This window comes from Lathyrus oleraceus, chromosome 4, assembly GCF_024323335.1.
Source record: "Lathyrus oleraceus cultivar Zhongwan6 chromosome 4, CAAS_Psat_ZW6_1.0, whole genome shotgun sequence".
Taxonomy (NCBI): domain Eukaryota; kingdom Viridiplantae; phylum Streptophyta; class Magnoliopsida; order Fabales; family Fabaceae; genus Lathyrus; species Lathyrus oleraceus.
The window spans coordinates 74,813,197-74,885,285 of record NC_066582.1 but is presented as its reverse complement, the minus strand read 5'-3'; the positions used below and the strand labels follow the sequence as shown (position 1 = coordinate 74,885,285).

The 72,089-nt window shown below is 35.3% G+C and overlaps 4 protein-coding genes and 1 long non-coding RNA gene across 5 annotated transcripts; 4 read left to right on the top strand and 1 right to left on the bottom strand.

The window, feature by feature from the left end:
- Positions 1–5,885: 5,885 nt before the first annotated feature.
- Positions 5,886–6,443, top strand: LOC127136099 (secreted RxLR effector protein 161-like). The gene is made up of 2 exons (XM_051062696.1): positions 5,886–6,033; positions 6,106–6,443. The coding sequence occupies exons 1-2, from the start codon at positions 5,886–5,888 to the stop codon at positions 6,441–6,443; spliced, it is 486 nt and encodes a 161-aa protein (XP_050918653.1).
- A 6,717-nt stretch (positions 6,444–13,160) lies between these two features.
- LOC127073488 (synaptotagmin-5) lies at positions 13,161–22,905 on the top strand. Its single transcript, XM_051014644.1, has 12 exons — positions 13,161–13,640; positions 13,737–13,785; positions 13,861–13,981; positions 14,783–14,904; positions 15,465–15,566; positions 15,738–15,812; positions 16,859–16,938; positions 18,494–18,644; positions 18,753–18,983; positions 21,749–22,045; positions 22,276–22,389; positions 22,601–22,905. The coding sequence occupies exons 1-12, from the start codon at positions 13,429–13,431 to the stop codon at positions 22,745–22,747; spliced, it is 1,701 nt and encodes a 566-aa protein (XP_050870601.1). The 5' UTR covers positions 13,161–13,428; the 3' UTR covers positions 22,748–22,905.
- Positions 22,906–23,738: 833 nt separating this feature from the next.
- On the bottom strand, positions 23,739–29,045 carry LOC127073490 (bifunctional purple acid phosphatase 26). The gene is made up of 10 exons (XM_051014645.1): positions 28,841–29,045; positions 28,490–28,723; positions 27,736–27,936; positions 27,419–27,530; positions 27,013–27,239; positions 26,209–26,347; positions 24,937–25,157; positions 24,662–24,783; positions 24,412–24,573; positions 23,739–24,105 (listed from the first exon to the last, which is right to left on the bottom strand). Exons 2-10 carry the CDS (start codon positions 28,655–28,657, stop codon positions 24,033–24,035), a joined length of 1,425 nt encoding a protein of 474 aa, XP_050870602.1. The 5' UTR covers positions 28,658–28,723; positions 28,841–29,045; the 3' UTR covers positions 23,739–24,032.
- Positions 29,046–45,481: 16,436 nt separating this feature from the next.
- Positions 45,482–47,033, top strand: LOC127073486 (uncharacterized). Its single transcript, XM_051014643.1, has one exon. It carries the CDS (start codon positions 45,534–45,536, stop codon positions 46,641–46,643), a length of 1,110 nt encoding a protein of 369 aa, XP_050870600.1. The 5' UTR covers positions 45,482–45,533; the 3' UTR covers positions 46,644–47,033.
- Positions 47,034–51,728: 4,695 nt separating this feature from the next.
- On the top strand, positions 51,729–52,867 carry LOC127073487 (uncharacterized). The gene is made up of 2 exons (XR_007785773.1): positions 51,729–52,305; positions 52,730–52,867. It is a non-coding gene; the product is annotated as an uncharacterized LOC127073487 (long non-coding RNA).
- Positions 52,868–72,089: the final 19,222 nt, after the last annotated feature.

Sequence of the window (72,089 nt, the reverse complement as noted above, 5' to 3'; positions counted from 1 at the left end):
CCGAAACGTAATGGTCCATTGTAAGGGCCACCTCATGTGTTTCATTTTGCAACATTTGCATCAGTAATAAATGGATGTTTTTCACATTAAAAGCGGTGTTCCCTATTTTTCATTTATTTTTACAGTTTAAAAATAATAAAAATGGCAATGTTTGTTTTCATTTTTCTTCCTTTTGATTGGTCTCATCCCGACTCAAAAGCAATGCATGAATCAACACTCATGTAGATGCGATCATTCTCTGGATCTCATTGATAACAATCCTGTTACACCCTCATATGACTTCGACAATCCGATCTATCATGCCGAAGAAGAAGGCGAAGAAGATCGTGAACTGCCGAAGGAGTTAGCCAGGTTGTTGAAACGAGAGGAGAAGGTGATTCAGCCGCACGAGGAGTGAGTTGAAATAGTTAATCTGGGCACCGAGGAGGTCTGAAAGGAAGTAAAGGTTGGGGCCGCCTTGGAGGCGAGTGTCAAGAGCGGAGATGATGCCATTCGGTCTCAAGAACGCCGGTGTCACGCATCAGAGAGCTATGGTGGCTTTGTTTCATGATATGATTCATCATGAAATCGAATGCTATGTTGATGACATGATAGCAAAGTCCCGCACAGAAGAGGGGCATTCGGTAGACTTGGCCAAGCTGTTTGACTAGTCGAGACAATTCAAACTGAGGTTGAATCCGAGTAAGTGCACTTTCGGAGTGCGGTCCGGTAAGTTGCTGGGGGTGTATTGTAAGTGAAAAAGGAATCGAGGTCGATCCTGCTAAAGTAAAAAGCAATACAAGAAATGCCTGAACCGAGAACAGAAAAAGAGGTTCGTGGTTTCTTAGGTAGATTGAACTACATTTCATGGTTCATATCTCATCTAACAGCCATGTGTGAACCCATATTAAAAAAAAAAGAAGATCAAACGGTCAGGTGGAATGATGATTGCCAGGCGGCATTTGAAAAAATAAAAGAATATTTGCAGGAGCCTCTGATTCTATTGCCTCCCGTGGAGGGACGACCGTTAATTATGTACTTGACAGCCCTCGAGGGGTCTATGGGGTGTGTACTATGGCAGCATGACGAGTCTGGTCGAAAAGAGCATGCAATTTACTACCTTAGCAAAAAGTTTACCGGTTGTGAAACAAGATATTCACTGCTCGAGAAAACTTGTTGTGCTTTGGCATGAGCTGCTCGTCGACTGAGACAGTACATGCTGGTTCATACCACTTTATTGATTTCCAAGATGGATCCGATCAAGTATATCTTTGAGAAGCCAGCATTTACCGGACGGGTTGCGAGATGGCAGATGATTTTGACTGAATATGATATCCAGTATACCTCTCAGAAAGCAATAAAGGGAAGTGTATTGTTTGATTACCTCGCCCAGCAACCCATTGAGGATTATCAACCGATGAAGTTTGAGTTCCCTGATGAGGACATCATGGTTCTCAAATCGAAAGATTGTGAGGAACCGATCCCGGAGGAGGGGCCTGACCCTGAATCCGAATGGATTCTGATGTTTGATAGGGCCGTTAACGTGAATGGTAGTTGAGTTGGTGCTGCTTTGGTTACGCCGAAAGGATCCCGCATTCCTTTTATTGCCCGGCTAACATTTGAATGCACCGACAATGTGGCAAGTACGAAGCTTGTATCCTGGGTATCGAACCTCGGTGCATACATCTACTGGGGCAACTCCTTTCTCGCTGGTGTATAAGATGGAAGTTGTGCTACTAGTTGAGGTCCAGATCCCGTCATTGAGAGTCCCGATGGATGTAATTGGAAGAGGCTGAGTGGATAAGGACTCGGTATGAAGAGTTGAGCCTGATTGAGGGAAAGAGGCTGGCAACCATTCGTCATGGGCAGTTGTACCAGCAGCGAGCGAAACATGCTTTTGACCGAAAAGTGCCACCTTGTGTGCATCATGTAGGAGATGTGGTGGTGAAAAGGATCCTTCCTCCTCAGAACGATCGTTGGGGCAAGTGGACACCCAAGTATGAATGCCCATTCGTGGTCAAGAAGGTCTTCTCTGGCGGAGCCTTGTTATTGACGACCATGGATGGTGAGGATTTTCCATCCCCTGCGAATGCAGACGCAGTTAAAAAATACTTCGTATAAGAGACCCGCTGGACGAAAAGAATAAAATAGTCCAGGCAAAAATAGGCATCCCGGCGAACCAAAAAAAAAGTGAAAAAGGTTCGGGCAAAAATTAGGGATAAAAAGGAAAGAACTGTACACCCGGCAAGTCGAAAACCCCACAAGGGCGGCTTGAGCAAAAAAGGGTATCCCGGTGGACTGAAAACCCGAAAGGGAGGTCCAGGCAAAAGAGGGAATGAAACGAAAAACTGCGTCTAACATGATCGTTTGTGTTTTGGTTAAGACACCTGGATAATCCTCGGCAGAGATCGGTCGGAAGCGTCTTGTTCAGAAGGCAGAAAGTACGGAAAGTCTTGAGGACATATGGGGTGTAACCGAGTTGGAACTCGATGAGATCACGGTTTCACATTGCCATTAGGATAGATTTTCCTTTTGTGTGCAATTACCTCTTTTCAGGGATTGCTTCCTGTGCTGCTCAGTTACGAGCCACCTTTTCAATCAATAAAATGCATATTCAGTCAAATAATTTTGTTTTTGTTTTCATTACCGCTTTGATTGCAAAAACATCCGTTTATTTTGATAAAGAATCTTTGCATTTTGAGACATAGGGGTCCCTTCCAATGCATGCTCATAAGATTGAAAACCTGAAATCTTATTCGGAAGGTTGAGTGACCTAGGTGTTGAAATTTTGGCACGCCTGGGGCACGTTTTTATCTGACGATCTCTTTTGCAGGTGCTGTTAAATATTTTCACTCACTTGCAGGTTGTGGCGCGAAGCGTTATGACGAAAGATCCTGTGAAGTCCAATCAGGGACGAGGGATAGAAGAACGGTGAAAAGACGGCGAAAGAAGTGCGACGATCCTAGAGGGTAATCAAGAAGACTCTTCAAAGTCTGAGGATTAGAGAGTTGGCCCGGATCTGAGGAGATCGTTTGTCTCGAAGTAGAGAAAAGCCGAGAATACAAGGTGATGAATCCCAAGAGACTGGATGAGTCTGGGAGCTCTCAAAAGTGAAAAATTGACATTGTGATTAGATGGTGAATGCCGGTGTTCGACGAGTCGACAGGTGTTCCATGTCAAAATTTCGTACCTCCCCAGCGGTTTGAGATTGTTATCTCCCCAGCGGATTCGAGACCGTTGTTTCCTCGGCAGCCAAGCCTGAGATTGGTTATATCCCTCAGCAGGGTGGAGTTTGGTACCTCTCCAGCGGTTTGGGATTGTTATCTCCCCTGCGGGTTCGAGATCGGTGTTCCCTCGGCAGCCAGGCCTGAGGTTGGTTATCTCCCCTAGCAGGGTTGAGAGTGTTATTTCCCTAGCAAGTCTGAAGTTTGCTGCAATCCCCAGCAGGGTTGAGAATGTTATTTCCCCAGCAAGTCTGAAGGTTGTTGTTTCCCCGACGGAGGCGTGTGTTGGTTGTTTTCCCTAGTGAAATCCCCAAGCAGATCGGGTTCAGTGGAGGTCGTCCCCGGTGAGGATTATCCTTTCCCCAACAGCAGTGCTATTCCCCAGCAGGGTGGAGATTGGAGTGATATTAAGTTCCTCAGCAGAGTGGCTCGTGCCGTCCCTGGAGGGGGATATTTTTTATGCATTCATCATTTAGAAAAGCATAGCATATTGCATCATTAATCGCGTAGCATTTCCATGAGTAGGGAGCATTACGCTGTAAAATTCATGCATCAGCATTGCAAGCATAAGCTAGCCCCACCCGTGGTTACCATTCGAGGATTGGTTTAGCTGGCTGGTGAATATGTTACTCTGAGGAGTTTAGCATCGCGACGTTGGGTCATCTGGGTCGATTTCATAATTGGTTTCCCCAGCATGGTTGAGAGGTTGGTGTGTCCCCAACAAGTGACTCCCTAGTTGAGTGGGTTTCTCTGCCGTTTCGAGAATGTCAGATCAGCAAGTATCCGCAGCAGAATTGTTGTGTCTCCCCATAGAGTTGGAAGATCGAATCAGAATTGTGTGCTCAGCAAAGTGATCACTTGCTTTCCCAGCAGGAGTTTTTCTCCCCTTGCATCTTGCAGGCTTGGATCGTATCCCCAGTAGAGGCGGATCATTTTTCAACATCCGTATGGCACATTTGCAACGGTTTCTCTTGACAGCATTCATAATTGACAATCCCCAGAGAGGTTTATTTCCTCACCCGTCCGTGAAAGGAAAGCTTGACTCCCCAGTGTAGTCCCCGGCAAGTGTCTGCCTTGTTTGACATAGGTAGATGTCGTCCTTGCAATACCAGTAAGTGTCGTGTTGATCCCCGTGTGGGTCCTTTCTTTTGGTGTCAGTAGACATCATCTCTCGATGGTCGATAAACATCAAGTTTCTTCCCATTCATCGCGAGATGTCTGGTCGTGGTTTCTCTCTTTCCCATTCATCCGTTGATGTATGGTCGTGGTTTCTTTCTTCCCATTCATATGTTGATGTCTGGTCGTGGTTTCTCTTCCCATTCATCCGTTGATGCCTGGTCGTGGTTTCTCTTCCCATTCATCCGTTGATGTCTGGTCGTGGTTTCTCTCTTCCCATTCATCCGTTGATGTATGGTCGTGGTTTCTCTCTTCCCATTCATCCGTTGATGTCTGGTCGTGGTTTCTTTCTTCCCATTCATCCGTTGATGTTTGGTCGTGGTTTCTCTTCCCATTCATCCGTTGATGTCTGGTTGTGGTTTCTCTCTTCCCATTCATTCATTGATGTCTGGTCGTGGTTTCTCTATTCCCATTCATCCGTTGATGTCTGGTCGTGGTTTCTCTTCCCATTCATCAGTTGATGTCTGGTCGTGGTTTCTCTATTCCCATTCATCCGTGGATGTCTGGTCGTGGCTTCTTTATTCCCATTCATCTGTTGATGTCTGGTCGTGGTTTCTTTCTTCCCATTCATCCATTGATGTCTGGTTGTGGCTTCTTTCTTCCCATTCATCCGAGTGATGTCTGGTCGTGGTTTCTTTATTCCCATTCATCCGTTGATGTCTGGTCGTGGTTTCTTTCTTCCCATTCATCAGTGGATGTCTGGTCGTGGTTTCTTCTCTCCCATTCATCAGTGGATGTCTGGTCGTGGTTTCTTTTCTCCCATTCATCAGTGGATGTCTGGTCGTGGTTTCTTTACTTTATCCCCAGCAGAGTCGCCAGCTGTCGCAACGTGAAAAACAATCGGCGGGAAAAGACACAGAGCCACCACCGAGCGTTTCCTTTCCCTCCTTTGGGATAAATAACACATGGTGGCGGCTCTGTGTCTTTTCCCGCCGGTTGTTTTTCGCGTTGCGACAAAATGGAATCGTGACTAGAAACAAGGATAGGCTTGTTGCTCAAAGATACTCTCAAATTAAAGGGGTTGATTTTGACGGGACTTTTGCACCTTTTATTCGTCTTGAATTTATAAGATTGCTATTAGAAGTGACATGTATGCTAAAATTCAAGCTATTTCTTATGGATGTGAAAAGTGCCTCTTGAATGGGTACTTTAATGAAAAGGTGTATGTTGAACAATCCAATGGGTTCATAGATCCTAATTTTCCAGATCATGTTAACAAACTAAGGAAAACTCTCTATGGATTGAAGCAAACACCTAGAGCTTGGTATGAGATGTTAACTGAGTTTCTTGTCAGCAATGGCTATAAGAAAGGGGGAACGGACAAGACCTTGTTTGTTAAAGAAGAGCATGATAAACTCGTGATAGCCCAAATATATGTTGATGACATTGTGTTTGAAGGGGTGTCGAACCAGATGGTTCAACATGTTTGTCAAGCAAATGCAATATGAATCTGAGATGATTCTTGTTGGTGACTTAACCTATTTTTTTGGTCTTCAAATTAAACAAATGGATGATACTATCTTCATTTCTCAAAGCAAGTATGCTAAGAATATATTGAAGAAGTGTGGCCTAGATAGTGCTAGTCACAAAAGGACACTTACCATAACTCACTTGAAATTAACTAAGGATGAAAAATGTGTTGATGTGAATCAAAGTTTGTAGAGGAGTATGATTGGTAGTCTTTTGTATCTTATAGCTAGTAGACTATACATCACTTTTGTTGTAGGAGTATGTGCTAGATATCAGGCTGAGCCTAAAATCAATCACATTACTCAAGTGAATAGTATCTTAAAATACATCAATGGTACTAGTGAGTATGGAATGTTGTATTCTTATAGTGATAATTCCATGCTTGTAGGGTATTGTGATGCAGACTGGGCATGTAATACTGATGATAGAAAAAGTACCTCTGGAGGATGCTTCCTCTTGGGAAACAATCTTATCTCGTGGTTCAGCAAGAAGCAAAATTGCGTGTCTCTATCAACAGATGAGGCTGAGTATATTGCAGCAGGAAGCAGTTGCTCTGAGTTAATTTGGAAGAAAAAAAATGCTAAAGAAATATAATGTCAAACAACATGTCATGACATTATATTATGACAATCTGGGTGCAATCAATATATCCAAGAATCCTATTCAACATAGCAGAACAAAGCATAATGATATTCATCACCATTTTATTAGGGATATTTTTTATGACAAAATTGTTACTATTGAGCATGTGGCCACTGAGAAGCAACTGACATATATATTTACTAAAGTTTTGGATGCAAATCAGTTTGAGAAGTTAAGGTGCGAATTGGGAATTTGCATATTTGAAGAGTTATAGCAATTACTGATGTGGAGGAGTGGTAATAATATTTTATCTTCCCTTCATTTAGTGGTACACGAAACTCTAGTTGATAGTAAGAAACATGACTCTAATGATAAAAGTATGTCTATTGAGAAGGAGAAAAAATTGTCTGAAGAAGAAGAAATTACTGGTGTGAAGAAGGATAAGTCTACTAATATTGTAAATGTTGATGATCTAGACTCTGATGACGAGCCTATTGGAAAGAGGTTGACTCTGAATATTGATAAAAGATTAAGGAATAGAATAAGGAAGGATGTTGCATTTGCAAGAAATCCATCTAAGGCTTCCAAGAAAAGTGTTGTTGTTGGACCTACTAAAGGCTGAAGCAAGGTTGTGGCTCCTACTAAGAAAAGGAAGGAAGCAACTTCAAGTGACTCTGAGTATGATGTCGAACATAATGTTCAAGAAATCATGTCTCTAAAGAAAACTGTTGGGAAAAAGGCCCATGCTAATGTGCCTGAAGTTCCTACTGATAACATCTCTTTGCGCTTTGTTAAGAATGTTAAAAAATGGAAGTTTATCTACCAAAGGAGGTTGGCTTTGGAAAGAGAAATTGGGAAGTATTCCCTTGAATGTAAGGAGGACTTGACTGATGAATTCTGGATTAATATTATGCAAGAAGAACCAGGGGAGTTCAAAAGGAATGAAGTGTGCGACCTAGTTCCTAGGCCTGAAGGGATGAATGTTATTGGACAAAAACAAGAACACATTTGATGAAAATGGAATTGTGACTAGAAACAAGGCTAGGCTTGTTGCTCAAGGATACACTCAAATTAAAGGGGTTGATTTTGATGAGACTCTTGCACCTGTTGCTCATCTCGAATCTATAAGATTGCTCTTATGAGTGACATGTATGCTAAAATTCAAGCTATTTCTTATGGATGTGAAAAGTGCCTTCTTGAATTGGTAGTTTAATGAAAACGTGTATTTTGAATAATCCAAGGGGCTCATAGATCCAAATTTCCAGATCATGTTTACAAACTAAGGAAAACTCTATATGGATTGAAGCAAGCACCTAGAGCTTGGTTTGAAATGTTAACTGAGTTTCTTGTCAACAATGGCTACAAGAAAGAAGGAACAAACAAGACCTTGTTTGTTAAAGAAGAGCATGGTAAGCTCATGATAGCCCAAATACATGTTGATGACATTGTGTTTGGAGGGGTGTCGAACCAGATGGTTCAACATTTTGTCAAGCAAATGCAATATGAATTTGAGATGAGTCTTGTTAGTGAATTAACCTATTTTCTTGGTCTTCAAATAAAACAAATGGATGATAATATCTTCATTTATCAAAGCAAGTATGCTAAGAATATAATGAAGAAGTCTGACCTAGAAAGTGCTAGTCACAAAAGGACACATACAACAACTCACTTGAAAATAACTAAGGATGAAAAAGGTGTTGATATGGATCAAAGTTTGTAGGAGAGTATGATTGGTAGTCTTTTGTATCTTACATCTAGAAGACCATACATCACTTTTGTTGTAGGAGTATGTGCTAGATATCAGGCTGAGCCTAAAATCAGTCACATTACTCAAGTGAATAGGATCTTGAAATACATTAATGGTACTAATGAGTATGTCATGTTGTATTCTTATAATTCTAATTCCATGCTTGTAGGGTATTATGATGCAGATTGGGTAGGTAATACTGATGATAGAAAAAGTACCTTTAGAGGATGCTTCTTCTTGGGAAACAATCTTATCTCGTGGTTCAACAAGAAACAAAATTGTGTGTCTTTGTCTACATATGAGGCTGAGTATATTGCAGTAGGAAGCAATTACTCTCAATTGATTTGGATGAAATAAATGCTAAAGGAATATAATGTCAAATAACATGTCATGACATTATATTATGACAATCTGAGTGCAATCAATATATCCAAGAATCCCATTCAACATAGCAGAATAAAGCATAATGATATTCATCTCCATTTTATTAGGGATTTTTTTAATGAAAAAATTGTTACTATTGAGCATGTGGCCACTGAGAAGCAACTGGCAGATATATTTACTAAAGCTTTGGATGCAAATCAGTTTGAGAAGTTAAGGTGCGAATTAGGAATTTGCATATTTGAAGAGTTATAATAGTTACTGATTTGGAGGCATGAAAATAATATTTTCTCTTCCCTCCATTTAGTGGTGCACGAAACTCCAGTTGATTGTAAGAAAGATGACTCTAATGATAAAAGTATGTCTATTGAGAAGGAGAAAAAATTTGTCTGAAGAAGAAGAAATTACTGGCGTGAAGAAGGATAAGCCTACTAATATTATAAATGTTGATGATCTAGATTCTGATGATAAGCCTATTAGAAAGAGATTGACTCCGAGTATTGATAAAAGATCAAGGAAAAGAAAAAGAAAGGATGTTGCATCTGCAAGAAAGCCATATAAGGCTTCCAGGAAAAGTGTTGTTGTTGGACCTGCTAAAGGATGAAGCAACGTTGTGGCTCTTACTAAGAAAAGGAAGGAAGCAACTTCAAGTGACTCTGAGTATGATGTCGGGCATAATGTTCAAGACATCATGCCTCTAAAGAAAACTGTTGGGAAAAAGGCTCATGCTAATGTGCCTGAAGTTCCCATTGACAATATCTCATTTTGCTCTGTTGAGAATGTTGAAAAATGGAAGTTTGTGTACGATAGGAGGTTGGCTTTGGAAAGAGAAATTGGGAAGGATTCCATTGAATGTAAGGAGGTAGTAAGTCATATTGAGAATGCATGATTAATAAAGAATTTTGCTGGGTTTGGTAAGTCTTATGAAATGCTAGTAAATGAGTTCATTGTGAACATCTCTACGGATTGTGACAATAAGAAGAGTAAGGAGTACAAAAAGGTGTGTGTGTGAGAGGTAGACGTGTGAAGTTTTCTCCTGAGATGATTAACAGGTTTATGGGAAGGTGTGAGGATAAGCAGGTTAAAGTAGAAGTAGCTGATAACACTGTTTCCAAAGAAATCACTACCAAACAGGTGTCACAATGGCAAGAACGGGCAAGCTATCAACTAGCCAGTTGAGTGTGAAGTATGTTGTGCTTCATAGGATAAGAGCTGCCAATTGGGTTCCTACAAAACATACCTTAACCATAGCTACAGGTTTGGGTAAATTCATTTACATTGTAGGGACCAAAACCAAGTTTGACTTTGGGTCATATATTTTTGACCAAACCATGAAGCATGCTACCTCTTTTGCTGTGAAGATGCTTATAGCACATCCCTCCTTAATTTGTGGTGTGATTTTGAGTCAGCACCGTAGTATTTTGATTAGTTTAGATGTTGCATGCAAGAGAGAATCTCCTCTTTTTTGGTATCATATGTGCCTTTTTGGTTTGTAATATGATCTGCTACATCTGATATTTTTTCTGCTCTTATTGAATGTTTTTCCTATTTTTGTCAATTTTTGGCTAAAAAAATGGAGTAGTAGTATTAGTATATATAATTTATTTTTTCCTGCCTTAAGTACTACTTGATGGGGAGTAGTAGTTTTTGCTCATGATTTGGTGTTTAGGGGGAGCATGACGTGTTGATGATATCATGACTATGAGATGCTTGAGGTAATAACTGGTGTCTTAACATCCTGAATGAAGATGATTATGTGCTTTATGTCATACCTGATGTCTTGACATCCTGTATAGATAATTTATTTTTCTATACATAAAGTTTATATTCTGAGAGTTTACTTCTCTCTGATGTGACATTCTTTGTGAGGTTGGTTTATCTTGTTCTGATACGTATGCCTCTGATGCATCTTGTAGAAGTTCCAAGTTTGTTTATTGTGCTTTTTCTTTGAAGAAGTTCTCTTGAGTTTATTGGTTTTTATAATATATGTTTTGCAAAGGTTGTTTTAGCCAAAATTTGCCAAAGGGGGAGATTGTTAGGTTGTTTGTATTGTGGTTGACAATATTTTATTAAAACAAGTGAAATAGCAAGAAGTTGGATAAGATGTCTTGACATACTTGTACAACATCTTGGCGTGTTGTGGTTTTACATTCTTGGAAGATTTGTTTTTTAGCATGAGATTAGTGAAGATTCTTTGAAGATTTGATTCACGTATTTTATGGTCCAATAAGCGTTTGTTTTAGAAGCAAATGTCGGTTTAAGCTTTGCCTTGTTTCCTAAGAAAGGGTGTTAAAACATTTAAGGAGACATCATATTTGATTTGATTTGATTTAATTTGATTCTGCAGAAGATTGTGCAACAATCTGATTCGGATCTGCCGATTATTTAGCCTGAAGCCCATGTTATTCTAGGTCTATTTAAAGGACGATTCTAAACGTAAGAAAATAACTAAGTTGCGTATGTGATAGTCTCTGTTAGGGTTTAGTTTGTTTATCGTTATTTATGAGCCACCCTCGTATCACTTAGATGCTTGATCTAGACATAGTTTTTGAGTTGTAATTGTGAATCACTCATGAGCTTTTAAGCAAGAGTGAATTTTGTTTCATTGGAAATGTGTCTTTTGTTTATTTCTGGAAGTTGTTATCACTGTTGTATAATTGAAGGGAAGTGAGAAGGGTCTCATATCTAGGAAAGTCTTAAATATAAATTCCAAGGATAGTGATTATGTGAGAAGTTTGTAAAATCAGAGGTTGTTTAGAACTTCAAACTAATACTATTATATTGGATTTTCTTCTTGCTTAAATGCTCCCAGATGTAGGCAACATTGCACCGAACTGGGTTAACAATTGACCTGTGTTATTTACTTTCTGCTATTTACTTTAACAATGTAATTGTTTGTGTTGTGACAATGTCCTGATCTTGGTGTCGTGACATCGTATACGACATGTGTTATCTATGTATCAGAATTTCATAGGACATATGCTCATTAAAGTAAATGGGCAAGCAAAATAGACATTGTGATCTTCATATGTTTCTTCCTCTGCAAGATCATTTCTTTCATTATCATCCTCAAATTCACTTGAAGACACTTCAATGACAACCATGGCTAAATTCAAATGAAAAAAAAGCAGGAATATTTGTGTAGTCTCATTAATCAAAAGAGTAGAGTTAACAATCTATATAGCATATATTTTTTATTTCCCTTCTTAAATCATAAACCAAAAGCTGAAAGCGTGGTATGCATCCAATAAAATATTGTTGTTAATAAAGAAAAATTAAAACAACATGGCTCACAAAATGCATCGATGAGAGCCTAAATATCAAATTAAAACAAAATGACAAATTACATAACAAAAGTAGAAAACGTACAAATACTCACTGATATGAAAAATACAAAAATACTCACTGATATGAAAAAAAAAAGTTTGTTCGTTAGTTATTTTTCTTCTTTTAATAGGTTTGAAAAATCACACAAATACTCTCTTATATGAAAAATATAAAAACCTCAACAAAAAATTGAAGAGACTCCTATATCTTACAATTTTGAAGATGGTATTAGACTCGCATATCTATGTTGTATTCCAAAATTTAGTTACTTTCTTGCTTTTAGATGTCATATTTCGTTGTATTAGAGTTTATTGTATTTGTTCATCATTTCTGTTCTCTTTATATCCATTTTCAACCCTATATCTGCAAACTCGTGAGAAAGTAAATTTGTAGATTTGTTTAAAAATACAAAGTTAAAATCAACGAAGAATCAATGATGTTGTTGACCAATCTTAGGAAGAAAAATATATTTTCTCAGCAAGCATAACAGCGAAATAGGGTTAAGCATCACATTGAAGACATAAATGTCAGTGAAAGTGAAATTAACGCGAAGTGAGTAGTGAAATAAGGTTAAATATCACATTGAAGACAACAATGTAAGTGGAATTAACGCGAAGTGAGCAGCGGAATAAGTTACAACGTGAAGTGTTTGACCTAGGATAAATCTAAACCGTGATGGATAATGACACCTGAAAAGAACATAAAACTAAACCGTGATGGATAATGACACCTGAAAAGAACAAACATTCAAAATGATTAGAGAGTTGATGAAATGAGTAGAAGTAGCGATGATGATGTTGAGCAAACTTGGAAAGAAAAATTATTTTATCAAATTTATAAAAGAAGTGAAAATGGAAAGAGAGAAAAAAGCTTATCAGATTTTAGAAAGTGAGAAGTGAGAATTATAAGTTTTTTTGAACAAATATAAATAATATTATAAATTTTGTTTTTTAAAGTTAAAAGACGCACACAAAATCTCTCCATTTTTCAAAAGTAATAAACATTTCTATTATAAAAAATATACATATAAACATAATTAAATAAATAATAAATTCTATCATTGTTAATTATTTTTTATATTTTCTCAAATATAAGTGTCTTAAAAAATATCTCAATTTTTTAAAAATATAAAGAAAAATCCAGTTGATCAATTTTATTTCAATCAAACAAAAGGATTACATAGTAAAATTAATTGAAGTTATCGATAAAAACGACCTTAACTTCAAAAAATATTATGATAATGATTGAGCGATTTAATTAGTGGGACGGCGTAAACACGGGGAAAAAAAAGAAACAGAAGAAGATAGCGTGACTTCGTTCCAAGACTTGAAAACGCCGCAAATATTCCATCTAATACACTTTTTCTTCTCTCTCTCTCTCAACTGATTCAACTTCCATCATTATTACTGATCATTTTTCATTTCACTCTTGTAAACTGTAACTATTTTTACTATACTTCATTTTATCAAACTCACACTAAACACACTTTCAACGCCCAATCCTTCGATTTCTCCGGGAAAGGGAAAACGCGATTCTCGCAGAATGGGTTTCATAGTCGGAGTCGTGCTCGGAATCCTAGTCGGCCTTGCCATCATTGTCGCCTTCGTCCGCGCCGAGAATTCCCGCTCCGCCAGACGATCCCAGCTCGCAACCACCATCGCCGCTTTTGCAAGAATGTCGGTAGATGATTCTAGAAAACTCTTACCTGCTCAATTCTACCCTTCTTGGGTCGTTTTCTCTTCCAGACAAAAGTTTAGTCCTCTAATCTTCTTCAATTTCTCTATTCATCAATAATCAATAATGATAATCCTCATTCTCACACTCTTGTTCTTGTCTTCAATTTTTCAGTTAACTTGGCTTAATTCACACCTTACCAAGATCTGGCCCTATGTCAATGAGGTGCCAACTTTATCTTCTCTTCTACATTTATTGCTATTTTTATTTTAATTTTTATTTTTTTTTGCATTTTGTTAGGCCGCTTCTGAGCTTATTAAGACATCGGCGGAACCGATTCTTGAAGAATACAGACCCACGGTTTTGGCTTCTCTCAAATTTTCCAAGTTTACCCTTGGCACTGTTGCACCACAGTTTACAGGTTTGTTCAATTTGTTTCTTTTGTTACTTGTATATCTTTGTTGAAAATTGGGAATGGATGATCTTGTCTCTGTATCAAATGCAACTATCTTGAAAAGCTTAAGACGACAGTGACTATAATTAAGGGCTCGTTTTGATTGATTTATTTGAGTTTATCCGCCGAGATAAACACTTCTGAGACTGTTTAGGAGAGCGTATGAAAACAATTTGATTTGATTTGATTTTATCTTTTGTTATAGAATTAGTTTATAGTTTATACATAGGCACTTAAATGTTAATAGTTTATGCTACAGCGCATCATTAAGTTGTTTAGTCAAGCAAAGCCAAATCCAGTATTAGCACTATATTGTAAAGCTTAAGCTGATATTAGTGACTACATTAATTATTTCAAACTTTAATAATTCTTTATATAATTTGCCAAATGATGGGCTACTAGTTTCCCGTTTTCACTCCAACTCTACAAGTTTTGGTCTCTGCTTCTATCGATGGTGTTGGGAATGATTTCCCGAACTAAATCACCTAGGCCAAGCACCAATGAGTGAAAGTCAAGTAAACTCTCCTGCTCTTCATTTTTACACTCTCCATATTTTGCAGCTTCCCCGTGAAGTGTTCTCTTAAACTCATATCATATGTAATTGAATTGAAGCCTGATAGGATTATATAATTATATGGTTATTTGTTGATTCCTACCTTTTGGCTTTGATTAAGTTGACCCCGTGTAGTGTTTACTAAGGTTAATCTATTGTATACGCGATGCGATACACTTCCTTGAAGCTTTTAATATGTTGATTTTCTTCTTTAGGGGTGTCTATAATTGAAGATGATGGAGATGGTGTTACAATGGAGTTAGAAATGCAGTGGGATGGTAATCCAAGTATTATACTTGATATTAAAACTCTCATTGGTGTTGCTCTGCCCGTGCAGGTATTTTTCTCAGCATTTTTACTGCCATTGCGCATCTGATTAGTACTTTTCTCTAGTAGCTGGTTTGATGACTTCAAATGGTCCAATTTTTTTTTATAAGCTGAAAATTTATAACAACCTTCAAATGGCCGAGTTACTTAGGTTATCGATACTTTTCTTCCTTTCCCTATTTTTAAAGACTCCATGCCAAACAATATCTCTTTTATTTTTACTCAAACAAACTATTTTAGTGCCGAAATTCTTATAATGCACTTAACCAGATGTAATCCAACAAATTGAATGCAATCTTAGAGTTATTGGGTTTTATATAATACTTCAAAGACACTCCATTTATACGAGGATAGAACGGCATTTAAGTGATCGAAGGATATGTTCTCCTCCTCCTTCCTTTGTCACGACTGCTAACATGCATAAAGAATTATAAGGATGATTTTTTACTGCAACCTTTCTAATTGTTTGATGTTAGTCATTGACCACAAGTACTAATATTAAGTTGCCGAGGGTTATTCCTAAAAAAGTGTTATTGTTTGTTTTGTGTTCTTATGCTCTCCATTTTTCAGGTTAAAAATATAGGATTTACAGGCGTCTTCAGGTTGATTTTTAAGCCGCTGGTTGAAGAATTTCCAGGCTTTGGAGCTGTTTGCTATTCACTAAGACAGAAGGTATGGTATATATCCCAAAACTCATTCATCTCCCATTTATTTTACTGCACTAAGATGAAGATTTCAAAGGATTTATCATTTTTTTTGTCGTACAATGGAGCTAAAGTTCTCTATTGTGAAGCTGATGCACATATGTGATATATTTAATCATTTCGGAAAATTAACTTACAGAAAAAGCTGGATTTTACACTAAAAGTCATCGGTGGTGACATATCAGCAATACCGGGATTATACGATGCAATTGAGGTTTGGACTACAACTAATTGTTAATGATGCCCCTTTGCTGCTTTTCATGATTATTTTACCTACCTTAACATCTCTCAATGATGGATATGTCATGTGATCATCATAGAGCACACAATGTTATTTGATAGCCCTTCAAATCTTATTTGAAGCAGAAACTTGTAACTTTAAATCTATTGGCATCTTCAGAGTATCACTATGTTTAGGGGTACTGCATTAATTTTTATTTTTTTTTTAAAGTAATGACTCATACACCTTTTTGTTTTTTGAATGGCCACTCATATACACGAATGTTGTTTAAAGAATGAGTTCTATCAACTCAAATGGATTTCTTGATTCATGTTTTATTTTTCTGATCTGCCATTTATTTTGTTTTCACTACACTATTATTTTATATGAAATGCCAATATTTTAATATTATACTTTGGTAATAGGAAATCAAATTGTTCTCAAGTGAGTTGTCAGAATTGAGGTCTATCTTTTCTTACCGAGTGTCTTCACAATTAACAAAGAGCATACAAGGTGGATTTTGATTTTCACCGGTTGTCAAAAAACATTCAAAAGTTCCTTTTTTGTTAAATACACTAATGAAAGGTTTAGAATTATAAATGCCATTTTGAAATATTAAACAAATATTTTTATAATTATATCTCACTCCCTCACCATCTATTTTCATGTCATTTCACTTTCTCCCCACCTTAATTTTAGCATACATCATACATGTTGTGTGTGTGTGTGTATATATATATATATATATATCCAATTTCTAGTAGTATTAAGTAATAAGATCTAGTGCAGCTGATTTGTCTATGTGTATATTTTGTTTAAGTATTTATATCTACCTCTGTTATTTAGAGGGTCTTAGTTTGTGTATATATAGTGATTGTAATATTAAAATCTATATTTGTATATACCCACAATTGTGATATTTCATTAACAAAATAGTTACTTGTACTTATTATTCTTTCTATTATCTTCTGTTGTATTTCCTTTCTTGTTGGGTGTCTGATTTCCTAATGTTTGTTAATAATTTGGCTTGTAAATAACAGGGGGCGATTCGGGATGCCGTTGAAGATTCTATTACTTGGCCCGTGAGAAAAATTGTACCCATCTTGCCTGGAGATTATAGGTAATAAGTTAAATTAACAAAGGATCACTCAAGTACACTTCAATTTTACTATTGTTGGTTATCTTTTTGTCATCGCTGACCTTCTAAGTAATTGTTGTTTTGGTATATTTTGAAGCTTCTATTTCCATTTTAGTAGAATACGTTCTCTTAGGTTCTATTTAGAATCTTTGACTGTATTTTAGATGAAGTGAAACCATCAGAAGATGGTACATATTAATTTTAGTTAAATTTTAGGAAGGCACTCATTCTTTTTCAAAGCTTTATCAGGAATATGTAAATAAAGTAATAAACCTATTATTTCCTCAAAATAAGTTGATCCAAATACCCATGTAATCTGTAATAATATAAGTGATGATTGAATTATTAATGAGATTCTGGAACTAGTTCGGCGACACAGGTTATAATTACGCCAAATTATCTTTTATTAAATATGCTGTGAAAATGACTAAGATCAAACACACTAAGAAATATGATGTGTAGGACAAAGAACAATGGCAACTAAATTGGAATAAGAACAACGGAAATGAATAAGATCAAACACACCAAGGAATAAAACAATGACAACTAATACTAAATAGTGTCAAACAATAATAATTTAGGAACTAATGTGAAGACAAACCCATAATAACAAGATAAAGAACGAGAATCAACTCACAAAAATTGTTTACCGAGTAACTCTCCTCCTATTGACTACCAATCAAGAGTCTCAACAAGAGATTACAAATGAGTTACAAGAAATTATCTCAACAATGCATAGGAAGACTTCCTAATTTCTATCCATTTGTGACCCAATCTCTCCTCCTCTCAATACATGAATCACTCAATCCCAAGGTGTTTAGAAGTGTTTTCCGACCCTTAGATAACCTCCAAAGATTACCAAACTCTTAGAACAATGAATCCTAAAAAGTTCTCTCTCTCTACAAATCACCTCTTACTAAAAAAAATACCAGAAAAAACCTTAAATACTAGTCGTGCCCTCGTCCAATGCCTCACATTTGAGGAAGATTCAAAATCCTTCAGAAACGGTTTCTCGGAACGCCTCAGATTCCATTCTAAATGCCTCCCGTTCCATTCTAAACGTCCCCGTGTTTGTGGCAAAATAGAATGGGACAAATTTCTGATTTTTTGAGTTTTCTTGAGTCACACTCCACAAAGTAAACTATGGTGATCAGTCAGATTTTGTAGTGCAGTTCATGTGGCTGTATCGGCTGTATCAATCGAATGATATCTTATTTGTTTGACTTATGTTGAAATTAGAGGGTTTACGGTTTAGCTATAGAGACCTAGGAAAAGGACTGATACTAGATTGCTTTTTGTCATACAAAGTATAAAGCACACCAACCCTTGTCTATATTAGTACTAAATTCCTTTTTTTTTTATAAATGCTAAACTCCTATTCTAATTTAGACTTAGTAATCAAGAAATATAATGATTTTATGAGATATTTTCTCTATATTTGAACAAGTTGTTTATCACTGAATTACTTTCACTATGATATTGACAGATTAAATCACAGATTTGTCATTTCAAACCTTTCTTTATTTTCTTGTTCCAGTGATCTGGAGTTGAAGCCTGTGGGGATATTAGAAGTCAAGCTTGTGCAAGCAAAGGATTTAACAAACAAGGATATCATTGGAAAATCAGATCCATATGCTGTATTGTACATACGCCCCTTACGCAACAGAACGAAAAAAAGCAAGACAATTGTAAGTTAGTTTCCTTTTCCTCGCTGTCTCTGTTTCTCACTCCCACTTTCTCAAGCATTTTTTGGTTCTCATTCTTAGAAGTAACTTTAATTTGTTTTCCCCCTCCAGAACAATGATTTGAATCCAATATGGAATGAACACTTTGAATTTATAGTTGAAGATGCCTCGACTCAGCACTTATATGTAAAAGTGTATGATAATGAGGGCTTACAGTCGTCGGAATTAATTGGATGTGCTGACTTAAAGCTTAGTGAACTCCAACCTGGTAAAGTAAAAGATGTGTGGTTGAAGTTGCTCAAGGATTTGGAGATCCAAAGAGATAATAAGAACAGAGGACAGGTAAGAAACCCTATCTTACATACATGGCTTGCTAGATTAAAATTGTTGATTGTCAGGAAGGTTCCTGGTTTAGGTAAGTTTACCTTTCTCATCCACACTATAATGGGTTAGTGAATGCAATCAATTTAGAAGAATGCCTAATGCTGGATAAACCTGAAATTCATACTCTTAATATATATATATATATATATATATATATATATATATATATATATATATATATATATATATATATATATATATATCTTACGGGTATGGTATTTTTATATGAGAATATAAGAATGAATGAACCTTTAGATTTAAATAAATGAGTGAGAGGGGAGAGAATTTTGATAGTCAGAAATATATATATATATATTTCCACTGCCTTTTGACATTAGGATTTAGGGATTCCAATTGATTTTGAAACACTCGAATATCAACTATTTGTCGGGAAATCTAAGCCTTTTCGTTAACTTTTATGTACGTATTATTAAATGTTTTGGTAACAAGGAGTATACTCTATCTAGTCTCCGATATAAGCAAACAAAAATACTCATTTATTGCCTTAATTACAATTTAACTACTTTTACTCTATTTAATTTTTTCATTCTAAAAATTCTCCTAAATTAATATTTGTTTAATTTTTCAAATGACTTTTCTTTTTGTGATAGAATATGTTCCAGTAAAGGGCACACTTTTGAGAATGCACATGTTTTTTTAGATCAAGAAAATTAGTTGCATTGAACTAAATTTCTTTATAAGTTTATACGTTTGCTTATAATTGAGACCGATGGGAGTCTATGAAACAACAATGCGATTTGGATACAACTGAATACAACTATAATATGAATAATTTGAAGATGGAATATAAAAGTAAGGGTAAACAAGCAGATCCTTCCTCAACCAGTAATTTCAGCCATACAAAATTATCAAGGACAAGAAAATATACTAACAAAAGTAATAAAGTCACTTCCAAGCAGGGTCGACATATGTTTTTGAAAGCCATGTGTAGGTTAGGCATGGTTCATCAGTGGCTAGCAAATGGGGCCCTTTTTTTCCACAGTTTAACTCTGACAAATATTTTATGATGCCCTATTTAGCTGGAGTGTAACAGTTGAAAATTTTGGATCCTTTGCGTAGTCCTCCTTGTATACCCTCAAAGATGACCCCACTTCCAAATTACCTACCAATGCAATCATTATATGTGTTATGTCCATTTATGCAAACTTTATATATAGCATAAAAACTTAGAACACATAATCTAGACTATTTTGTAGTTGAAGTCAAAGTCCCATATACTCAACAATGAGAAGGACTTGTGGTCTTACAAATTATAGAAACCACTCTCAATGAGGTTTTCAATCAGTAATTAGTAATAAGTAGTTCAATTTTTTTGTGGTATAAGTGTTAAAAAAGTCATTTTCAATCATATGTCAAACAATGCAAAAATAACACATTGACAATTTTAAACCATGACGATACAGTGATATATCTTATAATGCTCAATGATTTCATATATTTACGTTTACAACAGTCTTATGATTAACAAAAATCAGTCACACCCATTTCACATTTTTAGCTCATAATGGCAAAGAAAAATCTTGGTCACTGTTGCAACACATTGGTTACATTTTTAACAAAAGTTGCTTCTTAACTAGGCAGTATTATAAAAGGTTCTAGCTGCTCGAGTTGTTTCTTTTCACATATTTTGAATTTTAATAATTGTGCCACACATGAAAAATATGAATATATTAACTGCAGTAAAAGATGTGAGAGGATTTAAAGTAAGTTTATTTCTAAATTGAGTAAATAAGATTATAATTTATTTTATTGTGCATCCTATATCTATTGAAAATATAGAACACTCATATTGGTGTTTAAACAATGTACAAGGTTTCTGAGTGTTAGAAAACAACTTTAGGTTGCATTCTGATGAGTGAGGAGGACCTTAAACAACAAGTTCTGTCCTTCGTGGATTGTCACAACTGACATGGTCTATAAGCATTTTCGGACAGAATATAAGAAAAATTGGCATGGTTGCGCCATGCATAGATTGGTTTTACAGGCTATGTTATAATTATCCTGGTTGCTCCATGTGAAAAGTATGTAGATATGCATTTAGAAACTCATCCTGTGCAAATCTCGTACTTTCATGCACATTTGTGAGTTGTAAGCACAAGTGTTCATGTGCAAGTTCAAGTAAGTTCACAAACCTCAGACACCTTTTATTTGCCGGAACTTAGTAACTTAGATTTCTTTATTTGCTTAACATCTTTTAGATTGTTGAAGTTAATTTTAAGTTTTAATTTTAGAGGATGTTTACATGGATCATAGGGGGGGAGGATAGATCATGGACATACCACATGCTAACATATAGGACTCAATTCAATAAAAATATCAAACGCTAAAATAATATAATTGCATATATATTATAAAAACTAAGCATAAATACATAATTACTTGTGAAAAGAATTCAAAAGAATGTATCTAAGAAGTGATTAGTTTTATCTATATTGGTATTACAATATTAATTAAAAAAAAATAGCTCTTGAAACATTTTTCAAACTTCTGAGTCGTTAACTGTTGTGGTGCTGCTCAGGAGCTTCATATTTCTTACATCCAAATTACTAGTCAATATGGATTTATATTCATTTCTTAGTTTGTAAAAAATGTTGAAACAACCCAATCAAAATCTTATCAAGAGCTTTTGAAATGAAAAGTAATTTCACCTAATAGTGAAGTAAAGTTAGACATGCTATATAACTATTGTTCTTTCTGTTTAGGTACATTTGGAGCTTTTGTATTGTCCTTATGGCACAGAGAATAGCTTTACCAACCCATTTTCTCCCAGCTACTCAATGACATCCTTGGAAAAGGTTATTAAAAGTTCAACTAATGGAATGGAGTCTAATGGAAGTGAAAATGAAGCTGCACAGAAGAAAAAAGAGGTTATTATTAGAGGAGTTCTTTCTATTACTGTGATATCAGCCGAAGACTTGCCTGCAGTTGATTTCATGGGGAAATCTGATCCTTTTGTTGTTCTTACATTGAAGAAAGCAGAAACAAAGAACAAAACAAGGGTAAGATTTTGGCGGACCAAAAACCACAAATAGCATTGACTTTTTAACCATTTTGAGAATGAGAGATCAATTTTCAACTGTTATTGGTGATGAACTTTATTAACCATGTTAAGATATTTTTTCCTTATTCGGGGTTGGGGAAAGATATCTATAATGGACATCCCTTTTGAGTTTTGTGGCACTATTTATCAACAGAATAACTTAACCGTGAAAATTTGTTAATTTCTCAGGTTGTGAACAACAGCTTGAATCCTGTTTGGAATCAAACATTTGACTTTGTTGTAGAGGATGGATTACATGATATGCTACTTGTTGAAGTTTATGACCATGACACCTTTGGAAAGGTAATAATTTTTGCACGTTGAATTGGTTACAAAGATTGCCTTTTTTTATTACATTCTCCATTCCAAAATAACTGTGGACTCAACATTATTAAAGAAGTGTTGAATTTAAACACAATGCCATAAGTGCAAATAAACTACATGTTTAGTCATGATGGATTCTTATAGTTTATAATTTTGTTCACTTGTTGAGTTCTAATCCTAATTGATGTAGGACTATATGGGCAGAGTGATATTGACGCTTACCAGAGTGATATTGGAAGGAGAATACAAAGAACGTTTTGAGCTAGATGGTGCAAAATCTGGCTATTTGAATTTGCATCTCAAGTGGATGCCACAATCAATTTACCGTGATTCTTAAATTTTCCTTTCTAGTTTCTGATCACTTCATAGAGGATTGTAGTTTGTGGATATATTGTCACCTATTTGTTGTGCACATTGTATCTTGATACACTTACAGCAAGCAATGTAAATTCTTGTATCATTAGACCTAGTAAAGACATACACATTTCTATATCAGATTATCCTTTCCATTGTGGAGCCTATGTAGTTTTTAACATGACTTTAATTTTGATAGGTGTAGGAGACAAATTACAACTTTGGAAATGGTTATGATAATAATCGAACATTTTTTGTGATCAAATTGGTTTGTGACTAAACGACAATTTAATGATAGTTTATATGAATTAATCATTTTAATATCTTGTTAAGTCAGTTAATTGTAAAAAAATATATTTTTTATTTTAAAGTGATGTAGTTTTGTTCACTTTTAAAAGGTAAAATTATGACCAAGACTAGACATATACTCAACAATATCTTTATAGGAATTTGAGCATTTGCAGTGAAATGTTAACCTATTTTATTGGACTGTTACTAAAATTATTTTTAAGGATACATTAGAGAAAAGACACACATTTTAATTAGAGGGCCGACACTATCATTTGACAATCAGATGCATGCTCTAAAAGATAATCTTCCGTGTATGCTTACTAACATTGCACAAAGTGTAGTACACAGTGAAACAGTTCTTAAAAATGTAACTAGTATTTTCCACCAAAAGTTTCGTAGCTAACGTATATGTGAAACTCATCTTAAAGTAAATCCACTCCCTATATATCTAATGATAATGGATTCTTAATGAAAGTGTCCCGTCAATAATTTGGAATCGCTGATCTCAGTGGTTGGTTCGTTGCATGCATTATGCCACTTTTTGTGATTTTAAAGTGCAAAAGCCTTTGATTGTTATAACGTAAATGCCCTAGAAGATTGGAATGCGAATTTCATTTTTCCATCTCCTAACTTTTCTTTAAATAGCAAAGCAGTTGATTATAAATAAATTGAACAGGCAAACATATCAAAGAATATTTTTGTCTGAAGCATTTTTCTCTTAATACAAACATATCAGTTCAACATTTTATTAGCACTGAACGATAGTACATGCAAACATTTCTGACAACCAACATTTTATTAGCACTGAACGATAGTACATGCAAACATTTCTGACAACCAACATTTCACTCACTCCGAGACTATTGAGCAGCATATATTAATCAGGAGGCACGTTTTAATTCTTTGCAGAACGTCAAATATGAGATTTCTTCGAATTCTTATTAACTGCTGGCAACTTCTTCAATAACGAATTCTTATTAACTGCTGGCAACTTCTTCAATAACTTTCAATAGAAAATGCTTCAGTTTTCTTCTTCTCCTATTATTTCCCCTGCATAACCAGAATTCAACCATGTGGATTATCCTCTGAATGAACATAATCACTACTTTATAATACACACCAAACATCTAACAGGAAATCGGATTAATGATTTAATCCTCCTCTAAACTGACCCATTCACTTTAGACAATACAGTAAATAATCTCAACTTCTGTTTAAAAAATAAAAAACGAGCAATGATTTTAAACTCATCGACAATTTTCAATCATGTAATTCATCACAACAGAAAGACAATGACAGATTTTTCCCTGCTACTATCTGTGATAGCTAAGCCAAGAAAATGGTTAGTGAACCTACCAATACTGGTTATGCAATATGAATGAATCAGTTGAAACTTTCTTGCCATCATCATTGCGGTTCCAGTGGTAAATAGCATGGGTTCTATTTTTTATCTCCAATGTGGAGTGTCCATAGCTTGCTTCACGATATGCTGAGTATTCTGGCTGAGGATCTCTAAACCTTCACGACCAATAACAAAATTAAAACATGTGCAATATGTTTGACAAATGCATACACATGACAAATTGATTTGTTTAAGTTAAGTTACCTAGAAGCAAGACCTTCTTGATTTCCTCCATCTCCAACTGTTATGTACACAGGTGCTGATTTGTCAGCTACTGGATACCGCATCCCGCTTGTTATGTTGTAATCTGTATTGGAGACTCGATACTGAAAGCAGGACAGAAACATTGGACACATAAGAATCCAATTTGACATCACATGACTAAAGAAGCATTTCGCCTAAGCTAGCAACACCAAAATAACATGCAACTTCATGTATTGTGCAAGGAACAAAAACATGAGCAGGGATGAAAAACATACCGATCTTTCATAAGCATGGACGTGGCCAGCAAAGATTACGTCAACCTTATATTTGATGAACCAGCTCTCGAAAACCACTCGCATGCTTTCACCTTCCATATAGTGAGCTTCATTAGAGTTGTAGATCGGCACATGCATGAGAACAATGAGCCAAGGTGTCTTTTCCCTATCAACCCGAGTCAGCTCTTCAGCGAGCCATTTATATTGTGGTGTATACTTCACTGTTATGAAAGATCAATGTGTTATAAAGTGTAAAAAAGAAGGCAAACAACACTTTCAAAAGAAGACTACGTATACTTCGATAAAAGGTGGCAATTGACAAGCATACATATTGACAGTGACCTTTTCAATCAAAACAGAAATACCTCTCAAACAATGTGCATATTCTTAAGGCCTACAAACATTAGAATGCAGGTCATTGTCATTCTTAATGACAGACTAACTACAATCTATCACTTGATCCCTAAGGTGGAGAAGTAAATATCTTTACTTAATCGTTTCCCATGGTTTCCTTCTTGGAAGGGGACAGAGAGTTTTGCTTTTATTTAGGGAACTTTATTTTTGTTTCTTTATTAGTGATCAATATTCAATAGCACATGTTTGCCAAGAAGAATAAACACCTATGCGTAGTGCTTTACTATGTTGTTAATCTCAGAAAGCATCGCGTAGCACCGACTTCCTAAAATGCTATAGTGGTAATAGCACGATAGCCGCTATTGCAATGATTAAAAATTATGGTACAAAGTAAATATAACTGCTTTAAAAAAATACACAATTAAAGAGACTTCCATACTTGATAATTAAAGAATCAAAAGTACAAAACAATAAAACTTATACAGAGTAGAAAAACATAACATATCTGAACCAAAAGTAAGAACATATCGATTGCATGATAGCAAGAACATAATAGAATGAAGAACATAATATTACTCTTAAAAGGGTCCGAATTGACATTTATACGCATTGAGAAATTTCAACTCAAAACCCAAATAGTGGTTGCACTAGCGGTTTGGGGCTGCAACACTACAACCGCTATAGTTGAGAGTGGCTCGCGGGCCAAAAGCGCCGAACCTTACCATCGCTACGCTATTCCGCTATAGCGCACTATTAACAACATAGGTGCTTTAAAATGAGAAACAAAGATTATAACTAAAACTCAAAAGGAGGAGCATACAAGTTTTTTTACACCTATGAAATGCTAACCTAGCAAAAGAATATAATTGTCAAACATGTAAGAAATATTAATAATTAGAGAAAGAGGAGATTAGTTACCATATGGTGAATAGCTGGATAGTACAATTATATGAGCAGAAGCACGCCTGATTGCGTACCAAAGGGGGCTGCTGCTATTGGACGCCAAATAGGGAGTAGTATATCGTTGAAGATAGGACTTGAACGGGACAACTTCTCCCTGATCAAGCAGATTTATTTCAGAAAATTAGAGTTAAGTTCGTAACCTACATAATTCTAAGATTTGAAGTTTTCAACATGGGCAACAGGAGAAAGTTGAAGCTTTATACTAAAAGAAGCTTCACAAAGGTCAAGTTAATACAACAAATCTGAGCAACATTTACTTCAGCATATCATATGAAGAGCGACTTGAATGTAATAGGAAACAGCTCTTTATTTACAAAATAAGTTTTTTTTCCACTTGACATTTGGGATATCTTAAGCTACCTGCTTACTTCCAAAATTCCAATGGAATGGAAAAGTTTTCTGCAACACTATAGGAACAGAAAGGATGACATAAACCAGAAGATCTATAATGCAATCTATCGTATAAGTCTCCAGTCAGCTAAATCAATTTTGGTAAACATGAATGCAACAATTAGGCTTTTCCATGGGTAACAACTAACTAGAACACAATACTGGGAGACTTAAAAGTATGCTGACAGGTGCAATGATCATGCATACCACTGAGAAAAGGAACAAACCAGTCCAGACATTGTAGTTTAGATGAAAACATGCACATGTCTCTCATACTTTCCGATGCCAAAAATGGGAAAACTGAAAAACTATTTTACTGGTCCAGAAAATAAATATAAATATAAAAATAAAACTTGTTTAGTACTCTACCATGTAAGGAAAGTACTCTATTTCATGGTTTCCAGTATTCCATATCCATGGCTGATATGCTGTACTCTTCTCAACGAATCGGCCCCATGTATCCCACCGTAAACCAACATCACTGTACTTATACCTATCAGCATAAGACAGATCTCCAACAAATAGAACAGTCTGTGCTTTACTCTCCATATAGTGCTCAAGAGTGGAAAGAGAATTAAATGTTTGCCCCAAATCACCTAAAAAGAAGATATAATTATTCATTTTGGAGATCAGCAAAGTTAAAATTATTAGAAATCAAAGCAAACTGAAATATTGATAGATAATAGTTTATGAAGTAGACACAAAGTCTGCAATTAAGGATGCAAAAGATTATGTTCTAGTAGAAGAGCATATGTGGGGAAAACAAACAACATACCAATGATCCCAAATTTGTAAGGGACATCTGGTTCAACTTTGGGAGGTGTTTCGAACCAAAATTCTCGAGAAGAATCACCACTTCCAATTCTGTAGTAGTATTTGGTACTATGCTGAAATGTAGAAATGACTGAATCAAGTGAATAAATGCATTCAACACATCAAAAAATGAGAACTATATACAAGTGCTATTATTCGAAAAATGAAAACATATGATGTCTTCTTAGTTAGATTCCACTTTTCAATTTATTTCACTTTTGACATTCGAAATAAAATAACATGAATGATAATTCTACTCTCCTAATTTGAAACAAGTACCTCAAGGCCCTCAACAAGACAATGATGAATGTAACCGGACTTGTATTCGCCGAGAGTGTAATTTGAAACTGTGCCTTTTGCACTAGCATGAAATTTTTCCTCTGATGTGCCAAATTGTACATGGCTGGACCCTGGTTCATCTGGGGTCACCCATGAGACTATTACTGCTCTTCCTTCATAATCACCTTGTGTGATATGCACCTACAGTGGGGAAAAAACAACGCAGCAAATGATAAGTTTATAATACTGATGCGATGAAATCCTGATCAAGTAAGCCATCTCTAGTCCAAGTGTCTACCACTGGAATATTTTTCATGTAACCATGAGAATAACATCACTATTTGCCTATTCAAAAACATAAAATTCTTTGATGAGCTAGTGTATATTTTATTCCTTTTAAAAAATAACTAACTAATAAATAAAAGTAAGCACATCCGAATATAAACTTTAAAGTGGAACTAATAAATTTTATTCCTCAAAAGCTACCAATTATGGAAAGCAGAATCAATTCTCCTCGAGAGATGAAGAATCAATTTTAACTTTTAAGTGCTCCCACCATGAAACCAAATACCCACTAAGAAATCAAGAGAGCTTATGGATATGACATAAACTGTTTCAATAAGCTCTATCAAACAATCTTATGAGTATCTGAAACAGATAAAGTAAAATAAATGAATAAAAATTCAAAACAGATCCCAAAAAGCAGAGAAAGGGAATAATATATAATAAAATGATTGTAAGTTGTAAGACATACTTGTTGAGGTGCATTATGACCGTTTGGAACTGCAAATGCTTCATGATCAAGTGGGATATCAACAGATGGCCACTCTGACCTAACAAAAGAACTGGTGACCCCTTTCCTTGCACATCCATCTCTGATAGAGGTGAAGAACACAAAAGAAACAAGAACAAAATGAAGCATCTCTGTATATCCGTGAACACACACAGCGAGCGTTTCGTCTTTATCAACCTACGGAGTATAAACTACCTGCATCAAAGAATCCAAAGGATAATCAATACAATATGTTCACGGATCCAATCAATTTGATACGATCAACAATTGCAATTTCCCAAATCAAACACTATTGGAGAGAGAGAAGGTTACCGTGAGTTGAAGCATTTGCAGAAGGAGTGAGTGAAGTAATGATTGAGGGAAACGTTGCTTATAAGAGAAGTTGGATGAGACACGTGTCACCATTGATTTGGTCCAAATCTTCCTACTTGCTCTCTCTCTTGTTGTCTGTTACATCGCCTATTAATGCTCGAGTATGCAGAGTCAAATCATTTGTTACATTTGTCTAGTTATGTAAGGACACAGGTGAGTCCTACATTTGTTCACGTATAAAAGATGAGTCCTAATTATTAGCTTATCTCACGAATTATTTTTATATAAATAAAACAAAATTGTATCAACTTAGTTATTCTCGTACTCAAATAATTTAAAGTTAATTTATTTTAGTTCATTAGCGATTTTTTTTTATTTTAAAATAAATAAATTATCTCATACATCATCATTTATTTTATTACCTCTACAATGTATTATCTCTGTCTCATAAAAAATATCTCATTTATATTTTTTCTCTGTTTTAAAATAATTGTCCATTTACAATATCAATGCAATTTTTATTATTATTTTTCTAATAAAATATTCATATTTATTAACTTTTATTTTATCCAACCACTCTTTTAACTATAATTAATAGGGGTATTGTAATAAATAATATTTGTTTTATCATCAAAACCAACATATCCAATGATTTCCTTAAGAATCCTGAAATATTCAAATATGACATTTTTTATAAGACGGAGGGATTATCATTTTTAACTAAATTATCTTTGTATAAATAATTTATTGACTTAAATTAGAGCTGTCAAATAGACCGGTCCAATCCAGAGGACCAAAACATATAAGGAGATTTCTTAATGCATCTTATATGTTTCTTACGCATCACATAAAATTTCTAAAATGTCATAAGTTTTCGAAGATGCATCTTAGGACACACCAAACACACACTCAACACATATTTTGAGTGGCGTCCTATAAGTTGAATTTTTTAAAATCTCCGATATATTTCATAATTTATCAGTTTAGTATACTTTCCAGAGATGTATATCCGAAAGATTGGATAGAGTTTTAAAATATTTTGTCAGCTTTAAATGCCATATATTTTCGGAGATGCATCTCCGAAATAATCTGATGAAAGTCACAACTGCATGATCACACAACCATTGTTTCCAATGTTGTTTTCTTCTACAAACCCTCACCAAAAACTCCTCAATTCTTAATCCACTTTTCACTCCAAATCTCTTATCTTGTGTTTCATCACATCAAAGTGATAAAAAAAATAGAATTTCAAATAAATATCTTTTATTTCACACTATATTGCTTACATTAATGGTGTTATTTGTCTGAAAAACGTGTGTTTTGTCTGAAAATGTATCTCAGAAACAAGTATGAACTTTTCTAGAGATGCATTTTCGGAAGTAGCTTGTGTTTATTTTCCAATTCTGTTTCCTACAATTTAGCGCTTATAAACTGTTATGTTCTAATTCTTTTCATTAGATATGATGCACCCCAACATTTTCCCCAAACAAGTTGTTTCTCCAAATGTCCAAGGTGTTGTTGTGAAGGCGGTAAATATTGGCAACCAATTTAAAAACAAGCAAGAGTTTGAATCTCGTGATCAAATGCTTCAATGGATTCGTTTGGAGGCCTCCAAGGTTGGATTTGACGTGGTTATCAGAAGGTATGATAATGGTTCAGATATAAGATATGCTTTTGTGACAATGACGTGCGAAAGAAGTGGGAAATATAGAACTCTTCTACGGAATTTTAAAAGAGACGATATCGGTTCAAGAAAATGTAAGTGTCCCTTTAAGGTGCGTGGTTACATGTTGACAAACAAAACCTGGAAATTTAATGTTGTTAGAACAAGATTTGGTTATGCATATATATCTTGAGGTTTGATGATAACAATGTTGTATTTGTGTGAGAACAATTTTGATACCCTAATGGTTTGTTATTATATAACTTTAACAACCAGTTCTGATTCTGATCATATGATGTGCAACATCATCAGTTTTTGAAATTTGTGTCCCAAATCCGCTTCTGCGCTGCAATTAGAAGTTCTGAAAGATGTCAATATTGCTGTTGCAATGTTCTTTCTGCTTCTGTGTTATTTCATCCATCAGAAGCTTCTGAGGAGACACTATATTGTTGTTGCAATCTCTCAGTTTTTGCTTCTTGATGTGACTTTAATCACCAAACTTCTGAAGAATGACAAGCTTCTGAAGTTGTGTTATATAGATGAAGATTATGAAGATCTCAAGACAGACGATTGAAGTTATCAAGGTTCTGACTGAGGATTCTGAAGACTTTGAAGATACTAAAGAACTCAAGCCAGACTACTGACGCTGTCAAGGTTTTGACCCAAGGTTCTGAAGTTTTTGAATCTAGCTCTCTACTTCTTCACTTCATGCTTTAATCATCTTTTATCAGAAGCCAATGAATCTGAAGATAAGATCAAATGGGAACGTGATCAAATAGAACATGCTACAAATCAAACAACCTTTTCACTACCTGATTTTGTGGGCACGGACTGTGATATTCATCACACCTACCACTGAATTTATGGGTGAAAGGACAATACATGATATCATTCCTTTCTCATCCAACAATGAACAACCGCTCAAGGAGCTTTCCCCATTTTTCCCTCCAAGGGTCACATACTTACTCTATATAAGCATGCATTGGAGACTTGAAGAAAACGCTGATCAACACAAGTATTTTGACAAGATATTTTTCTTTGTGAAAAGGTATCATCTTTTGTATACAGTGTTCTTTAAGTATTTGTTATTCATTTGTGTAAAATCTGCTTGTGTAGAAGTATCTTGTAACACACTAAATATTCTTCAAACTATTTGTTTGAATCCTTAAGGAGGTTATCCTTGAGAAGACAAAGAAAGTTGTTCTTTGTGAGTCCTTAAGGAGACTAAGGTTTAGTTGGATCCTTGAGAAGACAAAGAAGGTTATTCTTTGTGTTTATTGTAATCTGCTGAGTATAGGGGATTAAGACCTTGTGTATAAGGTAAAATCACCTTGGCAGGTGGGCTGGATTAACTTTGAGTTCAAGCGAACCAAGATAAAAATCATTGTGTTTTTATCTCTTTGTTATTAACTTGTTAGTGGTGTTTTGTTTTTTTGGAAAAAACTTTTGCTTGTAAAACCCAATTCAAATACCTCTTTCTTGTGTTTTTCACACTTTCAAATGTCATATGTGGTTTGCATAACCATGATTTATGTGCAAATTAGCCGACCATCCTAGTGTGTGTCGGCTCATGTCAGAAGAGAAAGAATGCGTTGCTGACATTACATTGAATTTGGTTCAACAAAAAAATTTACTTGCAACATTGAAACGGAAAAGACCCGAAAATATATCAAATATCAAGCAAGTGTATAATATTTGGTACCAAACTAATAAGGTGCTTAGGGGGGATAGAACTGAAATGCAACAACTCTTGAAATTGTTGAATGATAACATTTATATGTCTAGGTACCGAACGTGCGAGGATGGAGTTACTGTTAGAGATATATTTTGGACTCATCCTGATTCCATAAAGTTGTTCAAGATGTTTCCTACTGTGCTCATATTTGATTCAACCTACAAAACTAACAAGTATAGACTTCCATTATTGGAAATGGTTGGTATTACCTCAACTAAGAAGACATATTATATTGGGTTTGCATTTCTGATAACATGAAATTATATCATATTTTTGGACTCGATTTAATTAAATTATATTATTATTTGTTTCGATTTATTTTATATTATTCGATATTACTTGGTATTTTCCTTCTATTTATCTCAGGTCACACTATTTGAAGCATAAGTGAAAAAGGAAGGAAAGAGGGTGCAAAAAGAGGATGAAAAAGGCATTCCACCAAAGCCCAGCCCACAACTACAAAGGAGATGCGCTGAGAGGCTGTGACGAGCGCCACGCATGGTGTGACGAGCGTCACGCCTTGCTACTTTGTGTTACGAGCGTAACACATGGTGTGACGGACGTCACACCCCACTCCTATATTTTTGGCTTTGACGCATCCACGAAGTACACTTTGAAGCAGTCAGCCAAACGTGCCAAATTTTGCTCCAACAAACTTTTCTCCACGGATCCCTCATTCAAAACCAAGTCTCCCTTGATTTTCTCAACCACCAAAACCAAGTCTCCCTTGATTTTCTCAACCACCAAGACCAAATGAACACTATATAAAGGACCCAAATGGGAAAAATTGGGGACGGTCTACTTTTACATTTTTTTACGCTCTGCAATTTAGTTTTCAGCTTTCTAGCTTTTAGCATTTTTTTCTTTTTCAGCAACCTTGTTTCTGTTGCCATTATTTTTACAGCATTATATTTTTTTCAGCATTCCATATTTTTCTTCAGCAATTTATTTCCTTTGTTAGTTTAATTTTTTAGGCATTCAATTAATTTTCTCACAATAGTTTCTACGCCGGAAACTATTGTGTAACTTTAACTAGATCTAACCTTACGTTAGATCATAGTATTTTATTCCTTCGCCTTTATTTTACTGTCTGATCGAAGATTGTGAAGAACAAACCCAACCGGTCTGTGGTGGAGTGTTCAAGACTGCTATTTAATTTCTCAGGTTCTTTAATTATTGTTTGAATTTATATATGCCCTGCTTTATTGTTGATTTATATTATTTGCCTGAAATGAATTTGTTTATGCATGATAATTATTTAGATATGTTTAGCATGTCTGGCTAATTTATTTAGGTATCGGTATGTAAAGTAAGCGGAATGATGGAATCAAAACTAAATTGGTTTAATTAAGTTTAAAATTAAAATCACTCTTTTTACGGTCTCAATTTACAGGTTTAATAACAAGGTTTTTGTACGAAAGTAAAAGACATAAAGAAGTTAAAAGCAATAGAACGAGAGTTTGAGTTTTTAACTGGACAGTGTAAATTGGACATTAATTCTAAATCAGGGTGAAAACAATTTTTAGAATTAATTAAATTCTAATCTTTTTCAAAAAGTATTTTTAAAAGTTAAATGCGAGAACGAGAGTTAAGCATTTGAATTTAATTATATAATCTAAGTCAACAGAGCGAGAGTTTGAGACGAGGATGTTTAAACGATTAGTATTTTCTTAAAAAGAGTTTCTATAGATTCTATTGTTTTCAAAAAGTGATTTTTGACTTAACTAATAAGTGACAGCTACGTTAATATAAAGTCATGGTCTATTCAACAGAGCGAGAGTTTGAGATAAGACTTTTAATCAATAGTATCTACTGAAAAGATTTATTTTAAAAACCAAGAAACCAACGAAGATTTGATTCCCTAATTACGATGAACTACATACCGATATCCGCTTAATTGATATTTAACCTAGATCTCATTTTAGTTTTAACTTTTCCCCAAACAATCAAAGTATCATCCGCCTTAGCTTTACGAAGTAACCTTAGAAAACGGTATATCGATTCATAAGTCCCTGTGGGATCGATATCTTTTAAAACTACGCGATAGAACTGTGCACTTGCAGTTTGTACCCCAATTCGACTCATAAAGTCGCGATCAAGTTTTAGGCGCCGTTGCCGGGGACTTTTATTTAGTCGATATCGTAACTCTTCTGTTACGTTGTAGAGACTAAGGCAATTTTTTTTCTATTACTATGTATCACCCAAACTTTCTCTACGATTATCACTCCCAGTATTTTGAGGAATCGCAAGATTCCTATAAATCCAACCTGGAAATATTAATGGAGGATTTCATTGAGACGCAAACTCACTTAAGGATAGAATCTATGATGGAACGCTTTGTGACTACACAAACTCTTCAGAATGAAGAATTTAGAAAACAAAGTCTCTATACTAATGAAACCCTTACGCAACTGAACATTGTGGTCGAGTCCCTCGTCACTCACAACGAGGCATTGGAGACTCAAATCTCCCTACTTGCGCAGACACCTCTAGGACCTTTCCCTGAGAAACATGCAGATATGGTAACAACCACCAGTGAAAGATTTACCGAAAATCCTAAGGATAGTGATAATGAGGAGGGTTCAGGTGAGAAAAAAGTAGAGATTGAGAAAGTTCCACAAACACCACCCGAAAGGGAGGTTGTCAAAAAGGTAGAGAAGGAAGGGCTATGTGTTGTCCCTCCTCCCTATAAATCACCAATTCCTTTCCCGCGAAGGTCTGTGGAAGTTAAGGTAGACCCCAAATCCGAAAGAAATGAGGAGCTATCAGAAAATATCCACACCAATGCACCTTTATTTGCCACCCTGAACAAGAAGAGAGAATTTGAAGCCCATGAAATTAGGGAACTAATTAGTATAAAAAGGGGCAAACCAGACTTTGAGGTGGTGTTTTCAAAAATTGAACCTAAACCTGAAAAGCTAGCTCTCAGAATAGAGCCAGAACCACCACCACAAGTTCAGAAGGATAAACTACCTCGCAGAAGAAAAAGAAGAAAAAGTGATGGATATGAGAGATGGATTGATAAGTGGCCATGGAAATCAAGGATAATTAAAAGTTTGACTGAGGATTCATCCTCGAAAGAACCACCATGAGTACTTACACTCCTAAGTCGTCGCGCTATTGACGTAAAACATAGCGAATATTTCCAGTTCTATTAATATCAATTTTTCTCTCTATCCATTTATTTATTTATTTTCTTCCCTTTCATAAAGTCAATCCGTATTTTTTCTTTAATAACCATTACTGACTTAATGTCAGTATCTACTTGAATTCATCGAGCTACTGACTTTCATCATGCAACCAGTAGATACCATTTTCAAAGGCAGTGTTCAGAGAAGGCGGTATGATTATCTAGCCCAGAAGGATATGGCATTGACCATATATTATGGACCGACCATGGATAAATTAGGCATCTGAGATATCATTCCTTCTTATGTTTAACCAGCTTGGGTAGGAGAACGCAGCCATTAAGAGACGGTTTGTCACGTACCGTGAGCTAACCTTAGAATTCCTGATTTCCCTTGTATACATCCCTGAACATGGTTACGGACTTAACAAAGGGTTAATATCCTTTAGGTTATTTAGCATGGACTTCACCTACACCCGTCGAGACCTTGCTGACCTCTTAGGATTCCCTAGCGGCCCTTTCGTCTTTAATACCCGCCAGGAGGACCTTATTGATGACATTGATCTTGATGACTTCTGGGGTTGCATATCCGGAGAACCCAAACCAAACCCGAATGAGATGCACTCACAAAAGATCCATAACCCTGCTATCCGATATTTTCATAAAATACTAGCCCACACCTTATTTGGTAAGGAAGAGAATAACACCTTAGTGGCTCGACTATTTACCTTGCCTAACCATGAGAGAACGAGTGTTCACAACCACAATAGCTGACTTTATGACTTAGATGAACACCCTATTGATCCACCTCCATCCTCCCGACGTCGTCGCAGAAGGAGGCCAGCAACTAATGAGGATATCATGGACGCCATTGATACCATGCAGGCGCAGAATGTCAAAGTGATGCAACTGATGCGCCAGATGCAACAACAACAGGAAGCAAGGAATGCAATAACCGACCAGCGGTTCACTGAGTTGCTTAGCAGGTTTGACGACTTAGGAGTACGTCAACGATCACCAGATCTCAGAACACGAGGCGGAAGGCAGCATTGACTTTTTCTTTCATTTTTCTATTCATTTTCTTTTGTTTTCTTTGAAACATTTGGGACAATGCTTCATTTAAGTGTGTGTGTGGGGGGGGGGGGGGGGGGGGGGGAAACCTTGTTCTTTCAACCTTCCCTTTTCAAGTATATTATTTTCCCTTTCATTGTTATTTCCCTTTCTTATTATGAAATTTTTTTTTATTATAATATATATTTATTTTAAGTCAAGTCCCTAGTGTGAAAAATTCTTATTATCTATTCCCCTCAATTTTCTTGAGCCATAACAAAAATTTAACACACCCAATAAGTATAAAGGTCGCTTATTTTATAAAACTTGAGTGAAATCAAGACAAAAATTATTACCATAACAACGCTCTAAGAATCTCAACATGTTAGATCAGGATAAGTACCTATTATACCAATCCCTTGAACTTTTAGTTTTATAGTAACCCCGAGTAGTTTATACGAGAAGTCAGCACCATCTTAATAGCAAACTACGTGGAGAGCCGATGAATATAAGTGAATGATTCCCAAAGTAACATAAAAAAATATATATATCAGGAAATGCACTAATTAAGTTAGGTGATCCTTACTAGATCATTTAATCTAAAGGTTGCAGATCATACAAAAGCATAATATGAAAGATCCATTATGAGTTGGTTCAGCAGGTATCTGGTGCTGAACTTGGTAGGGCGGACTACGGTCCGATCCCCCGCAATTTGCAATGGACTGAATAACGAAGTTATCCGACTTATGTACCAGAACTTCTAGCTAAAAGGGGATCAGAATCACTAACCGGTTACTCCACTATGTGCGCGATAAGATAAAGGGCTTAATGTGATTTCGCTAGAATGAAAACGGGTGAAATAAGAGTAAAGGAACTAGGATAGCTATAATGGCATTACTCGAACTGGTTTGCATAAGGTGGGGTTATTTGAGGTTGTGACAGTGGTTGTTGATGTCAAGATTAAACTCAAGTTACTTCTAAACAAGGTTTACATGCAACCTAGTACGAATTGATGTGTGTTTTGAAATTTCATCTGGCTAATATTACAAATCGATTTATACATTGTATCTTGCTTGAGGACAAGCAAAAGTCTAAGTATGGGGGAGTTTGATAACATGAAATTATATCACATTTTTGGACTCGATTTAATTAAATTATATTATTATTTGTTTCGATTTATTTTATATTATTCGATATTACTTGGTATTTTCCTTCTATTTATCTCAGGTCACACTATTTGAAGCATAAATGAAAAAGGAAGGAAAGAGGGTGCAAAAAGAGGATGAAAAAGGCATTCCACCAAAGCCCAGCCCACAACTACAAAGGAGATGCGCTGAGAGGCTGTGACGAGCGCCACGCATGGTGTGACGAGCGTCACGCCTTGCTACTTTGTGTTACGAGCGTAACACATGGTGTGACGGACGTCACACCCCACTCCTATATTTTTGGCTTTGACGCATCCACGAAGTACACTTTGAAGCAGTCAGCCAAACATGCCAAATTTTGCTCCAACAAACTTTTCTCCACGGATCCCTCATTCAAAACCAAGTCTCCCTTGATTTTCTCAACCACCAAAACCAAGTCTCCCTTGATTTTCTCAACCACCAAGACCAAATGAACACTATATAAAGGACCCAAATGGGAAAAATTGGGTACATTTTTTTACGCTCTGCAATTTAGTTTTCAGCTTTCTAGCTTTTAGCATTTTTTTCTTTTTCAGCAACCTTGTTTCTGTTGCCATTATTTTTACAGCATTATATTTTTTTCAGCATTCCATATTTTTCTTCAGCAATTTATTTCCTTTGTTAGTTTAATTTTTTAGGCATTCAATTAATTTTCTCACAATAGTTTCTACGCCGGAAACTATTGTGTAACTTTAACTAGATCTAACCTTACGTTAGATCATAGTATTTTATTCCTTCGCCTTTATTTTACTGTCTGATCGAAGATTGTGAAGAACAAATCCAACCGGTCTGTGGTGGAGTGTTCAAGACTGCTATTTAATTTCTCAGGTTCTTTAATTATTGTTTGAATTTATATATGCCCTGCTTTATTGTTGATTTATATTATTTGCCTGAAATGAATTTGTTTATGCATGATAATTATTTAGATCTGTTTAACATGTCTGGCTAATTTATTTAGGTATCGGTATGTAAAGTAAGCGGAATGAAGGAATCAAAACTAAATTGGTTTAATTAAGTTTAAAATTAAAATCACTCTTTTTACGGTCTCAATTTATAGGTTTAATAACAAGGTTTTTGTACGAAAGTAAAAGACATAAAGAAGTTAAAAGCAATAGAACGAGAGTTTGAGTTTTTAACTGGACAGTGTAAATTGGACATTAATTCTAAATCAGGGTGAAAACAATTTTTAGAATTAATTAAATTCTAATCTTTTTCAAAAAGTATTTTTAAAAGTTAAATGTGAGGACAAGAGTTAAGCATTTGAATTTAATTATATAATCTAAGTCAACAGAGCGAGAGTTTGAGACAAGGATGTTTAAACGATTAGTATTTTCTTAAAAAGAGTTTCTATAGATTCTATTGTTTTCAAAAAGTGATTTTTGACTTAACTAATAAGTGACAGCTACGTTAATATAAAGTCATGGTCTATTCAACAGAGCGAGAGTTTGAGATAAGACTTTTAATCAATAGTATCTACTGAAAAGATTTATTTTAAAAACCAAGAAACCAACGAAGATTTGATTCCCTAATTACGACGAACTACATACCGATATCCGCTTAATTGATATTTAACCTAGATCTCATTTTAGTTTTAACTTTTCCCCAAACAATCAAAGTATCATCCGCCTTAGCTTTACGAAGTAACCTTAGAAAACGGTATATCGATTCATAAGTCCCTGTGGGATCGATATCTTTTAAAACTATGCGATAGAACTGTGCACTTGCAGTTTGTACCCCAATTCGACTCATAAAGTCGCGATCAATTTCTAGAGAGTGAAAAAGAGGAGAATGCTACTTGGGCCTTAGAGATGTATCAGACACTATTGAAGGACCAAGGTGAGATACCTAAAGTGATTCTGACCGACCGCAATACCGCCTTGATGAACTCGGTTGCAAAGGTATTTCCTACTTCTAATGCATTACTTTGTAGATATTACATAACAAAGAATGTGAGAAGTCGGGTTAAACTCGCGGTAAGGACGAACCAGATAGAGTCCGAAGATAGAAAAATGGTGAAGACGGGTGTGGTTGTGGAAAAAATAATGGATGCATAGAATCGTATAGTAAATTCTTCTACAAAAGAACTATACACCGATTTCGTTATGCATTTCAAAAAAAATTGTGAAAAATATCCTGATTCATTAAAATATGTTGAAAGCACAATTTTTGACTAAGTGAGGGAGAAAATTGTTTGTGCATGGACTGATAAGGTTAGACACCTTGTAAATACAACAACTATTGTGAAAAGTTGTGGATGCACCAATCTCTTTTTCCAAATATTTCTCTCAACATGACCATTTTTATTCTTTCTAAAGACAACAATAAGGTGTTCTTGTCGTTGATAAACTTCATCACCAATTAAAGGTTTAAGAGCAATTTCAAACTCCCACTCTCTGTTAAAAGTCTCCCACAATCTACGATAAGGATGCTTGGGTTTTAGAAATTTCTGATGCCCAAGGTAAACAATTTTTTTCTTTCTAAACTCAAGTTGGTGAAAACAAGTATTAGATCCACATATAGGACACAAATTATGTCCTTTCACATTCTATCCAGTCAAATTACCATATGCAAGAAAGTCGTTGATTATGAAAAATAACATTGTGTGTATCTTCAACGTTTCACCAGAATATGCATCATCAACGTCAACTCATTCCTCCTTCAAAAGTCTTAAATCTTTAATTAATGGACTTAGATAAACATCTATGTCGTTTCCCGGTTGTAATGGTCCAAAAATCATCATACTTAACAACATATACTTGTGCTTCATGCTCAACCATGGAGATAGGTTGTAAATCGTAAAAAGAACATGCCACAAAGAATGGTTAGTACTCAAATTATCAAAGGGGTTCATTCCATCTGTGGCAAGCCCGAGCCTAAGGTCTCGTGGCTCATGGCCAAAATCCAGAAACAACGAATTAATTTTCTTCCATTGCAAATAATCAACTACACGGTGAATGTTTCCATCACAATTTTGTCAAAGCAGACAGTCGTGTAAAAGTTGTGCACTCCTTATATAAAGGTGCATATTTATCACTACATAAAGTATCATAAATATGGGTTTTCATATAAGACGATTCTCCAATATCACTAATCATATTTTCTAGTCAATTATCCATATATTCATCATCTTCATCCATTTGTGACGTTGCATTTCGATTTTTATCCAATTCTCCATGCCACGTCCATGTTGTATAATTTTGACACATTCCATCACAACATAGGTGATGTAATATTTCTTCCTTTGAATATTTTTTGATATTACCACAATTAACATAAGGACAATAAAAGACACCATTATTGCCAGGAAGATTTTGTTCGGCGAATTCAAGGAATTCAAGAACTCCTTTCTCATACATCATACCTAATCTATCAACTTTCATCCATCTACGATCCATAATAAATTTTGAAATTTATATCAAAAGAATAATGTGAATGACACATTAATGCTACTCACATCACATCCATCACAACAATATAACACCAAAACCTAAAGCATATTCATAATAGCATTTATTTCTTCATTTGAAATAAAGTTATAGCACTAAAATGAAAACAACAAAAACCTCACAAAATCATCACAACGAAAACATCACAACGCTAAAACATGACACATGACAATAACACATTGCTTTGAAACAACGAAAATATCACAAAAATATGAATAAACCCAAAACACAAAAGAATCCAATTGCAACAAAACAAAAATCCGCATCACATAAAAGAAAACCACACCATATCACGTGAGAGAGACCAGGAAATCAGCAATGAATAATGAACAACAAACATAGAAAGGTAATGTACAGTACTTCGTAGAGGAGGAAAAGAGTAAGAAGTGATATTCGTTCCAAGAAATGAATGAAGATGGTGAAGATTTTACTATCGTTGTCGTCTCGTTCGCTAGGGCACCCTTGTGTGTTATGAATAAGAACCTGTTATCTTTTAACTTTGTAGGAAAGAATTTCACAACGGTTGCAAACATCAACCATAGTGAAATGTGAAAAATATAACCATGGTTGATTGAAATGATCGTTGTTATTCTACTTTCAATTTTTATATAACAACAAATTATAAGGGACACATGCTTATTTTTATTGAAAAAATAGAAAAATGTTGATGTTGAGATTCAAAGCTTGTTACCCATACTCTACGACCACGGTTGATACTAGGACCCGTGATGAAAAGTGTTTTACTAAAATAAATAAAAACATGCGCGTCAAAAATGAGATATTACTACGGTTAATAAAATGGTCGTAGTAATATTGTGTTACCTTATGTATATTTTGTAGTAGTGCTTATACCAAAGACAACACCACAATGGACAGCACATTTCACCCAAGCTGCTGAAACCTTTCCATATCACTTTCTGAAAAGGATGGAAGAGTTCATCAGGTTGAGCGACGTTGAAAGAGAAGAAAATAAGGAAAGGTCAAAGAAGGAACCACCAATAGATTTAGGTAGTGACACATGTTTTGATATATTTTAGTTTTAATATAACAATGTAACTTATATTTTGTATGTAATGTTATTCATAATATTACAAAATTGAGTGGTAATTTTTGAATAATTTTTGTGTTTCTAAATTATGCACTGCATAATACATTGGATATGTATGAACAATGATTTGGATGGGTCCGAAGATGCATCTCCGGACACACCTTTTAATTATTAAAAAACAAAACAATGGACTATACATATGTGCTTCTCCGTAAAGACCCTTATTTTTGAAAAAAATAGGGCGTATACAGAAATGCATATCTGAAATATGTCCTACTGATAGGATAGGGTTTGTAAAGTCCTAATTGATCTACAACTTCTATAAATAGGATCTCTCATTTCATTTTCTTTACAAAAAACAGAATGAATATATATCCCCATCTTGTCTTTGTGTATTTTAATTAAGCAAATCCTCAACTTCAATTTAGGGTATCCGAGAACATACTTCTCATCGATCTGAAATCCAAACTGAACTCTTCTGCAATATCTAGAAAATCAGAGAGTTGTCAAGCTCGAGTACCGTTCGCCATCGATTGACAATGAAGGGAAGATATGGTTCACCATGCTTGAATTGAAGACAAATGATGGTTACTCAACAAAGGGTCTGATTGAATTGGGTGCAACAATTGCGAGATCTACCAAAGATATTCTAAGGATGTTGCAATGTCCAGTACCACCCGTTTATAATTAAATGTAATGTTATATTTATGTTAGCGTTAACAATTATCTATGTAATGTTTATTTTGGTGTTAATTTATGTTGGTTTCCATTCTGCCTTCGTTCCTGGTTGCTTTTGGTTTGAACTAAATCGAAGATATTCCGGAGATGTTTCTCCGAAAAACTCACTAAATACTGAACTAAGGGATGTTACAAAGATGCATCTTCGGATTAACCTTTTATGCAGATAGAGATGCATCTTCGGATTAAATTTTAACATGATAAGAGTTTCTTAGCAATTTCATCTGAAATGTGTGTGAAAAAGATACGTCTAAAAATGCATATCCGGACGCTACAGACAGTTTAAACTTTTTTCGCTGGTGGGGAAGTACCTTAAAGGTGGAAAAAGTAACCTCCTATTTTGTTTATATTTAATGGGCTAAAGCTTTTTAGCTTAAAAAAATATGAACTTTTTTTACTCATGTGAACTTATTCTAGGTTGCATTAACTATGGGAAAGGACAATCCAGGACCAATGTGCATTGTTCATCATCTTCACTAACCACACAATGTGCCCTATTCATCGTATTCAAATATCCAACAAATGCATTGTTCATAACCAACAAGTTTCATCTATTCGAAGGCGAAATGATTCACTGCAAAATAGTTTCTCAAAAATGGTTCATCTTACTAAACGATTCAATGCAAAATGGTTTATCATCAGAGACGGAGGTAAGTGTATGAGAGTGGGGGCATGTGCCCCCACAATGTTTTTCATTTTTTAATTACCATTATATATATATATATATATATATATATATATATATATATATATATATATATATATATATATATATATATATATATATATATAATTTTTTGAAAGTGTATTTTAAAATTAAATTATAGTTAAATTGATTGTGTTTAATTTCAAAAAAAGATTTAGTAAAACTTTTAAAAATAATTTTTATTTTATATATTTTTATTTTAAAATTAAGATATCATCACTAAATATCACAAATAATTATTCATACTATATTAATTATTTATATAGAGAGATAAATATATAATTTTGTTAATAATAAAATTGAGAAAATTACACAAATAAAAAATGGAATTAATTATTATGCACTGCAGTATAAAAAGATTTACATTGTCGATTCATCGCCATCATCCGTTTGTATTATTTTATAGATTTTTAAAATAAAAGTCAAACTTATTTCAATATCCAACGTCTAATATTAACTGACAGTGAAAAATCCTTTTAGACTGTAAATGTTTTTTAATAAAATTTATAAAAAAATTAAGAAAATTATTAAATACTTTAAAAAAATTAAATATCATAAAAGATACAAAAATAATGTATAATTTTTCTTTTAAAAAATAAATTATATATATTACACAATTAATTTATAAACTAATATATCGCCCCCATAATTTATAATCTTTAGTTCCTACAAGTTTCAACTATTGAATTACACCAGAAATTATCTGGCAGATCTGTTGGAGAGTTGTTTTTAGAGAGTGATTTATTTGGAGTATCTATCTGGGTTTGAAAACGATTGGAGCATTGAAGTATTGTCATGTGAACTTCATGAAATATTTCGCGGAGGGGTTTTCATCACTATCGATGTCACCAGTTTAAGATTGTTGCAAAATGATTCACATTTAACTCACCCGTTCACCACCGCATGACGCCGTCACTGCCATCACGTCTTGAAACCGCCGCATAACCATTTAATTATGTCAACTTCTCATAATTCATTGTCATCAAATTCAACTTCCCATAATTCATTGTCATCATATTCCATTTAGATTTGAATTTTTTAAAGAACTTTGGTTGTTGCTACTCACACCATCAAACACTATTGCACTTGATCCCGAACTGAAAGTGGATGCAAACTCTGATTCTGAACCAAATTCATAAGTAGTGATGATCAGAGTAATGCCGACGCAGACGAAAAATAATTTAAGTGCAACCATGTCCCAATTGTTAACATGCGACACAGATTTTGCAGAGCATCAATCGCCGTTCCTCCTCCTGAAATTGATGTCGTAGATGAAGATGAGCAATGCTCATTTGGTTGGTAATGGTGAAACCCTCCACCTTGGAGAATCTAAAACTACAAGAATGAAGTTGTTGAGTAATGTAATGATAATGATTGTTGAGTAAAAAAGTGAAGCAAAAATTATTCAAAAAAGATTATGTTTGACCTTAAGGTGAAGAACATTGAGATTCTTTTTTTGGAACAGCAAAATGAAACGAAAGTTTGCAATCATGATTCAATATTTTTTTTAAAGTGGTGCTTCCTTGTTTTGGCAAAAACAAAACAAGTCGTGTAACCCATTTTCTTTCTTCTTCCATAACAATCTTATCATATCTGAGAAAAAGATATGCAATTTGAACTTAGATCATGCAAATGGGTGATAACAAACTGGATTAATTTTTAAAAGTGAAAAGAAGAAAAATATAATAATAATTTAATATATGAAATTCATGTAATTTTTAATTAAATATAAATTTAACAAGTTATCTTGACGTCATCCATCTGAATCGTCAAATAATAGTAATAATAATAAATAAATGCTTTTTAAGAATAAAATTATTAAAGTAGGACTATTCTTTTACTTCAAATATTTAATTTGAAGTCAATTAAGAAACTTAAAAAGAAGAAGATTAGATAATATTGGAATATTGATTATTTCGTGGAAGTACTTAATTGGACTGATTTATATATATTAACACAGAAATCATTGTAGTTGGGGAACCTCTAATAATAATCGATGGATCAAGAAGAATATCCATGGAAACAAGACTCAAAGCTCAACAACAACATCCCAATAGCTCAACTAATGCAAGTACTCGAAGCTCTTAAACAAGCTTCTCACAATATACAAAAACACCATAATCACTTTTTAGATTCCGATTATTCACCCTCCATTAAAGCACTTTTCCAACTCCAAACAATTCTTTCCACCGATTCAATTCTCTCTCAACACCTAAACCGCCTCAAAACACTAATTGACTCGCTTCACAACTCAAAACCGAGTCTCAAATCGTTCTTAACTCGTCCCCTTGCTACTCACTCCATCACCAAACTCGCAGCCGCCATTGAATCCGAACTCCAAACATGGATCGACCACGAAACAATCATCACCCTCTCTCGTCACGTCTCTACAATCAACAACGACAACGAAAACGAGTTGCTTCTGCTTTTAACTCGTTTCTCTCACAGAGTCTCACAAGGCTTCAACCGGGAGTTACAACAACTCGTTCTCAATTTCAAACTCTTCTCTTCCCTGGAATCGCTTCTCTTCGACGATAAATCCTCTCACCGTATTCGCGAACACGCCGGGAACGCTATTTCTGCGTTGATCCGCTTCAACAAGGACGTGTTCGTCGGTAAACTCTGTATGTTTCCAACCGTTCGAGCTTTGATTGACATCGCTTCCGTTCGTTCAATCGAAGTTCTTTGTTCTCTAATCAGATCAATTAGGTCACCGATCGTTGATGAAATCGAATCAAACGGTGAAATCCCGAAAATCATAGCGTTGTTAAATTCTCACGAGACGAAATTAAGCGTTTTAGCTATGGAGTGTGTTCTTGAGATTGGCTATTACGGAAGGAAGGAAGCGGTTGAAGGTATGTTGAAAGAAGGCGTTGTGGAGAAGCTTGTTGAATTGCAGAGATCGGAGGTTAATAATGGAAGGAACAGTGATTTTGCAAACTGTGTAACGAGATTTTCAGTGCAATTGGAGGTTGGGGAAGGGTTGAGGCAAAGAGAGAAAAGGGATTTGAAAAGTGAAATATTGATGAGAGTTAGAAAAGCTTGTGTTTCTGATGCTGAAACTGCTACCGTTGTTGCTGAAGTTCTATGGGGTACTTCTCCGTAGCTATTATATTTTGATTGTTAGTTAAGTTTTAGGGTGCGAACTAGTAGATTAAAGGAACATAATAGGGAATTAATTCAGTTTTAGTGATGCAAATTAGTTCAGTTCATGCATTTCTATAGTGTTGTAATTTGTTTTTTTTTTATGAAATTGTTACATTGCTAATGAGACAAAGAAAAAAGTGAACATAATAGGGAATTATCAAAGTCAAGTCTGGAAGAATCGTGAATGGAATATGCCAATCATGGAGACGTGGAGTTGTTAACAAATAAACAAAGCCCAATGCTTCTTCACGTCTCTAATATATTTATATTTTTTGTCTATACTTTTTTTATCGAGTGTATGACAAGCTATCTTTATTAAAACCTGAAATAAAAACAGCTAGTTAAACTAGAGGAATTTTGTGTTATACTTTACTTATTAAAATATAAAACATTATAACTAATTTAAGCATAGACTTTTATTTATTTAATCGAAGATTAGCATGGAGTAGTACTATAATGACATAAGAAGAAAAACTATAATGACGTAAGTAAGAAAAAACACTATAATGGCTGGTGATAGACCTATTTTATGCATTTCAATTCTTATGTTTATTTAATTATATCGTTTTATGTAATCCTTTTGTTTACTTGATCCTAAATTTATATATAAAGTATTTTTTATCGTGCCTTAGACTACTTCACCTTCATCTAAGAAGTTACATCATAAAGATAAATGAAACTTTGACTAAATGAATCGGTGATAATCAATATTATTTATAGGGATATATTTGCAAAAGATTTATTAAGAACGATGGATTGCCAATTGTCTTTAAGGGGCAACGTCCATTTGTCGTCTGTTATTAGGATCTGATTTGCCATGAATGTTCCCTACTCGTCAAATCGTGAGAAACCTGAGAAAAAAAATGTTTCTCGGTCAGAGAAAAATCATAGTTAATAATCTAACCCATATCTCTTTAAAAAAATAGGGATTCAATAATCTATTATTAACTGAGTGGGCGATTTTCATTTCCAAGGAAATCCTAGGTCTAGAGTGCCCCTATAAATACACTAACCTTAGGGTAAAGGAGACAAATCATCACATACCCAGATTAACGCATAAACACAAAAAATTTCACCTCATTTGAGCTTGCTCTCTCATCACCATAAACACCACCAAACAAAGCCTCTTGCAGCCATGGGCAAACCCTAACCACCATAAAAATACTAAGGCCTCTAGACACCCCTATGAACTTAGGGGTACCACGAAATCCTGTACTTTTTGATAAGTACAATGGCGTCCACTGGGTAAAACTAATGTGGATCACACATTCATCATTACCATCCCCATCACCTTCCCTTGAAGAAGGCCAACAAAGCGTCACACCTTCATCATTACCATCCTCACCACCTTCCCTTGAATATGGCAACAAAGTCTCACACTTTGTGGTTAACATCATTGTCTGAGGTTTCTTCGACGGAGAAAGCTCTAACTCCTCCAGAAGGAAATATGTCGGGCAAATGTTGATTGTGAACGTGATATCCCCATGATTCTCTGAAGCTTACTAGGGAGAACCAATGGTCAATATCACTTTTTCTAACAGCGATCCATCAGAATCCTCCTTCATGATGACGACCTCACAGTCATCACTATGCAACACAACAACTGGGATATCAAACAAGTTTTGATAGACCCCGAAAGCTCAGTTGACATCCAATTCTAGGAATATTTCAAAAACTCCAGCTCGATCCCAACAACATCAGTGTGTTCCAAGGATCGTTAGTAAGCTTGTCAGGTGAACATATGCAAGTAAGGTGTCACGTAGACCTTGAAACAACTTGCGGCGTGGGATCAAACTCAAAGGCGATTGAAGTTAACTACCTCATAATGGAGGGTTTGTTGCCCTATAACATCATTTTAGACAGATCTGCCATTAATGGGTTATGGACAATTATTTTCACCCGGTACTTGGCACTAAAGTACCCGTTTCCTAATGAGTGAGTCAGGACAGTTCAAGGAGATCAGAAAAGCATCCAAGAATGTTACCAGAATAATATGGTGATGGGAAAGGAAGGGCTCACCCTTGTGGGTGTCCCCCTCCTTGAAGCATTGAATACAGACACTGATAATTGGGATCCTAGACTAGTAGGGGACAATGAGAGACTTACGCCCATAGAGGATCTAATGGAAGTCCAGATAAATCCTTCAGCCTATTATGTGATAAAGTTAGACACTTTTCTTACCGAGGAATAAGAGTGCGAGTTAGTTGACCAACTCACTAGAAACATTGACTTATTTGTTTGTGCTCCCTTAGGCATGCCAATAATAGACACCAGATTTGTGTGTCATCGCCTCATCGTTAACCCTTCTGCCAAGCCAGTGGCACATAGGAAGTGGAAAGTTTGGGAGGAGAAGAGAGTCACCATGAATAAAGAAGTAGGCAATCTATCAAGTGTCGGGTTCATAAGGAAACAAAATATTCAACGTGATTAGCCAACATAATGCTAGTGAGGAAAGCAAAAAATAAGTTACGGATGTGTGTGGAGTTCACTGATCTCAACACAACCTACCTTAAGGACCCATATCCCTTGTCTGATATTGATCTCCTGGTCGATGGTTCCTTAGGCTATCGTACATTGAGTTTTATGAATGCCTATTTGGGCATTAACTAGATTATAATGGATCCCCTCAACATGCCTAAGACGGAGTTCATGTCGAAGTGTGGCTACTACTACTATAAGGTAATCCCCTTAGGCCTCAAGAATGTTGGTGCTACCAACCAATGACTCATGAACGTCGTGTTCTCCCACCAAGTAGAGTGGAACCTAAAGATCTATGTTGACGACATGATAGTGAAATCTACCTAAGGTCACATCCATGTTACGGATCTGGAAGACGTCCTGCAATCAATCAACAAGTACAACATGCGCATAAACCTCGCCAAACTCTCTTTTAGGGTACAGGCATGAAAGTTCCTTGGATTCATGCTGACAAAGATAGGCATTATAGAAAATCCAAGTAAATGTCGAGATTTCATCGACATGAGAAGCCCCATCAATGTCAAATAAGTTCAACAATTACGTGTCACCTTACCACCCTATCTAGTTTCCACTCTTGTGTGGACAATAAGGCTTTTTTCCTCTTCTTTATCTCCCTAAAGAAGAAGGAGAGGTTTGAGTGGACCAGAGAATGCGAGGAAGCATTCTCGAAAATAAAAAAATTCCTAACGTTTCTATCCATCTTCACTCGCTAGAGGGAAAGATCACCATTTCTTTTCTATCTTTTAGTAACAGATCAGGAAATGAGCTCATTACTCGTCCAAGGACAAATAAGTCAGAACGGCTCATATATTTCGTAAGCATAGTGTTCAAAGGCGTCGAAACCCGTTATTGGAAGATCAAGAATCTAGATTTGGCCTTCGTCATCATGGTGAGAAAGCTTCGACCATAGCTTCAGGGTCATAAAGTTCTCATAAAAACTAACCGTCGCACCTCGAAAAAATGAGAACACGACTTAGCGAAGCGCAATCGCGCACTCGCATGATGGACTAAACAGAGTCGCCACCGAACTTTATTTATTCCTAAAAAGGAAAGGGGAAATATCGATAAAACCCAAGAAAGAACGACAATGATTATGGTCGTCGCAACCAATATCAGGGTTCGGGAGTCGATTACGCAAGGGGAAGGTATTAGCACCCCTCACGTCCGTTGTACTCAACGGGAACCATTAGGTTAGTTGTGCGCATTAGTGTTAGTTGGAAATGTTAGGTTTCTCCAGTTATTAGGTGGGAAAGAAAGAACAGAAGAGAGAAGAATGTTTTGGATTTTGCAACGAAGGGGACTAAACCTAAGTTTTTTATTAATGGGTCTGACAAGATTTCGCAATCCTGCTCCTACGTATCTCAATAGAGAACTCAAGGCTTACGTAGTTCTGGGTAGAAAATGTTTGTTTCTTGGTCGATTTTAGCGAAAACTATATTGTATTAATCGAAGAAAACATTGATTTACCCAAAACAAATGAGGAGCAGACGTATACCACACATCGAATGGATTTACAAATCAACATTCGAAAAAATGTCACTTATCTCAACTCAACAATTATGGTCGAAGCATTGCTTTGCATCACCTTAAGACAAGATGTCTTTCTTTTATGAAAAAGGTTTTTTATTAATCGCACGGCGGCGAAAAATAGTTTGATTAGTTGGATGTATTTTTAAGTTTGAAAGACGAGTATTTATGACTTGCAAGCTCTTACAACTTGTGTCTAATACTCAGGATTACGTCTGGACCTTTCACCCAGGTAATCTTTTTCTTTCAATTTTATTGAGAAAAGACGTTTGAATATTTACAAATGTTTTGGAGGGAAGACGAACACTTATGGCTTACAAGCTCTTACGACTTGAGCCTAGCATTCGGGATTATGACTGAATATTCCATCCAGGGTAATCTTTTTCTTCGAATTTTATTAAGAAAATGGTTTAAATATTTACAAGTGTTTTGGAGGGAAGACGAACACTTATGGCTTACAAGCTCTTACAACTTGGGCCTAATATTCGAGATTACGAATGGATATTCCATCCAGGTAACCTTTTTCTTCCAATTTTATTGAGAAAAAAAGTTTGAATAATTACAAGTGTTTTAAAGAGAAGACGAATACATATGGCTTACAAGCTCTTACAACTTGGGCCTAATATTCGGGATTACGACTGGATATTCCATCCAGGGTAATCTTTTTCTTCAGATTCACTTAAGAAAGATTTAAAAGAAAATGCTAATGTAAAGGTTTTGAAATTAAATTAAAATGATCGAAACATAGAAGTTTGAAATCAATGGAAGTTGAATGGATACACTCAAAAAAGACTTGATATAAAAGACCCCAAAATAAGTCGAGTATAAATAAATAAATAAGTTTTTTTTGTCCCACTTAAAAATTTAAAAATGAAAATAAAATAAAAATCAACAAGTGTTTAAAATAATTTGATTTAAATAGAGGATACAAAATGATTAAGATAAATCAAGAAGTTACGAAAATAAAATAAAATAAAGAATGACAATTATATATAAAATAAAAATAAAATGGTGAATTCAAAATCTGCGATACCCAGAATTGAACTCAAAACCTCATGGGAAACAAGAGATACCTTAACTACTAGACCACAAATAGCTGATGGGATTAGTATCATATTCATTAATATAACAAAGAAAACCAGAAAGAAAATTAAAAAAAAAAAAGAAGATGGGCCAAGCGAACCGGATCGGATCCGACCCAGTTCATCACCACTTAAATCCTAGAAAAAAAAACCCTAATCCTAAACGGCCGCTCACGTTTCTTTCCCAGTGACAACACTATTCCACACAACATCATGAAACGAAAAAAATATCTCATCTCCGACCACCTCACGTTAATCCGGCGACGCCTCTCACGAATCCGGCGACGCCTTTCACGAATCCGGCGACGCCACTCATGAATCCGACCAAACCTCTCGCGAATCCGGCTAGGGCGCTCACGAATTCGGCCAAATGCGTGGCTGTTACTCATGAATTCAGCGACATACAACCGTGACTCACAAATCCAGCGATACACAACTTGATTCAACGGTGTTACGGTTTCGAAACAGACAACCTCACCGTTGAAGGGGATCAAAAGCGGAAACGAAGGAACATACCTTGATTCGACGGTAATCGTAAGTCACTTTTCTCCTCCTTGCTCGATCTATGAAAATCCACTGGTTTAGTAACAATCTGATACTTTACTTTTGTTGATGGTTTTTATGGTGTCAATGTTAATTTTGTTGGTGGTTTTGCTGTTGTTTTTTTGTTGAGATTTTTCCTTAAGCTTTCCTTCAAATTCTCCTCCCTTTTAATTTCTGTTGAAATTATCTCTTCCTTTTTTTGGATTTACAGTGATGGGAATTTATTTGCCGTTTAGTGACAAAGTTAGATATGAAATTGGCTACTTTTTGAAACATCAGAATTTGTTTTGATCAACTGGTATAAAACTCCGATAATTATGAAATTGTGATAACCTGCATTTGCTTTTTCTTTTGACCCCAATGTCTTGTGTTTGTTTCTTGTAAATATGCCAAGTTGTTGTTCTGAAATTTGCAGGATAAAAGGACAAGTGGGTGGAAAGGGACCCTTCAAATGACAAGACAAAACTCTGTTTTTTTTAACAGATTTTATTAAAATTTTTGTAATAACTTATATGGAACTTAAGGCAAATTAAATTTAAATTTAAATGTAATATATTTTTTTGTAATTTCCAATGCTTTTTAATATAAAATGAAAAAAAATATTTTAAAACTAAAACAACTATTATAAAATGTAGCAAGAAAAATAAAAATAAAAGATTTTTTAAAAATTTAAAAAAGAAAATAAATTATAATGTCAATTTTTATGGAACTACTAGAAAAATTAGATTTATTTAAGAGAAAAAAATTATAATTACTTCTTACTCCATGGTTTAATTTTGAACTTAAAAAAAAACATAAATTATTACTACCACTTCTAATTAGCACACAAGAAACTTGCTTGAATTTAAAAAAGACATGTCACAATTAAGGACCTAAAAAAATCATGGCACCCTTATTAGAAATTTCTCTAAAAAAAGGTAAAGGAAAAGCTCTAAACATATAATGTCAAACTTGATGAAATTCCAAACCAAATCTAAATATCCATGCTAACAAGCACTTCATGTGAAACAAGTATAATGAACACATGTGGACATGTAATAAAAAAGGTATGGAAGCATAAATTTACGAATGAACATAGTGTATGAATGTATATGCATCAATGCACAATTATGTAATTATGTGGTTTTAAATAGGAAACCTAATGGGAAATCATGGTTATGGATATGTAATGAATAATAATAATAAAAAAAATGCAAGATTGACCAAAATAAATAAATCAAGCAAATTGACTATTAATCCTGAATTATGTACGAAACATGAAACCCTCATGACTAAATGATCATCAATTCAGACAATGAGATGCAGATGAATGAATGTTTACAAATGAATGACTTTAGGTGGGATAAAATTTAGGGTATGACACTAACTATCTTGTCCGACAAGTCCTGAAGAAACTAGATTTGGCATGAAGAATGGCATCTTAGGAGGTGGAACTCTCCAAATATAACATCCAATATGTTCCAAGAGGAAGCATCAAGTCCTAAACTCTGACAATTTTTTGGCAAAATTTAGCTTGCAAGTAGACAAGGAGATTCCCTCATAGTGGAAACTATCAGTTGATATTGCCTTAAATGTAAAGAAGAGTGGCACCAAAATAGTCTTGGAAGGGCCTGGTGACATAGTGATCAAACAAGTGTTGAAGTTTGTGTTAGTTATGTGTTTTTATGATTGGCAGCAATTTTGTTAAAACTTGAATCACAGTAAGATGTTGAGCAAGATATCGTGACATGTTTGCGTGTTTTGTTTTACTTCTTGGAAGACTTATTTTATTATGAGATATCTGAAGATTCTATGAATATTTAGCTATCATATCTGACTGTCCAAGAAGGTTTATTTTAGGAACTCTTGTTTCGTTTCCAGTTGTGCACTTGTTTCATAAAAAGGGATGTTAAGACATTTTAAGGAAACATTAGATCAGTCTTGATTCTGTAGAACAGATGTCGAAACATTTATGGAGACATCAAATTTGATTCTACAAAACAGATGTCGAAACATTTAAGGAAACATTTGATTTTATTCTGCAGAAGATTGTCCATACTAGATATCAAAACATTTATTAAGACATCAGATTTTATTCTACAGATGATTGTGCAGACTGGATGTCGAAACATTTATGGAGACATCAGATTTAATTATGCAAAAGATTGTGCAGACTGGATGTCGAAATATTTATGGAGACATCAACTTTTTTGATTCTGTAGAAAAGATGTTGAAACCTTTAAGGAAACATCAGATGTGATTCTACAAAATGGATGTCGAAACATTTAAGGCGACATCAGATTTGATTTGATCAGATATTATGCAGAAAAGATGTCAAAACATTTAAGGAGACATCATATTTGATTTGATCAAATATTACGTAGAACAAATGTCAAAATATTTAATGAGACATCAGATTTAATTTGATCATATTTGATTTGATTTGGTTAGTTTTGATCTGCTGTTTTTTTAGCCTGAAGCCCATGCTTACCAAAGGCCATTTAAAGAGGATGTTACTAAACCTAATTTACAAAATAATCAGGGTTAAAAATTGTGTTTGTTGGGGTTTATTGTCATTTTTATTCGTGAGCCATTCTAGTATCTCTTTGATACTTGAATTGGACTGAGTTTATTGAGTTGTAATTGTTAATCACTCATGAGCTTTTATGCAAGAGTGCATTCTATTTCATTGGAAGTGTGTCTTCTATTCTTTGATTGTTTTTCAATTGTTATCACTGTTGTGTGATCGAAGGGGAGTGAGAAGGGTCTCATATCTAAGAGAGTCTTAGATAGAAATTCCACATGAAATGATTAGATGAGAAGTTTTTAAAGCCATAGTTTCTTTAGAACTTCAAACTAATACTACTATAGTGGATTTCCTTCCTGGCTTAGTAGCCCCCAGATATAGGTGACGTTGCACCGAACTGGGTTAACAATTGATTGCATTATTTCCTGTCATAATGTTATTTAAATCTTGTTATTGTTTATGGTGTGATAATGTGTTGACCCTGAGGTGGTGACATCGTGTACGACATCAGAGATTTGCTTGCCAGAATTTCAATTGGTATTAAAGCAGGCATCCTGCTTTATTTCTGGGTGAGATCCGGGGAAGATACTTTCTGGTACCATGGAAGGAAGATTTGTTAACAGACTACCCATCTTAGATGGCACCAACTATGACTATTGGAAGGCAAGTATGGTGGAATTCCTAAAATCTATGGACATAAAGACTTGGAAAGTTATCATAAAGGGTTGGGAACATCTTGTTCTAAAGGACAAAGATGGGAAAGCTATTACTGACTTGAACCCTGAAGAGGATTTGTCTAAGGAAGAAGATGATATGGCCCTTGAAAACTCCAAAGCTTTGAATGCTCTATTCAATAGAGTTGACAAAAACATATTCAGGTTAATAAACACATGTATTATGGTAAAAGATGCATGGGAAATTCTCAAAAGCACCCCTGAAGGAATATCTAAAGTGAAGATGTCTAGACTTCAGCTTCTCACTACCAGATTTGAGAATCTAAAGATGAAAGATGATGAGAGTATTCATGATTTTCACATGAATGTTCTTGAAATTTCAAATTCATCTAGTGTCTTGTGAGAGAAGATGTCAGAAGAAAAGCTGGTTAGAAAAATTCTTAGGTCCCTACCTAATAAATTTGACATGAAGGTCACAGCCATTGAAGAAGCCCAAGACATCAGCAACATGAGAGTAGATGAACCGTCACTCCAAACTTTTGAATTGGGTATTAGTGACAAATCTGAAAAGAAGAATAAGAGCATAGCTTTTGTATCCAACACTGAAGATGAAGAGGACCAGTGTGACTTGGATACTTATGAGGGAATGTATAATACTATTGTACTACTGAAGAGATAATTCAATAAGGTGCTAAAGGGAATGGACAGGAAGTCGAGACCAAATGTCAAGAACATCTCATATGACATCAACAAGAATAGTGATTCCCAGAGAAAAGCAAGAACAGAAGAAAAGCTCAATCAAGGAAAAGGTATCCAGTGTCATGAATGTGAGGGCTTTGGTCACATTAGATCAGAATGTCCCACGTATCTCAAGAAATAAAAGAAGGGCTTGTCTGTTTCTTCGTCTGATGATTCTGAAGGTGAAATTGATGATGAAACTATTAAGCATGTTACAACTTTCACTGGTAGATATGAATCTGATGAAGATTCTTGTGATGAGGATGTCTGTTATAAAGAATTGGGTGCTTCCTACAAAGAGCTTTGTGTTAGAAGTGAAGAGGTGTGTACGACAGGAGAAGAGCAGAAGAGAATTATAGCTCAACTACAAGCTGAAAAAGAGAAACTTTTATATAATGTAACTGATCTTGAAAATGAGGTAACTCTATTGTCTTCTAAACTTGAAAACATGACCAAATCCATAAGAATGTTGAACAATGGGTCTGATATACTAGATGAAATTCTTCAAGTTGCAAAAGAGGCTAGAAACTTAAAAGGTATAGGTTTTAATTACCAATATCAAAATAAACAAGGAAAACCCCATGTGACAAAATTTATTCCTCCAGAAAGGAAGTATGAGCCCATGATATCTGGGAAAATGTTACAACATCCTGCCAGACATCAGAAAACTCAAACTAAAGTCAAGTTTTTGCCTTGGAAATGTCATTATTATGGTAAATATGGACATATAAAGCCTTTCTGCTACAGACTGCATGGTTATCCAAAACATCCAACACATCCTAGGGCTAATCATATAATGATTAAAACTAGAAAGGAGTGGAAACCTAAGGTTGTTCCATATGAAACTACTTGTTCTTTCACATGCCTAATGTCCAAGGAAGATGAAATAAAGTTGTGGCACCAGAAGCTTGAACTTCTAAATATCAAAGGGATATCTCTTGGTTACTCTACAAATACTAGAGCTTACAGAGTATTTAACTCCAAAACCAAGGGCGTGGTGGAATCCATTAATGTTGTGGTTGATGATTCAATTATTGTAAAAGTGACTCGTGTCGATGAAGATGTTGGAACATCATCTCAGTAGACTGATGCTTCAAAAAATATGGAAAACATTGAGTCAAACATTGAGCCAACAAGGAATGAATCAGATACTTCTGTTAACATCTGAGTTGTTTGTTTTTCGGTTTGATTTTGCATGTTTTTTGTGAGCATTTTCTTTGAGTATTGCACCTCTGCGTGTCTTGGTTTGTACCTCTAATTCACATGTTCTGCTACTGATTTTCTCTATTTTGTTTGTTGTCATTGATGAATTTCTGCTTGGTTTGTCATATTCTGGTTAAAAAGGGGGAGTAGATAGTGAAGAGTTGTGCTAGTTGTGCTCTTGATTTATTTTATTCTCTATGTGAAGGTTGTTTATTTGAGGGGGAGTATGTTTCCTTTGTGACAGGGGGAGTTATTTATGTGTTGTTGATCATGACATTCAGGGGGAGTTTGATTTGTTTGTACCAATGTTGTTGTGTACTTGCTGTGATGTCAGACATAATGTCTTAACATTTTGTTTCAGAGAATTTTGTTTGTGCTTAGGTTGTTGTGTACTTGCTATGATGTCAAACAGAATGTCCTGACATTTTATTTAAGAGAATTTTATTTGTGCTTAGGTTGTTGTGTGCTTGTTGTGATGTCAGACAAAATGTCTTGACATTTTGTTTTTGAAGGAGGCTTGGAGTGTAAGAGTTTATTTCTCTCTATGTATTTTCTGTGAGGCTGGGTTTCTACTACTTATTTCTATTGTGTGTGCCTATGATATGTCTTGGTGTTATACCAAGTGTTTGGTTTTTGTGCTTGTGATTATTGTTGTTATTTTACCTTTTCTCCACCTATATGATGCAAAGGTTGTTTTAACCAAAATCTGCCAAAGGGGGAGATTGTTAGTTCTGTGTTTTTATGATTGACAACATTTTTTTTAAAACTTGTATCACAGTAAGATGTTGAGCAAGATGTCGTGACATGTTGATCAGACATCTTTGCATGTTTTGTTTTACTTCTTGTAAGACTTATTTTATTATGAGATATCTGAAGATTCTATGAATATTTAGCTATCATATATGACTGTCCAAGAAGGTTTATTTTAGGAACTCTTGTTTCATTTCCAGTTATGCACTTGTTTCATAAAATGGGACGTTGAGACATTTAAAGGAAACATTAGATCATATTTGATTCTACAGAACAAATATCGAAACATTTATGAAGACATCAAATTTGATTCTGCAGAACAAATATCGAAACATTTAAGGAAACATTTGATTTTATTCTGCAGAAGATTGTGCATACTGGATGTTGAAACATTTATCAAGACATCAGATTTTATTTTGCAGAAGATTGTGCAGACTGGATGTTGAAACATTTATAGAGACATCAGATTTGATTATGGAGAAGATTGTGCAAACTGGATGTGAAAACATTTATTGATTCTGCATAATGGATGTCGAAACATTTAAGGCGACATCATATTTGATTTGATCCAATATTATGCATAACAAATGTCAAAATATTTAAGGAGACATCAGATTTGATTTGATCAAATATTATGCAGAACAAATGTCAAAACATTTAATGAGATATCAGATTTGATTTGATCAGATTTAATTTGATTTGGTTTGGTTTGATCTGCTGTTTTTTTAGCCCGAAGCCCATGCTTACCAAAGGCTATTTAAAGAGGACGTTACTAAACCTAATTTACAGAACAATCGGCGTTGAAAATTGTCTTTGTTAGGGTTTAGTTGTCATTGTTATTTGTGAGTCATCCTAGTATCTATTTGATACTTGAATTAGACTGAGTTTATTGAGTTGTAATTGTGAATAACTCGTGAGTTTTTAAGCAAGAGTGCATTTTGTTTCATTGGAATTGTGTCTTTTGTTCTTTGATTGTTTTTCAGTTGTTGTCACTGTTGTGTGATTGAAGGGTAGTGAGAAGGGTCTCATATCTAGGAGAGTCTTAGATAGAAATTCCATGGGTAGTGATTAGGTGATAAGTTTGTAAAACCAGAGGTTGTTTAGAACTTCAAACTAATACTGTTATAGTGGATTTCCTTCCTGGCTTGGTAGCCCCCAAATGTAAGTGACGTTGCACCGAACTGGGTTAACAACTAATTGCATTATTTCCTGTCATACTGTTATTTAAATCTCGTTATTGTTTGTTGTGTGATAATGTGTTGACCCTGAGGTCGTGACATCATGTACAACATCAGGGATCTGCTTGCCAGAATTTTAGTTTGAATTCAAGGCCAACAATAACCAGCCAGAATACGAAGTTCTCATCACCAACATGGTTCTCTCCCTAGAAATGGGTGTCTCCAAGTTGAAGGTAAAAAGTGACCCCCATCTAGTCACCAACCAAGTTTTCAAAAAGTACCACGTCAAAGAACCACAACTGATAAAATATCTCTATAAGGTACAAAGTTTATCAACACACTTTACATCTTTTGAAGTAGAACATGTTTATTGTTATATCTCACTGGCCAACATGTGATGCAAGATCCATCATATTATGTTGAGAAATCATGTCTCTATGAGCTCAAAACAAGAGTCACTATTTGGAGCAAGATATCCCATGCATCGAGAAACATCGTGCCTCTCAAGCCAACTAGCACTGAAGTGAATCCCGTGCCTGATTTATTTCCATTATTATGTTTGATTGTTTTATGCGCATTTTGGAATAAGGAAAGAATTCTCAAAAGAACACTTTTCTAGATTTAAAAAGATCAAATAAATTAGTTTGGTGAATATTTTCTATATCAAAGATTGCAAATCAAATTACTAGAAATTAATGTGATGCACTTTTTGGATTTGCTTCAGTCGCACGAAATATTCAAAACCCTAATGGGCAATGCAATTGGATTCCATTATATTTAAGGAGGAGCTTGATGTGTAGAAGACTAAGACCTTGAGACAACAAACAATGCATGTTTAGTATATTGAGTACTTTCTGTTTTCATTGTTATTTGTCTTTGTGAAACTCTATTCACTAGTAGTATTCTTATATAGAGGAATATAATTTATTTTGAGTTGTAATTAATTTCATCACTCATTCAATATTATAATAGTCCAAATGGTTGTTATATCATGTATTACAAATGGGTTGTATGTGAAAAAAAATTCACTAATTTGAAATGATTCATATCAATTACATTTTCTTTTGTTCTGAGATTTTATTTTCCGCAATAATGGCTTAAATCAATTTGTATTAAATTTTGATTTGATTTAAATTATAATTGTCATTGATTTATAACTTACGGTAAAACAGATTCTAAATTTTCTTTACAGCACTATAAAATTATTTAATTATAATGATGTTAATAAAAATTTATTGAAATTTATCATTAAATATGATGGCGGTGTATGATAATTTTATTATTATTATTATTATTATTATTATTATTATTATTATTATTATTATAATTAATTTATAATTGATTTATTATAATAATAGTAAAAAATAATTTTTTATCATTTATTATTAAATAATTTAGTATACAGTTTTGATCTTAGATTTTTTAACTTTTATTTAGTTTAAATAGAATATGTTTGTATAATTTATTTTAATTAAATATGACATACATATCATGCCATTTAATTATTTTATTTATTTTAAATATCATAATTTTTTGAGTTAAAGAGTTAAAGAGAAGGTGGTGCCAAACATTAACATTGACGGAGAAGTTTGAGAAGCTTGTTCGTGAGTCAAAGAATTATAATAAAATAATTTTAGGTGACCATAATCGTATTACCAAATCTTATATATATGTGATGCATTAAATGTATGTTTATATGCGAGTGTATGAGATACACAAATTCGGTGAGATAAAACTTAAGAAATATTCATCAATTAAATATTAAGTTAATTGATTTCCAAAATTTAACACTCATGAGGACTAGTATCAAATAATGTAGATTTTGCCCAACGTGGAATGAATATTTTATATTAGTAAAGTGCGATGGGATTAATGTAATGTTCAATTGCTAAATTTATGGGTTTTACTTAACTAAACTAAAACTAATTATAATAGGATTATATATGTTTAAAAGAAAGAGTTGAGAACAATCTATATGATGGATTAGAATAAAGAGTTATTCACTCAACTGATAAAATTTGAAAGTTTTGTGTAATCCGCCTACGTGGACTTAAAACAAAGTGAAATATGGATCTTGACCCGCTAAAAAATCTTCCAACGTGATTTTCCGAATCAAATGTTGAGGTTCATTTGATTTGAGTAAAAATAGTGGGAGCATTTCACATATTTTGCAGTTAGAATTTAATTTTGCATTTCATTTAATATTTTATTATGAAATATCCTTATGAAGGATATATACTTCAGAAAGGAGTTTTTGAGTTAATACAAAAATTTAGAATTGTTCTCAAGTACGAGAAAATTTGTATGTTCTTGAGCGACCAATTCCTTGCAACCAATATATCTAGATTCGAAGAACAATGCTTATGAGAGGGATCAAATCAAAAATCTAGATATAACATGTCTCATAATTGTAGTTGTGACGAAAATGATATGATTATTAACCTCAAGGATCTTCTTTTAAAAACTACAAGGTATGAGAAATGTAAAACTTCCAAGATCTTTTCTATACAAGTTAGGAATTCAAATAGATCTAAAATAGTTTTGAGATTTGAAAAGTTTGGATTTTCTTATAGACCAAATAGTTGGTCACAAGTTCTATTTGAAATTTTCCCGGATAGGTAGATTTTCATTATGAATGAATTTTAAAAGTATCTACCTGTTAGCTCATAATTTCGACGCCCGTTTTAGAGTTACAAAATGGAAATCCCATGTGAAGGTGTTTTCGACCGAATTTGATATTAGAGAGATCTAGTCAAAAGTCCCTGGATGAGAAGGGCCAGTGTGCAGTTAGGACTTATAAATATTCTCTAATATTTTGAAGACGGTTTCGACTGAAGATTCAAATTTCAAATAAAGGAGGGAACTTTGTTCTTATCTGAAACTGCTGAAGGTACACGTGGAGCATAGTGGTTAGTTGCATCCATGCAAAGTACCATTTGTCTCGATGTGATTAAGGGGTTGTTGGAAACGGTTATTTAGATTAGTATAAATAGAAGGTATTAATGTTAGGATCAGTGTGTGTCAAAGTGTGTACAAAGTCTGTAAAATTTACCAAGTACCCGTGTGAAGAGGAACTGTAAATTAAGAAACGTACGTTTGTTTTACACCATTGTCAGTTACTTTGAAGTAATACAATTTATCTTTATTTTTTCCATAAATACTTCTTTATTTCAAATATTCTTCTTTGCTGCTAGTTATCGTCATTTCTTTTACAATCTTTCTCTTTAATTTGCGTTAGTCTCTTATTGTCTAAATAGTTCACTCATTGTTGTCAGCACAATACTATCGAAGTATTCGTGTTTACTAGAATTCACTTTAAACAATTAACACATGTCCTAGGATCAATCTGATCGATCTCGTAAGTAACTAAATTTAGTAATTTGAAAGATCAGCGGTTGCTTACCAATTTTAACGGTAAACAAATTGGCACGTCCAATGGGACAGTGCTAACATTGTTAGAAAATTGAAATTGTTTTTTATTCTGGTTATTCATTCATTTTCTCCTTTTTCGAAAGAATTCGTTGTATGTTATTAAGGAGTGGTAAAGTAGCCACAACCAACGAACACAGACCAATGGGAAAATCCACTTCGAGAATGGCGAATTTAAATGCGCCAGATAACCAAAATCAATCGCAACCAGAGATGGTGAATCAGGAAGTAGGAGTCGGACCCCCTAGGACCGAACCACAAACTCCCAGATGTTGGTTCTAAGTGTTGGCAACAATTTTGGTAAAATAAAGAGTGTTCACAAGATGTTATGTGTGATGTCTTAACATGAGATATCCTATGTACCTGCTGGAGTTCAAGAACATGATCATGCAAGATTGTTTCAGAATGTCATAATGACATGGCATCTGATGATGTGTACTTGCTGGAGTTCAAATGGAAGACATGATCATGCAGGATTGTTTCAGAATGTCATACAAAATGTCATGGCATCTGATATGTTTGTACCTGCTGGAAATTATAAATGGAATTATGGAATTATGCAGGATTGTTCCAGGATGTCAGACCCGATGTCATGACATCCTGTACACAGAACATTCAGTGTGAATGTCTGGTGTTTTGTGATTGCACATTTAATGGAAATCTATGTATGATTGAAGATCTGATTTGCAGGCGCATTCAATCATTGATTACAACCTGATTTACTTATTTTCCAAGGAGATCTAACCAGCTGTCATGAGAAGATTTGATTGGAAAATAGATTTAGGGTTTTCAAGATGTCCAAGCCCAGCTGAAAGCTTCTATAAAAAGGGACTTAGAAAACCTGTTTGAACACACAACCAATACTGAGCGAAATACGGAGAGAGAGCTAGGGTTTGTGTCTTGTTTAGTCGTAAGACTTGTAAGCCATTCAAGTCATCCATTGATGATTGAATTGGTCTGATTTGTGGTTGTAATTTGTCACTCTAAAGCTGCTAAGCAAGAGTGTGTGTCTACTTGATCAAAGCTGTGAAGCAAGATCAAGTGTGTGTCTTCTTGATCAAAGTTGTTAAGCAAGATCAAGAGTGTGTCTTCTTGATTGAAACTGTGAAGTAAAATCAAGAGTTTGTTATTGAAAAGTGATTTCTTTTCTCAAGGTATTGTTGTTTAAAATCACAGGTGTGATTGTAGGGAAGTGAGTGGGTTATCATGTCTAAGAGTGCTTAGGTAGAAATTGCACGGGTAGAGATTAGGTGAGAAAGACTGTAACTTGTTGAAGTGTACGGTGAGTTTTTGAACTGATTCTATTTTAGTGAATTTCCTTCCTGGCTTGGTAGCCCTCAGATGTAGGTGAGTTGGACCGAACTGGGTTAACAATTGCTTGTGTATCTTGCATTACTATTCTTTATCTTTATTCTGTTTGCATTACTCAGATATTAGTGTCGTGACATTACCTTCGACATCTCATATCTGATACCAGAATTTCAATTGGTATCAGAGCAGGCATCATGCTCTGGTTCTGGGTGAGATCTAGGGGCAATACTTTCTGGTACAATGGAGAGAGATGGAGGATATGTTCACAGGCCACCAATTTTGGATGGATCTAACTATGACTATTGGAAACCTCGAATGGTAGCCTTCTTAAAATCTCTGGATAATAAGGCTTGGAAGGTTGTATTAACAGGATGGGTTCATCCAGTAATTACTAAGGAAGGAGCAGCCACAACTGACAAGAAGCCTGAAGAACAATGGTCCAAGGAGGAGGATGATCTAGCCCTTGGAAATTCTAAAGCATTGAATGACATATTCATTGGAGTAGACAAGAACATCTTCAGGTTGATAAACAATTGCGAAGTGGCTAAAGATGCTTGGGACATTCTCAAAACCACTCATGAAGGCACATCTAGGGTTAAAATGTCTAGACTACAACTGCTCACCTCCAAGTTTGAAAATCTAAGGATGAAAGAAGATGAAAACATACATGAATTTCATATGAGCATTCTTGAAATTGCTAATGCCTCAGAGAGAGCCCTGGGAGAGAAGATGTCAGATGAGAAGCTGGTAAGGAAAATACTCAGGTCACTTCCTAAGAGATTTGCTATGAAAGTAACAGCCATAGAAGAATCCCAAGACATCTCCAACATGAGAGTTGATGAGCTAATTGGTTTCCTCCAAACATTTGAGATGGGATTAAATGATGGTTCTAAAAATAAAACCAAAAGCACGACCTTCATGTCAAACACAGAAGATGAAAACAGTCAGGATGTTGATGAAGACTTGTCAAAAGAAGTAGTAATGCTGGGAAGATAGTTCAACAGACTGTTGAAAAAGATGGATGTAAGATCCAAGGCTAATGTCAAGAACATCTCACTTGACATCAGTAGATCCAACAATGTTGAAAGAAGAGCAAGGTCAGATGATAAGCCCAAAGAAGGAAAAGAAGTACAGTGCTATGAATGTGATGGGTATGGACACATTAGAACTGAATGTGGAACCTACCTCAAGAAGCAAAAGGTGAGTCTTGCTGCCACTTGGTCTGATGAGAGTGAAACAGATGAAGCTGCAAATCTGGTAACTGCCTTGACAAGAAGATGGGGTTCTGATGAAGACTCAAGTGATGATGAAGTAACCTTTGAAGAGTTGGCCTCTACCTACAGAAAGTTGTGTCACAAAAGTGTAGAGCTATGTAAATAGGTTGAAAGCCAGAAGAAGGAAATAATTCAACTTGAGAATGAGAAGGTAGAACACTTGGAAACCATCTCCAAATTAAGAACAAAAGCAGTGGTTCTGAATGCCAAGCTAGAAGTTGAAAGTCAGAAGATAGTACAGCTGGAGAATGAAAAGGCAGACCATGTGGAAACCATCTCCAAGTTAAAAACTGAAGCTGTGTTCTTAAATTCAAAACTAGAAGAGATGACCAAGTATGTAAGGATGTTAAACAATGGATCTGACTCCTTGGAGAAAATTCTCCAAACTGGACTAATAACAGGAGACAAATCTGGCATTGGGTATAATAAATCTAAGCCTGAGAGCTGTCACACTGGTTACAAACCTCAAGCCAAACCTAAATGCAGCCATAGTAAAAGCAAACCTGTGATGTCTCATCATATGTCACAACATCAGAGGAGAAGACAGTAGAAAGGGAAACAATAAAGATGGAGATGCCATTACTGTGGGAAATTTGGTCACCTGAAGCCCTTCTGCTATAAGCTGTATGGTTATCCTAGCCCTGTTCATCATCAGACTCACTATCAACCCAGACCCAAGCAGCACATGCCTATCAACAAGAAGCTATGGGTCCCTAAGACTAATGTTACAAGTCTAATAGCTCACATTCCCCTCAGAATCTTAGCCAAAGAAGAGTGGTATTTTGACAGTGGATGTTCTAGACACATGACTGGAAACATAGACTTGATAACTGATCTTCATCATCATGCCATATGCCATGTAACCTTTGGTGATGGAGCAAAGGGTGAAATAAAGGGAATAGGCAAGCTTGATTGTCCTAGAGTTCCTAAACTTGACAATATCCTACTGGTTAAGGGCCTGACTGCAAATTTAATAAGCATCAGTCAACTATGTGACCAAGGTCTGAATGTTAACTTTACCAAAACTGAATGTCTAATTTCTAACAAAGACAGTGAGGTAATTATGAAAGGAATCAGGACCAAAGACAACTGTTACATGTGGAGCTCTCAAATTGATTATTCCTCAAAGTGTACCTATGTCAAAGAAGAAGGGATGAAGATGAGTATAGCTGCTAGAGGAACTCTCAAGAGTGATGAAAGACAAGTCTGTGGGAAATGTCAGACAAGGATGTCACACCAGAAGCTCAGACTTAAACTCACTTTCAAAAGAGAAAAGGTCATGATGGCCCAAATAGTTGAGAAGTTAGATCAAATAGGTAGACATGTGACTAGTCATACGCAGTCTGAAGTTGGAAAGAGCTTTGTTGGGCTACCTGACAAGCAGATAGAAAGGCCTATGTATCTATCTCAAAGAAAAAGTGCAGAGTGCAAAGTTGAGAAAATTGAGATGGAGAGTGAAAGGACATCTGCTCCTGCATATTTGAGAGATGAAAATGGAGTTTATGTTGTAGATATAGCAGATAGTAGCAGTTGTTCTCAACAAGGATGGTTGAAACTACTTATGATTGCATACAATGTCACACACGATGTCATGACGTTGTATTATGACAACCAGAATGCTACAACTATGTCCAAAAATTCTATTCAGCATAGTTGGACCAAGCACATCATTTGATGTCATCACTCCATTAGAAAATCTCTGGAAAACAAATTCATAGCTCTAAAGCATGAAATGCAATCAGGTGACAAGCTTGCAAGATATTTGAATGATAATCAACTTGAATATGTAAGAGGGAAGTTAGGGATTTTGATTCTTAAGAAATTATGGCAATTAATGTGGAGTGGAAAAGATAACAAAAATATTGTTTGCCCAATTAAAAGAAAGAGCCACATTAATGATGAATCATTCCCTAGCATTGGAAATAGTATCTATGTCATTTGTACATGCTACCTGAACACAACTCTTTCCATCTTCATCAAACTCCTCAGAGAACCTCTTCTAGGGCAAAGAAATTTCTCTCAAAAGTCCAACAACAAGTCTCAACATCCTTCATCGTCTGGATCAAAACCCACTCAGCATGCAAGGACTCCCTCCATGGAGTTTCTAGATGATGACGTGATAGATGTTATTCCTCTCAGCGTGATACCAGGTAACGCCCCAGGTTCTTCTTACATGGCTGGAAGTAAGCAAGGTAACACTCCTAAAAATTCCCCTCATAAATATGACATACACTTTACTGGTCGTACTATTAGAAACCTAGTTACTAGGATTCTAAATGAAGAACAAGCAGAAAAGGGTGCTTCCACCCCTTTATCCAGAAGGGACCCCTCCCCTGAGGTGGAAACCCAAGTTGAGAAAGACGATGACTCATCCAAGTCAGAAAAGGAAGTAGTTGCTGAGGGATTATATTCTCTTGGTAAAAACTTACCTAGCAAAAAACCAGCAAGAATGTCTCATGAAACTGCTGAGGAGATTATTGATTTGGAGGAAGAAAGTTCTGAAGAAGAGGATGACACTTTGGTCCATCTTGTAAAACCAAGTGTAGCTAAGAAACTGACAACCAGAAAAGGGGAGACTATGGCTGAAATAAGGACAGCAAGAAGAGAGAAAAAGGTTGCTGGTGTAAGACCCTCCAAGTTTTGGTGTAAAGTTGGGGTTAGAAAGAGGAAAGAATGGAGAGTTCTGACTCTGAAGAGGATGTCGAAGACGATGTCCCAGACATCACCCCTGCTAAAAAGCAAGTTGTTAGGAAGTCTCCAGGAAAAACTGCTGCTGTGCACTTAGACAATATCTCCTTTCATTTAGAAGATGGTGCTGCCAAATGGAAGTTTATCATTCAGAGGAGGGTAGCTGTTGAAAGAGAATTGGGAAAAGAGGTTGTTGAAGTAAAGGAAGTCATGGAGTTAATTAAGGTTGTTGGTCTTATGGAAACTGCTGTTGGTTTACCCCAATGCTATGAGGGGTTAGTAAAAGAGTTCATTGTGAATATCCCTGAGGATATTTATGAAAAGAGCAGCAGGGAGTTCTGCAAGGTTTTTGTAAGGGGAAAATGTGTGAGATTCTCACCAACCATTATCAACAAGTTCCTAGGAAGAGGAACTGATAGAGGAGTGTATTTAGAGACTACAGACAATGAGGTCTGTAGGATTATTACAGTTGGCCAAGTTAAGGAATGGCCTAGTAGGAATCACCTATCAGCTGGCAAGCTAGCTGTCGCATCCTGCGAAAAATCAACCGGCGAGCCTAAAAATAAAAACACACAGAGCCGCCACTGCGCGTTATTTATCCCAAAATAGGGAAAGGAAACGCTCAGAGAAACCTGGAAAGAACATGGTCTCGCGACCAAAGAGACAGGGTAAGGGAGTCGGTTACGCAAGGGGAAGGTATTAGCACCCCTCACGTCCGTCGTACTCGACGGGATCCACGTCCTAGAATAAAGAAAAGGTTGCTAAACATCACACACACACACGGGGAACGCAGGTGGGGTTAAGAGGAACGAGCTCGATAAGGTATCGCACCTTATGCCTACATATCTTGTCTGGAACAAGAATCAGAGCCACTGTAGTTCGGCTTACGCACGCCAAACAACACAAAACAACATAAACAAGCAAGGGTGGCAAACATGGAGCCCGACAACCACTGGATGGAATTACGTCAGCATCCGAACCAAAACATGTACAAAACGGCAAACGTGGAGCCCGACTGCCAATCACTGGGCTTACGTCGGCATCCGAGCCAAACACAAATAATCAGATAACAAAGCAAACAAACCAACAAATAAATAAAAAGGCGCCCGGAGAGGTCTCGCACGACCTCCTGCCTACATACCTCGTCTGGCACGAGGATCAGGGCGATGTAGTTCCCCTGAAAGGGACTAAATTGCTAACCAGAAACCGGGGAAAGATACACAACTAGGGAGCTGAGACTCGAGCCTAATGTTGTCATGCATCGTTAACCCTAAGTTCGGTTTTCTATCCTACTTGCATAAGCAAACTAACCTAACCAGGAAAGAAGCTAGCACACAAGCATACAATCATATATCATCAAATGAGAACAGGTATCTCAAACAAGCATGTCAATCAGATATCCACATAACACGCACTATAGCCAAACAAGGGGGCTCAATCAATCAGGTTTGACTGCCTAAGCAATCGTCTGTACAGGCTGTGTTTGCTCTTAACCTTGCCATTACGAGGCTAAGGTGAAGCAGATGAAGAGGTGAAGTGAGGATCAGACCTCACAGCTCATATCCCTAACCAGGGAGAGCATCTGACAAATGAGCATGGGTCCAGAATAGGGGAACCCTTCTATACTCAGAGACTCTGACTCAATGTGCACTGCACGGGATCTTGGGTTAGGATCTCAATGCTTCAACCATGTAATGGGAGCAAGGAGAAGACTCAACTGAAGAGTGGGGGGTAGGCTGCATACCCCTACCTTCCACCAATTGCCTTATTTAAAGGACTTTTACCTGCTTGGGCTTAAAAATAAACAACCACAATCATTGCCTCTTAAGGAGGACTTCAGACATTTATTTGCCCGGCCCGGTAACAGCCGGGTCTCCAGACTACATGAAGTCAAGAGATTTTACCTCTATGCAAGTTGCTTAAGCAACGCAAAGCAAAAGTTCACAAGGAACTGAGCAACTAAAGTACCTGGAAACAATCAAACACAGTTAGTACTTAGACAGACAAAACCAAACAGCAAGTGTTCAATCAATCAAACTATACAAGCTATGCACAAACAAAGCAAGCCAAAGCTCAAGCCTATGCTTCACAACCTACAAAACACAATTATGTTAGTGTACAAACATCAACAACATCAATTAAAGTTAATTTGAATCATTCTCCATATGCATTGCCTTTTTGATCCTGAAAAATCAAGCAAACATTAGCAACTAGACCACTAGGCCAAGCCTAGGGTCCAAAGCAAGAAAAAATCCTTAAACAGCAAGGCATTCACAAACCAATCTCAAATTAAAGTCAAACAAGAGCAAACATCCTTGGTCTCATGTTTATATCATCCATCATGCTCATGCTATGCACAAAACAATCCACATTGGTTCAAATGAAGCACCAAGCATACAAACAGAACTATTGCATTCAAATCCACATCAAAACAAATCCAAAAATTCTCAAATAAATTACACCTAAACAGGGGCTAATCCAGGTATGGCACACCAAATTTGAGCTTAATTGGGCAAATGGAACCATGTCAATGAAAATCAACAAAAACAGTCACAATTATAGGCTCCAAATCACAACATCAATACATGCTTCCACTCCAAAAATTCATAACTCAATGAAAACAAAAAAAGAAATGGATGAGACCAAAACAGGGATGTCACACAATGTGTCTATTACAGCATTCATACCAAATTTCATGACCATACAATACCATATGAGGATTTCCCAATCATTCTACCAAACTATGTCACATGAGCTTGCAAATTCAATCACCAGAAATGAAAAATCATGATCAATTAGAAAATACAACATAAAATTCCACAAAAATTCACCAGGCATCCTAACATGTCAATCAAACACCATGCAAAATTTCATTCAATTCTAACATGTATAGGTCAATCAATTAAATTCCACAAGTTGACATCAAGAGGTGTGACACAAATTGTCACACCTATGTTCCAAAAATCATAACTCAAAGGCCAGGTATCAAAAATCCACAAAATTTACATATAAATGAACATCAACCAGTCAGGAATCATCACAAAAATTGGCACAAATTTATTTTATGATATGAGCATTTCATGGATCAATTGGCAAAATGTAGCAAGAATGCACACATGTTAGAAAACCCTAAGCCAAACAACATTTTTACCAAGCACAACTTTGACCAATAGGTCAAAAAAAACCTACACAAGTCAACAAAGTCATAGAAAAAATCTCCATATTTTTATGAAATTTTTACTATTTTTTATGAATTTTTAAAGGTCATATGTATTTTTTAAGAATTAATTAATTAATTAAAGGAATTAGTAATGGCAATTTCGTAATTAATTTGGCGCGGGAGGGAAACATGTAATTTAAATTTTCAAACGGAAAATTGGATCTACAGCCTTGTTTCATCGTCTTCAACACAAATAATTTCCAGATTTCCAAAATTATGAAGAACATCAAAAGTTCACTAAAATGGACGTGGCTATAGTCGTTGGAAAGGTCTCAACTCCTACAATCCAAATACGAACCTCATTTGCCCTAATCGTTCCTATGTTCTTCAAATCGAGCAACCTAGGGTTTATGTTCATACTTTCAATTCACGATTTCTCACGCTACAGGTCACTATTTCTAAAACCACAAGCATCATCATGTTCTACAAGCAAGGCTCTATAGAATGCACATCATAATTCATCGAATCTTGAATTTCGAAAAAACTCCAAACCTGGAAATGCAGAAGTGAATCCGATGCTTTTAGAGCTCCATTCTTCAAAACAGCAACAGCAGAGGGATAAGGAAGGTGATTGGCGCGCTCGAATTCAATTACTTCCACTCCTAGTGTCCACAATCCGGATTTGCCATTGATGAGGTGATGTTGAACAGTTGAGAATCCGAACTCCTTGCCTTCCAATTTGCAAAAACAGTTTGAGAAGATGACTAGTGGAGTTCAGATCGAAAAGAATCTTCAATTTTCATCAAGAATTGGTGATGAATTTTGGAAATGAAGATTGGTGTTCTTGATGGAATTTTGAGAGAA

Bases quoted from the DNA above. Each gene is read 5' to 3' on its own strand.
- LOC127136099 (XM_051062696.1), top strand. From the start codon at position 5,886: ATGGATGATACTATCTTCATTTCTCAAAGCAAGTATGCTAAGAATATA. The intron at 6,034-6,105 runs GTTTGTAGAGGA...CTTTTGTTGTAG, and splicing joins ATGTGTTGATGTGAATCAAA to GAGTATGTGCTAGATATCAG.
- LOC127073488 (XM_051014644.1), top strand. From the start codon at position 13,429: ATGGGTTTCATAGTCGGAGTCGTGCTCGGAATCCTAGTCGGCCTTGCC. The intron at 13,641-13,736 runs TAGTCCTCTAAT...AATTTTTCAGTT, and splicing joins TTCTCTTCCAGACAAAAGTT to AACTTGGCTTAATTCACACC. The intron at 14,905-15,464 runs GTATTTTTCTCA...TCCATTTTTCAG, and splicing joins GTGTTGCTCTGCCCGTGCAG to GTTAAAAATATAGGATTTAC.
- LOC127073490 (XM_051014645.1), bottom strand. From the start codon at position 28,657: ATGCTTCATTTTGTTCTTGTTTCTTTTGTGTTCTTCACCTCTATCAGA. The intron at 27,531-27,735 runs GTACTTGTTTCA...TCTACATTTCAG, and splicing joins GTCTTGTTGAGGGCCTTGAG to CATAGTACCAAATACTACTA. The intron at 25,158-26,208 runs GTAACTAATCTC...CTTTCATAACAG, and splicing joins ATCCAGCTATTCACCATATG to TGAAGTATACACCACAATAT.
- LOC127073486 (XM_051014643.1), top strand. From the start codon at position 45,534: ATGGATCAAGAAGAATATCCATGGAAACAAGACTCAAAGCTCAACAAC.